This window comes from Coenobita brevimanus, chromosome 57 (genome assembly GCF_032717465.1).
Source record: "Coenobita brevimanus isolate Jiangsu-jjx chromosome 57, ASM3271746v2, whole genome shotgun sequence".
Lineage (NCBI taxonomy): Eukaryota > Metazoa > Arthropoda > Malacostraca > Decapoda > Coenobitidae > Coenobita > Coenobita brevimanus.
The window spans coordinates 4,426,394-4,498,482 of NC_137010.1; the positions used below are offsets into that span (position 1 = coordinate 4,426,394).

General features: G+C 40.8%; 2 protein-coding genes across 2 annotated transcripts; both read left to right on the plus strand.

Annotated features, from left to right (window-relative positions):
• The first annotated feature begins 6,710 nt into the window (after nucleotides 1-6,710).
• LOC145402209 (uncharacterized) lies at nucleotides 6,711-59,002 on the plus strand. The gene is made up of 12 exons (XM_080274328.1): nucleotides 6,711-6,767; nucleotides 8,607-10,148; nucleotides 10,188-10,508; nucleotides 10,587-11,835; nucleotides 17,593-17,636; nucleotides 22,603-22,731; nucleotides 29,167-29,326; nucleotides 35,085-35,290; nucleotides 40,385-40,564; nucleotides 44,268-44,462; nucleotides 50,640-50,675; nucleotides 53,396-59,002. The coding sequence occupies exons 1-12, from the start codon at nucleotides 6,711-6,713 to the stop codon at nucleotides 53,456-53,458; spliced, it is 4,182 nt and encodes a 1,393-aa protein (XP_080130454.1). The 3' UTR covers nucleotides 53,459-59,002.
• Nucleotides 59,003-70,204: 11,202 nt separating this feature from the next.
• On the plus strand, nucleotides 70,205-71,158 carry LOC145402162 (protein N-terminal asparagine amidohydrolase-like). The gene has a single exon (XM_080274281.1). The coding sequence runs from the start codon at nucleotides 70,205-70,207 to the stop codon at nucleotides 71,156-71,158; it is 954 nt and encodes a 317-aa protein (XP_080130407.1).
• Nucleotides 71,159-72,089: the final 931 nt, after the last annotated feature.

Sequence of the window (72,089 nt, forward strand, 5' to 3'; positions counted from 1 at the left end):
TGTAGGTGGGGGCGCTCACAATCCACTCACTCGATGTAGTGCTGCTCTCGGGTGACAGCCCTTTCCTTTCTTCCTCCCTTCCTTCCTTTTCTGTCTTTACTTCATTCTTTCCTTTTCCTTCTGCCTGCTGGTGACTTTACACTCCCTCTTCTGTCTTTCATTCTTTCCTTCATCTTTCCTCTTGCTTCAGCCTATGGGTGACTCTACACTGGGTGACAAGCCAAATGATTTCCTGTATACCAGGAAACCATTAACTATGCTGGGTGGTAACCATATAACCAAATTATGGCGCCTGGTAATTAAGACGCTCCTATCGGATTGAGCCTGTGTACTGTAGGTTTATATCCAAGGGCTGGTTGGGGTTTATTGCTTACGTAATGCCACTCAGGGAAGAATGAGGCTGGTCACTCATCTTAATTGTCAGGACCAACTTGCCTATCCCCGGGCTCCTACGCTCCTCATGGGGTAACACAGGATTAGAATATGATGATGATGTATGTATGTATGTATGTATACAGTATATGTGTATGTTTATATGTATGTATGTATACGTATGTATATATATATATATATATATATATATATATATATATATATATGTGTGTGTGTGTGTGTGTGTGTATGTAAATATGTATATGTATATATGTGTATGTAAATATATATATGTATACAATCTGTGTATGTATGTATATATGTGTACGTAAATATGTATATGTATGTATGTATATATGATTATGTATACAGTATGTTTGTACAGTATGTGTGTATGATACGAGAGATGAAATATATGTTAGGGTGTTTGGAAATATCTATGTCAGGATTAAAGCATGTATATATGTGTGTGAATGTATGTGTGTATGTATGTGTATGTATGTATGTATGCATTTCACTGTATTTTACGTCATTCATAAGCTGGTATATTTTCCTTTGATCATTTACCAATTCCAGTTATATTTTCACGTAATTCGTAGTTTTCACGTACCTTTCTGTAATTTCACGTGCCTTGGTATATCGCCATCTAACATTCTGTTTTCACGTGCTTTTGTATTTTCTTTCTGTACATTGTTTAATTTCCACTTCATTGTACTGTACTTTCATTCATGGGTTTTGTTTTTATTATTATTAGTAGTAGTATTATTAGTATTAGAATTGCTATTATTATTATTATTATTATTATTATGACGTGCCCTATTGTAATTTTCACGTAATTGTGAATTTGTATTGATTCACGTAATTTTTATTTTCAATTCTTTTCGCGTAATTTTCTGTATATTCAGTTATTTTCACGTAGGCTATTGTTCTGTAGTTTTATTTGTTTCCTCAATTATCTGTATTCATTTGTTTTTTTTCTGTTTTCACGTAGTTTTTCATACTTTATTTTCACGTAATTTTAGGACAGTTAATGATAGCCTCATCTTGTGTATTTTAACTTCTTTTCACGTTACTCGTATAACCATATATTTCCACGTAAATTTCAATAATCTCATAAATTATCCCATCACGTTATTCCTTTTTATTCACGTAACTCTAAGTAGGTAGTTATTATCGCGCTATTATATTTAAGTTCACGTGATTTATGTGTTCACGTACCTTCAATTATTATCACGCCTTGTAACCAACTCTTATTTATTCTCACGTCAGAGATTGTGTTTTTATTAATTATCACGTAATAATCCTAAGTTTCACGTGCTTTCAATTAATTTCACTTCATTTCCGGTGTTCCATTTAGTTTCACGGGAATTTCTCCACCTCATTTATTTTCACGTGATTCTCTCTATCTGATCTGTTTTCACGTAATAGTCTGTATCATTTATTTTCACGTGATTTTTTGTTTACTATCTATTTTCACGTAGTTTTCTAATTCGTTTTTGCGTGATTTTCTGTACCCTATCTATTTTCACGTAATTTTCCAGGGTTCATTGATTTTCACGTAATTATCAGCATTTTCGTCTCACTTCATTTGATTTCACGTGATCAGACGCATTCTGTTATTAATTCACGTGACAGTACACTTCATGTTCACGTAGTGTGTGATGGTGGTGGTGGGGTGGGAATGGTATAGACTCTCTCTCTCTCTCTCTCTCTCTCTCTCTCTCTCTCTCTCTCTCTCTCTCTCTCATCTGTCTGCTTTCCTCCACACACACTATCCAGTATTTCTCACTTTCATTTTCTCCCAGACGCTCACTTTTTCTCACTGACTTTCACACACCTGCTCCGTTTCTCTCATTCTTGCTCACTTTTCTCTCACTCTTTCTCACTTTTTCCCCACTCTTTCTTCCTACTCCCTCACTCCCACATTCCCACGATTTCTCTCCCACTATCTCACCCCCTGACACGCACTTACTTCCTCATTTCACTCGCTCACATCGTCTCTCTCTCTCTCTCTCTCTCTCTCTCTCTCACACACACACACACACACACACACACACACACACACACACACACACACACACACACACACACACACACACACACACATTCCCCAACTCACTCTCTCCCTTCCTTGCTCACATTTTCTCACACATTCTGGCTCCTCACTCTGGCTTCCTCACATTCTCTGTCTTCTTCTGACGGCCTATCTCTCATGTTGCTTGCCCTGCCTTTTCTTTAATTCTCATGGGCACGCAGGCTCTCTCTCTCTCTCTCCATATAAGCCGTTAAAGGAAAGTAAATACACCATTCTCTCTCTCTCTCTCTCTCTCTCTCTCTCTCTCCATATCAGCCGTTAAAGGAAAGTAAATACACCATTCTCTCTCTCTCTCTCTCTCTCTCTCTCTCTCTCTCTCTCTCTCTCTCCATATATGCCGATAAAAGGAAAGTAAATACACCATTCTCTCTCTCTCTCTCTCTCTCTCTATCTATCTATCTATCTATCTATCTATCTATCTATCTCTCCATATAAGCCGTTAAAGGAAAGTAAATACTCCATTCTCTCTCTCTCTCTCTCTCTCTCTCTCTCTCTCTCTCTCTCTCTCTCTCTCTCTCTCTCTCTCTCTCTCTCTCTCTCTCTCTCATTACCTATCATTAGCAGTTATAAAGAGAGTTGTATTACTCTCCTAGGATACAGCTCCTATATTGCTTTGAGAGAGAGAGAGAGAGAGAGAGAGAGAGAGAGAGAGAGAGAGAGAGAGAGAGAATAGTGTGTTTACTCTCCTTTGATGGCTGATAGGGAGGAGAAATGTGGGAGGGAGGGAGAGAAGGATGAGGGAAGGAAAGAAGGAAGGAGGGAAGGAGGTAGGGGGGACGGAGGTAATTTATTGAGAAAGAACTCATAGGAATGGAGGAAAGTAGAGAAAATGGGAGGTGGAGGAAGAAATAAACTAAGGAGGAGGGATGGAGGAAGAGAGCTAGGAAGGGAGGAATGAAGGAAACTAGGGAGGAAGGGAGAAAAATAGGAAGGGTGGGATGGAGAGAAAAAACATGGAGACAGGGAGGAAAGGAAGAGAGAGAGAGAGAGCTAGGAGGGAGAAAAAATAAGGGAGAAGCTACAGGGAGGAAGGGATTGATGAAAATGGAGAGAGAGAGAGGGAGGGAGGAATTGATGAAGGGAGCGCTTACAAATATTCATAGGCAGGCTTTTATTCTCCCTGATGAGCTCTGGCAGAGAAAAAGAGAGAGAGAGAGAGAGAGAGAGAGAGAAAGAAAGAGAGAGAGAGAGAGAGAGAAAGAAAGAGAGAGAGAGAGAGAGAGAGAGAGAGAGAGAGAGAGAGAGAGAGAGAGAGAGAGAGAGAGAGAGAGAGAGAGAGAGAGAACCTTATTACGCTAGCAGCCTGTTTGCGACCCTTAAAGAAAATGAAGTATGGTAGGTCGTTACCGGAGACTTATATTTTTTCCCCCTCTAATCCACCTCGTTCTCTGCCTTCCTCTCCTTCCAGGAATCTCTCTCTCTCTCTCTCTCTCTCTCTCTCTCTCTCTCTCTCACACACACACACACACACACACACACACACACACACACACACACACACACACACACACACCACCCAAGCTTCCTCTTCTTTTTTATTCTTTGCCATTTTTTCTTGTCTTCTCTATGTATATACATTTTCATTTCTCTCCACTCGCATTTTTTCCCTTCCTTCTCTTTCCTCTTTTTCCTTCTCTACCTTCTCTCTCTTCGCCTCTTTTCCTCTCGTTTTCCCTCCCCTCTTTCCTCTCTCTCTCTCTCTCTCTCTCTCTCTCTCTCTCTCTTTCCCCTCCTCTTCTCTCTTTCTTTATTATATTCTTTAAAATTAAAAGTGGATTGCAACTTTATTTTCTCAACTTAATATGAGAGAGAGAGAGAGAGAGAGAGAGAGAGAGAGAGAGAGAGAGAGGATGAACGGGTGAGTGAGAGTAAGAGTGAATAAGGGAGTGAGATAGTGAGTGATTGGGGGGAGAGGGGGAGGGGAGGGGAGGGGAGGGGGAGGGGAGAGTCAGGGAGAGGTCAGAGCTTAAAGAGAAACACAGGAAGCAATAGTTTGGAGGGAGAGAGAGAGAGAGAGAGGGAGGGAGGGAGGGAGGGAGAGAAATCTTCCTACCAGATAGCCTAAATATAAATAGGAAGTAAATAGATAGATGGGTTGGTAGATATACACATAGATACAAATATGGATAGATAGATGGATGGGTAGATAGATAAATGGACAGACACCCAGATAGATAGATGGACAGACACCCGGATAGATAGATGGATGGGTAGATAGATAAATGAACAGACAGATAGGAATAGGTAGGTGGATGGATAGACAGACACAAGTAGATAGATAGGTAGATAGATAGAGTTAGATAGATAGATATGTGTACCTAGATAAATATAATTATCTGTAATGTATTATCAAAACGTTGTATATACTTTATAATTCTGAAGAGATTTTATGGAGAGGCAGGTGTGGAGAAGAGACAGGTGTGGAGGAGAGTGATAGGTGTGGAAAAAGCCGGTATGGAGGAAAGAGACAGGTGTGGAGGAGAGAGATAGATGTAGAAGAGGCAGGTGTGGTGGAGAGAGATAGATGTAGAAGAGGCAGGTGTGGTGAAGAGGGGCACGTTGGAGGAGACAGGTGTGGAGGAGACAGGTATGGAGGAAAGAGACAGGTGTGGAGGAGAGAGATAGATGTAGAAGAGGCAGGTGTGGTGGAGAGAGATAGTGTAGAAGAGGCAGGTGTGGTGAAGAGGGGCACGTTGGAGGAGACAGGTGTGGAAGACAGTGACAGGTGTGGAGGAAAGAGACAGGTATGGAGGAAAGAGACAGGTGTGGAGGAGAGAGATAGATGTTGAAGAGGCAGGTGTGGTGGAGAGAGATAGATGTAGAAGAGGCAGGTGTGGCGAAGAGGGGCACGTTGGAGGAGACAGGTGTGGAAGAGAGTGACAGGTGTGGAGGAAAGAGACAGGTATGGAGGAAAGATAGTTGTGGAGGAAGGGGACAGGTGTGGAGGAGACAGACAGGTGTGGAGGACAGGTGTGGAAGAAAGAGGAAGATGTTAGAGACTGGTGTGGAGGAAAGAGACAAGTGTGGAGGGAAGAGGCAGATGTGGAGGAGAGACAGGTGTGGAGGGAAAAGGCAGGTGTGGAGGGAAGAGGCAAGTGTGCAGGGAAGAGACAGTTGTAGAGAAAAGAGACATGTGCTGAGGAAAGAGATTCGGTAGGTGTGGAGGAGAGAGAGACAGGTGTGGAAGAAGGGGACAGGTGTGTAGGAAAGAGACAGACGTGGAGGAAAGAGAATGGTGTGGGGAAAAAGAAACAGATGTGGAGAAATGAGATAGGTGTTAGGGAAAGAGACAGGTGTGGAGGAGGGACAGGTGTGGAGGAAAGAGAAAGGTGTGAGGAAAAGAAACAGGTGTGGAAAAAAGAGACAGATATGGAGGAAAGGGACAGGTGTGGAGGAAAGAGACAGATGTGGAGGAGAGATAGGTGTGGAGGAAGGAGACAGGTGGAGACGAGAGACAGGTGTGGAAGAAAAAGACAGATGTTAAAGAAAGACATGTATGGAGGAAAGGGACAGGTGTGAAGGAAAGAAACAGGTGTGGAGGGGTGTGGATGAGGGAGCTGTGAAGACATTAGCAGGTTTGCAGGTAAAAGGAGTCTTTAGCAGGTGTGGTGATGCAGTAATTAACAGTTGTGGGGAGAAAACAGGTGTAAGTGTGCAGATGTTAAGACAGACGGCAGGTGTGGAGAAGAGGGGTATACAGAGGCAAAGATGGAGATATTGGGTTTTAACAGGTGTGGAGAAATGTGGAAATGTGTTAATTAGCAGGTGTGGAAATACGATGATTAGCAGGTGTGGAAATGAACAGGTGTGGAGATAGTAATTGCAGGTGTGTAGACAGGTGTGGAAATGTATAGGTGTGGAGATAAAATAATTGGCAGGTGTGTAGACAGGTGTGGAAATGTATAGGTGTGGAGATAAAATAATTGGCAGGTATGTAGACAGGTGTGGAAATGTATAGGTGTGGAAATGAAATAATTGGCAGGTGTGTAGACAGGTGTGGAGGCAGAGTAAGTGGCAGGTGTGGAAATGTACAGGTGTGGAGATACAGCAATTGGCAGGTGTGGAGATAAGTTAATTAGCAGGTGTGTAAAGACGGAAGTGGACATATGCAGGTGTTTAAAGACAGATGTGAAGACGAACAGGTGTAGAGGTTGGGTAATTAGCAGGTGTGTAGGAAAAAGGCATGTGTGTAGGTAATGATGAGGTGTGTCGATGTACAGGTGTGTCTCCCCACAGCTGCGAGATGGACACAGGTGTGGGCGTGAGGGCAGGTGACCCCCTCCCACCCGCCCCCACACAGGTAAGACTCCCACCCCCGCACCCCCATAGGTAGACCCCTCCCTTCCCACCTCCCATTCTCTCTCTCACCTTGTTTATCCTCCCTTCCGTTTCCCTCAGTCGCCATCAGACATCCAAACACCACCAGACATCATCTAAACACCATCAGACATTATTCAAACACGGCCAGACTCAATCATTCACCACCAAAACTTTACTGTTCACTATTAAATATTATCCAAGCACCATCAGACACAATTATCCACCAAACGTAATCCAAACGCCAATAAAATCACCCAATTATCACCAGAAAACAGAAATAACCCATCGGCAAAATTATAAGACACCTGGTGGCGGTTTGAGGAAGTGTGTCATGTCAACAAACAGGAGTGGATCGTGGATATTTCGGCGCCCTAGCCAGTTTGCCATTTCATCCTGGGGACTTCTCATAATATTTGTTCTTTCTGCTACCGACCGAATCAGTTCAGATATTATTCGGCAGTTTCGTAAGAAGATTTCATGAAGGCAAAATCAAACCCATCCATTTCGAAAGGTATAAGTTGAATTTATTTGTCTGGAGCGAGCAAGAACAAAATTCATCTTTAACGTGAAGTCAGGACTACTGACTTTAAATGATGAGTTAGCCAGTCTAACCTTACGCGAGTCAGTGGTAATGCAATACAAGTTAGGATAAACTGATTTATTTCAACTTAAATTTATCGTCAGGATGAGGGATTAAGTTATGTGTCGGAATATCCCATTTAAACTGCCATTACCATTTTTGTGTTGCGTGTCCACGGATGCATAATTGTATACGGTGGTGCAGCAAGGATTAAAGTATTCCGTGTATCTCAGTGTTTGTATTTATTTATTAATTTATTTTGGATGACGGAGAAAAATGCCGGTTATCACTTGGCACGATGAGACAGGATGAATTACAATATCTGATCCTTTATGGAACTCAGATTTTATTTTCATCTCAATAACTGATCTCAGTGATGGAATGGTCATAACGAACTTGAATCTTGCAACTGATATGCTCGGAACTTGTGTCTGTGAAATCAGCAGTACATTTCTTTACTTGACCACTGCTTCTTTTGTTTTTTCTGGCTTGTGAAAATTGTGTTTGGATGATGAACAAATTAACTGTGTGTAAGAATCAGAATACACCGAAATGATTAAGATCCAGTTAGGGTTGTTGACCTGATATTCTGTTTCATTTGCCACCAGATGTTTCTTACAAGTAGGCCTAGGTTCAGATTACGAACAAAATGTCCATAACTATTCAAGGAAATAATGAAAATTAGTTACAAAAGCGACAAAATTCTGAAAATAAATACGTTCGTTCACCCGTAGTTGCCATATCCCACTTCAACTCCCAAAATGGCGGGTTCACAATTGAAAAGTAGTGTTTATGTTTTTAAATTCTGATTTAACCCCACTTCCGTTCTCTGGTCACAGAGTTTTGTTACGTACTGAATGGTTAAGTTCAAGAATGCGGCACCCTGCACAGCAGCATCCCCCACGCCCTTAATTTTTCAAAAATTTAAAAGTTTTAGTCAATTTTTCATTAAATAGTTGACATTCCTGCACCACATTCATCAAACAGTTCCTCTAACTTCACCTAATGTAACCTGTCCTCACCCAGTCCACCTAATTTAACCTTGCCTGACCAAGATTTATCCTTTTTTCCATTTTTTATAGTGGCGAGAAACAGTTGATCATAAATCCTGTGAAATGTAATAATAAGGCTGCATGTCTAACCAAGTCGGGTAGTCATGAAGTTTTAGCTAAAATTCATGTGTAATTAATTACTTGGGCCTAAAATTGTGTATGTATGTATGTGTGTCTGTTCATTTAGGGTACTGCTGTGATGGATGGTAAACAGAAGGACCAGCCAATGGGGAAGCAGCAAAATGGCGCGGCGATGATCCAGCCAATGGGAGAGCACCAACAGAATGGGCGGGAACACGATGACAACGATGACGTAGTTATTACGCCATCCCCAACTATTACGTCATCACCCTTGCCAGCGAAGACGGACCAATCAGCGAGCCCCGTACAGACGACGACGGTGACAATAACGGGTGAAGACACGAAAGACGGGAAAAGTGATAAAAATGGACAAATAATTGACGAAAAAGTGGCTAGAAAGGACTCGAAAGCGCTAGATATTGACCAAAGCTTCCAAAGAGAGGACGAAGTGAAATCACCGGTAGCGATAGTGATTGAAAAGGAATTAGGCGATAATAACTTAGATGCCGAAATGGACTATAGATCGGTAATAGAAGGCGGGAAAATGAAAGAAGAGAAGGATAACGGAAGAGAAGAAACGACGAACGGTGGAGGAAAGGAGGAGAAGAAGCAGACGCCAGCGACAACAGGTAGTAAAGATAGTGTGGTCGGGGGAGAGGGAAGGACTGGGGAAGAGGGAGGAGAGAAGGAGAGAAACGATAAAGAGGAGAAGGAGAAAGATGAGAAGGAAGGAAAGGAAGAAGGCGCAGAGGCGGTGGTAGAGGCGGGTATGGTTCAGGGAAAAGAGAAGGAGGAAACCAAGAAGAAAGAAGAGGTTAAAGAGGAAAGCAAGAAGGAGAGTGGGAAAGAAGAGGCGAAAAAGGAAGAAAAGGTGGAATCGAAGGAAGACAAGGAAGAGGATGAGAGTAAGAGGAAGGAGGAAGAGAAGGGAGCCAAGGAGGAAAGGGAAAGTGAGAAAATGAAGGAAGAAAAAGTAGCCGAGAAGGAGGAAGCGAAGAGTAATGTGAAAGAGAAAGAGGAACAGAAGAAGGAAGAGAAGAAAGTAGAGGAGAAAGTAGAAAAGGTTGAAGAGAAAGTAGAAAAGGTTGAAGAGAAAGTAAAAAAGGTGGAAGAGAAAGCAGAAAAGGTGGAAGAGAAGGTAGAGAAAGTAGAAGAAAAGGTTAAAGTAGCAGAGAAAGTAGAAAAGGTGGAAGAGAAAGCCAAAGTAGAAGAGAAAGTAGACAAGGAAGAAGAGAAAGTGGATAAAGGAGATGAGAAAGAAAAGAAGGTAGAAGCTAAAGTAGAGGAAAAGGTGGAAGAGAAAGTAGACAAAGCTGAGGAGAAAGCCAAAGAAGAGAAAGAGAAGGTAGAAAAGAAAGTAGAAGAGAAAGCTAAGGTTGAAGAGAAAGAAAAGATGGAGAAAGTAGAAGAGAAGGTAGAGAAAGTAGAAAAGGTAGAAGAAAAGGTGGCGCAAGTAGAAGAGAAGGCCAAGGTAGAAGAGAAAGTAGATAAAGTAGCGGAGAAAATAGAAAAGGCAGAAAAGAAAGTGGATAAAGTAGCAGAGAAAGTAGAAAAAGTACAAGAAAAGGCCAAGGTAGAAGAGAAAGTAGATAAAGTAGCAGAGAAAGTTGAAAAGGTAGAAGAGAAAGTAGAAAAGGCAGAAGAGAAGGTAGAAAAGGCAGAAGAGAAGGTAGAAAAGGCAGAAGAGAAAGTAGATAAAGTAGCAGAGAAAGTAGAAAAGGTAGAAGAGAAGGCTAAAGTAGAAGAGAAGGTAGACAAAGTGGAAGAAAAAGTAGATAAAGTAGAAAAGGTAGAAGAGAAGGCTAAAGTAGAAGAGAAAGTAGAAAAAGCAGAGAAAGTAGAAAAGGTAGAAGAGAAGGCCAAGGCAGAAGAGAAAGTAGAAAAAGTGGAAGAGAAAGTAGATAAAGTAGCAGAGAAAGTAGAAAAGGTAGAAGAGAAGGCCAAGGTAGAAGAGAAAGTAGAAAAAGTGGAGGAGAAAGTAGATAAAGTAGCAGAGAAAGTAGAAAAGGTAGAAGAGAAGGCCAAGGTAGAAGAGAAAGTAGAAAAAGTGGAGGAGAAAGAGAAAGTAGCGGAGAAAGTAAAAAAGGTGGAAGAGAAGGTAGATAAGGCAGAAGAGAAAGTACAGGAAAAAGCCCAGGTAGAGGAGAAAGTAGAAACGAAAGTGGATAAAGTAGAGGAAAAGGTAGCTAAAGTAGAAGAGAAGCCCAAAGAAGAGAAAGAAAAAGTCGAGGAAAAAGTTAAGGAGAAAGACAAGGTGGACAAAGTAGAAGAGAAAGTGGAGGAAAAAGCCAAAGTAGAAGAGAAAGTAGACAAAGTAGAGGCCAAAGTAGAAGAGAAAGTAGACAAAGTAGAAGAGAAAGCCAAAGTAGAAGAGAAAGTAGACAAAGTAGAAGAGAAAGCCAAAGTAGAAGAGAAAGTAGACAAAGTAGAAGAGAAAGCCAAAGTAGAAGAGAAAGTAGACAAAGTAGAAGAGAAAGCCAAAGTAGAAGAGAAAGTAGAAGCCAAAGTTGAAGAGAAAGCCAAAGTAGAAGCAAAAGTAGAAGAGAAAGCCAAAGTAGAAGAGAAAGTAGAGAAAGTAGAAGAGAAAGTAGAGAAAGTAGAAGAGAAAGCCAAAGTAGAAGCAAAAGTAGAAGAGAAAGCCAAAGTAGAAGCAAAAGTAGAAGAGAAAGCCAAAGTAGAAGAAAAAGTAGAGAAAGTAGAAGCAAAAGTAGAAGAGAAAGTAGAGGAAAAAGTAGTAGGGAAGGTAGAAGAGAAAGTAGACGAAAAGGTAGAGAAAGAAAAAGTAGATAAGGTAGATATAGCAGAAGAGAAAGCTAGGGTAGAAGAGAAAGCTAAGGTAGAAGAAAAAGTAGAAAAGGTAGAAGCGAAAGTAGAGGAAAAGGTAGATAAAGAAGAGAAAGTAGGTAAGGTAGAAGAGAAAGTAGAAGTAGAAAAGGTAGAAGCGAAAGTGGAAGAGAAGGTAGAGACAGTAGAAAAGAAAGTAGAAGAAAAAGTAGACACGGCAGAAAAGAAAGTAGAGGAGAAGGCAGCAAAAGAAGAGAAAGAGGAGAAGGTAGAAGAGCCTAAGGAAGAGAAGAGAAAAGAGGAAGCCGAAGTCAAGAAGGAGGAAGAGGAAGAAGAAAAGGGCACGAAGGAAGAGGAAGAAAAAGGCAAGAAGGAAGCGGAAGAGAAGACAGAAGAGGAAACAAAGGAGGACGAGAAGAAGGAAAAAGAGAGCAAGGAAGAAGGAAAGGTGGAAGAGAAGGAAGGTAAAGAGGAAGAGGTGGATAAGAAGGAAGAGAAGGAGAAGAAGGCACAGAAGAGAGGAAGGAAGGTGGTACGAAGAAGAAGAACAGGTGGGAAGGAGGAAGAATAGCCGTCCCTGTCTTCCTCCCTCTATTTATTCTTATTCATCTCAAACATCTCTTCTAATTGTTTGTCATTCTGTCTTCTGTTCATCCAGTTATTCTATTTTTCTCTTCTTTCGATAGTTTTTTGTACCTAAGCCGGAGTGTAATGCATTTTCAACGTTTTTGCGCTCCAGTTGCAGCCAATAAGATTAAGATATTTCTGTCCCGTTCAGTTATGACGTCATATTCGCCCGTTGATGATGCCTCCGTGGCGTCATCATCGAGCGACGTGCAGGGAACCAATAGGAAGGCAGGATTTAATCCGATATGCCGGATTTCATGGTAAAGCTATTTTGAGACATGAAACTGTGGAGGAAAAGTCAGTGTAAATTATCATATTTGTTAGTACAGTAAATATTGATTCGGCTTAGCTAGTTAAATATCTATACTATTGTTTACTGTGTCTGTAAGCGTAAAAAGTACTGTATTTGCTTTTTTAAGAGTGAATTCGAGTCCGTGTCCTTTATAATACACAAATTATACTCGTGCAGTCAATAGGCATTAATCTGAGTCCTATTCAACCACTATTTCCCTTACGAAAGCATCTCTTTAGGTCGGGCAGGTATATGTGTGCTTTTAGCTGACCATCAACAAGCATAATGGAACCCTGAAACGTTTTGGCGCGAGGTTTAAAAGTAAGGTTGCAACTTGATTAGCGCGAAAATAAGACTTCAGTGCTAGAAACTGGACTGTCTCCATTTTGGCTCCATGTGCGCTAAGTGGGGTAGATATTCCCACTTAGTCTACCTTGTTTGCTCCAAAATGGCGGAGATGGTCAGTTTTTATTACGGGTCGCCATGGTAACGCTCCGGCTCTCTCTCTCTCTCTCTCTCTCTCTCTCTCTCTCTCTCTCTCTCCAAATTGACCATCTCGGTTTTTACGGATCATATATTTTGCCTGTTTCTCTCCCCAAAATAAGAATGGAGAGAGCAAGAGGAGGAGGAGGAAAGTGGATAAGGAGGAGGAGGAGGAAGTAGGAGGGGAAGGAGGAAGAGAAGAGAAAGGAGAAGAGGAGAAAAGAGAGGGAGAGAACAGGGAAGGAAGACAGGACGGCTAATATGGGGTCTTCATTGCTTCACTTTTGGCCTGGCTTAGTGACGCCGCCCGCCGCCATGTTGCCGCACCCTAGCTACCACTATTACTAGCCTGTATTTCCACCACAGCTACCACAAACATGCTGCAACTAGCTACCACAACTATTCATGCCACACCCACAGTTACAGTTGTTATCTATTACCACCACTACTGCCACAGCTACCACAAGTATAGCTGTTACTACCACAATCTGCTATCATTCACTAGCTGCTATTACAACTACCACAGCCACACCTATTACTACCACAGTATCTACCACAGCCACCAGACGTACGTTATCATCATTTTAGATTTTTTCACAACTGCAGTTAAACTTGCCACAGCTACCACGTTTAAACCTCTCACCACAGCCACCACAATCAAACCTACTACCACAATTAAACCTGCCACCACAACTACCACATCTAAACCTACTACCACAATGAAATCTGCTATTACAATTACCACAATTAAGCCTGCCACCACAACTACCACAATTAAACCTATCACAACTACCACAATTAAACCTGCCACCACAACTACCACATTTAAACCTACTACCACAATGAAACCAACTATCACAATTACCACAATTAACCTGCCACCACAACTACCACAATTAAACCTACCACGACAGCTACCACAGTGAAACCTACTATCACAATTACCACAATTAAACCTGCCATCACAACAACCACAGTTAAACCTATCACAGCTTCCACAATTAAGCCTACCACTACAACTACCACAGTTAAACCTGCCACCACAACTACCACAGTGAAACCTACTATCACAATTACCACAATTAAACCTGCCACCACAACTACCACAATTAGACCTGCCACCACAACTACTACAATTAGACCTGCCACCACAACTACCACAATTAGACCTGCCACCACAACTACCACAATTAGACCTGCCACCACAACTACCACAATTAGACCTGCCACCACAACTACCACAATTAGACCTGCCACCACAACTACCACAATTAGACCTGCCACCACAGCTACCACAATTAAACCTGCCACCACAACTACCGCAGTGAAACCTACTATCACAATTACCACAATTAAACCTGCCACCACAACTACCTCAATTAGACCTGCCACCACAACTACCACAATTAAACCTGCCACCACACCTACCGCAATTAAACCTGCCACCACAACTACCGCAATTAAACCTGCCACCACAACTACCGCAGTTAAACCTGCCACCACAACTACCACCATTAATCATTCTACCACAACTACCACAGTTAAACCTATCACCTCAACTATCACCATTATTTTACCACCGCAGGTAAATCTGCCACCACACCTACCACAAGTAAACCTGCTACAACAACTACCACAGTTATACCTACCACCACAACTACCACAATTATATATACTACCAAAACTACCACAGTTGAATATACTACCACAAGTACCACCATTAAACCTGCTACCACAACTACTAAATTAAACCTACTACCACAAGTACCACCATTAAACCTACTACCACAACTACCACAGTTAAACCTACTACCACAGCTACCATACGTACTATCACAACTACCACAGTTAAACCAGCTACCACCATTATACTTGCCACCACAGCTACCACAGTTAATCCTACCACCACAAATATCACCATTATTCTACCACCACAGTTAAACCTGCAACCAGCCACCACCAGTAAACTTACCACACTTGCCACTGCTGAGACAACTACCACAGTTATCACCACAACTACCACAATTATCACACCACCATTACCACAATTATAGTCACCAGCATCATCTCAACTACCACTGCTCCAGGTACCACTACTATAAAAACTACCACAACCTGTACACTAGCCTACTGCCAGATGCTTAGCTCTGTTCTGTTAGTGTAGCCTCTTCTGTGCACTACCTCCTTCCTCCTATATCTTGTGTTAGTACTGTAACCCACTGTACTGTACTGTACCATCTCCCCCCCACTCCTGTGTTGATGTATAAGCTAGGCTGCACATGTGACAGTGTTCTCCTCATCACTGATTATTGGAGAACACACCAAAGGGCATCAAACAAGGAGGAAATCGAACTTCAAAATTTTGGACACTAAATTAGTGTCGATCCGTAACTTCAAGGAACAAAACTTTTGGAATTGGACTAAACAACCTCTAACACTCCAAGACTGACCCTTTATTAACAACTGTGCATTTAAAATTTATCACTTTGCTGAACAATTCTGAAATTGAATTCTCAAAAAAGGACCGGAATGCCGGTTAAGGATTGGTGAAATCAATTTGGACCCTTGAAAACATCAAGTGTTACTCAGAAATATCATGTGTTACACAAATTATATTAAAATTATTTGAAACCTTAGATAAACATTGATATATCCATCAGATATTCATCAATTTCCAGCGAAGTTCAAATTACACAAATATTTGAATTGGAAGATGTTAGCACAAAAAGTTGGAATATCACGTTTTGTTGAGAGCCAGACCGTCCCTTCCTCCCCACCAATGCTGACACAAGATATACCTTAGCAAATACTGTAGTGACTTATAAGTGCCCTGGCCTTCACTTACAACAGAGGATCACACACCAGAAACTTACAAGTGCTTGGCTTCACTCTCTGCATCGTGGAAGAGAACGCAACCTCTTCATCTTGCACGTCATTCAAGAACTCTTTTGACTTTTTGTCCTCATGTTCTACTGTATTTATGTACCGTGGTCCTGTTCTATACGTGCTCAGGACCTGTCTCATTACCTATCACCTAAGAGTGTGTTAGTTGTGTTATATATGTTACTTAATCCTGAAATTTCGGCTGACGTCATGAAAATATCCAAATTTTCCGCCAAATATTTGAACTCCCAACTTTATCGCCACCAAGATATCAGTGCATAGATTTTGTCATTTAGATTGATTCCATACATACATTTTTCAGACATATTGTTGCACTTTGTAGCTCTTATTTAGTTAGCACCTCAGATTTTTGGCGGAAAAAGAGAAGAATGTGACCCTATCCGAAGTTTCAGGGTTTCTTCACCATTACGACAACGTGTATGGTGCATAACTTACACAAGGGTACGTCTGTGCTTGGTGCACCCAGCTTTCGCCTGCTTGACGCAACAGTAGGCGGAAGATTTGGTTGCCGGCCATTTATTTTACTGGAAGACAACCTTGTTTCGGACACACAGCGATTTCTAAGATGTGTGGAACTAAATCTTTTCGTAAGTGTTTCAGAAATTCGATTAGTTCTAAAAGTTACGGGTCAGTAATAACAATAATAAGATATATACTGGTTGCCCTTGTGATATCCAGTTCAGCAAATGACAGTATGTTGTTGAATGTAAAAATTTTCGCTACTTTGAGTATAACCAGCCCACTGACGTATGGTAGGTATATACAGTATGTGTAGGACAGCATAGGATGTGGTGTGGTGGAGGGATTTGGTAAAAATATGTGCATTTTCATTTTAAAATGTATCGCGTCATTTTTTGTTGGCAGTCTATTGTATAATATGAGGTACCTTATTACAGCATCTGATTTTTTTTTTTTTTTTTTTTTTTTTTTCGTGATTGTGCTCGTTGAAAGTTTGTAGTAAAATTTCACTACGATGCATTATGACCGGTATACATTCTTGCTACCACCGGACGTTTATACTTACCAAGTCACCCCATGGGAGGCACTTCTAAACTTATTATAATAGTCTAGCATTGGCAAGTCTTTTCTTTTCTAATATCATGCCCTTGCCCTCCACCACAACCACCGCCACCACCACAGTAGCCACAAAGGTATTAGGCGGTGTCTCTCCGAAAGCTCCTAAAAGCAGCCATTAAAGAAGTATTATATCCTCTTTTTAAACCCGTAATCAAATTCTCCACCTGACTTCACACTCCTCTCCTTCACACAAGGTCAGAGGAAGTTTCCATGGCCTCTCTGCTCAAGTCTATGGCAACTTAAGCATGGTGCAAGTTTATGTTTTTCATCTACTTCTCTTCCTGCGAGCTTGAGATCATTCGAACTTCGAGCTTGCTGGGACAACGGCCATCAGAAAGCTAAATTTTAACGAACACAACGAAAATTAGTTGATACAGAACAAGAACTGGAGTCGCAGAAGTAAGAACATAAAAGGGAGTTTGTTGGTAGCACAGACACATCTGCATTGCTCGGGTGGCCCAGAATAAGAGGTTGTAATTGTAGTGTTATGCAAGTTTACCCTACAACCATAGACAGGTAACCATTTTCAGTGTGTGAGTGTTTGCCGTTTCTCCTTTTCCCCCAACTTATTCTGTAAATATTGTATAAACCGTGAGTATGTTTAGAATTATTAGTCATTAGTTTCCCTACTACTTTGTTATGCCTTGCCATCTTCCTGCATTTCTGTTTCTCCTGGTCCAGACATTTCTTAGACCTTTCTATAATTACTCCATTTATATATGCTAATAGGAAAATGCCAAGTTTTTTACGGATTATTTACTATGCCATGCAAATTTCTAGTCTACCTAGAATCCATTTTTCATAGTTTAAGCTAGACGATTGTACTTAAGTTTAAAAAATACAAATTACAGTATATCGGCAATCAAGTTTTGTAATTCGGTGAGAGAAAAGTGAACTAAACCGCCTCTTTCCCTTTTGTTTACAGAGGAGGGCCATGACAGTGGCGTGGATGAGTCGACGCAAGCAAAGGTAAGCTATATGACCATTTTAACGTTATAGTTGTGGAGGTACGAGTTATAGTAAGGTATGTGATAATAGATGTAGCAGTATAGATGGTATTCTTTAAATCTTGCACTGCAGAGTAAATTAAATTCCTGCCACGCATATATTCTGGCATACCTAGATTATCTTCAACTCGCAGCGAAATATTTCCATATGCCAGGTCGCACATCCAGCTTGCAACGAAGTACTGAAAGACACCGAGTTTGAATCTCGAGCCGGCCAGACTAGTGGATAAAGTCTGTATCCACGTCTCTGTTCACCAAGTATTACAAAGAACAGGAAGCAAGGTGAATGTTCTGGGTCGCATTTGGGGGCAGAAGAACTTTTAAAAACTAACTGGCTGCCTTGTGCAATCGATAGGTATTAATTAAACCTTTCATGTCAATTTCCTTACATAAATACGCGACGCCTAGACACAAAAACGTATCTACTGGCAATGTACGACCTCTTTTTCCAGCGCGCCATTACTGTCATCTGTGTGAGAGGTCTGGATGTGTTCTTATACCCGTTGTTGTGTCCGTCTTTCACATAACGTTACTTGCGAAATGGAAAAGTTGTGACTGAAACGCGTGGGAAAGTTCACATTGATATTAAACTAAGGGTGTGTGTGTGTGTGTGTGTGTGTGTGTGTGTGTGTGTGTGTGTGTGTGTGTGTTCTTACCTACCTACCTAATTGTATCTTTACAGGAGTGAGTCAGGCTTGTACTGGCCCGTGTGTGTGTGTGTGTGTGTGTGTGTGTGTGTGTGTGTGTGTGTGTGTGGAGGGGGTGTGGACGAGATAATCCGTTCCCTGAGGCTTAGTAGTCCTCCTACGGGAGTCTGATGGCGTCACACACATGTCACTGCTTGGGTACTTATGCCGTACCGTCTATACCGAAACATGCTAGGACAACCATGATCAGGACGTGTGTATGTGTGTGTGTGTGTGTGTAATCAACTCGACAACCCTTCAGTCAGAGGGCGAAATTTGTTATAAAGTCGATTTTATTCAAAGTCGGAAATACCTCTAGTAGTGAAGGGGTAGGGAAGCTGTATGAAGGCAACATGTAACTCATCACGAAAAGTCTCTAAACTAAGTAAAGCCGTCTGGAGTTACAATAATACACTACAATAGACGCCACTCTGGTGAAGGGAGTTGCGAAATTTAAATCCCCAAACGGTTCCCTCCACTAGCTCTGTTCTGATCTCGCGTCCTTTCGGCCCACCGCTTCACTTTCTTACCACTTGATCAGCGTGGATTTATTAGCACTATTTTATTTAACTTTGGAGACCTCGTGTAGTGAGGAGGTAATTGAAGGCCGTATCTATCCTCTCCCCCAAATTTCCCCAGGCTGACTATAATCTTCTGGTGGTAGTAAATAAATAATAAATGAGTAAATAAAAAATAAATGTACGAGGTCCTCCCGCTGCAGGGATTAAGATGAAGATGTGATCGTACTGAAGGAGTGAAATAAAGTAGCGAAATATGGACATTGTTAACCGTAGATTTTCGTCTCTCTCTCTCTCTCTCTCTCTCTCTCTCTCTCTCTCTCTCTCTCTCTCTCTCTCTCTCTCTCAAGATTAACAAGCAGATAAGGAGAAGCATTTCGAACTGGAGGAGTTAAATATAGACTCCATTAACCTCGTTAGTAATAGTGCTTCTTCCCGACGAAGGAAATCTTGTGGTAGCGGGAAGAATAGAATGAAGAAAAAAAAAAAATCCCTGCCCTTCCGATAGACAACACCCTCCAGTCTGACAGGAGGGTTAGGAATGCGATGTAGCCACCAATTCTCCATTTCACCAAGTTTGGCACAATCAGCGATATCCTCAACGCTTGTAGTGTTGATGTAAATCCTCTGCACTAGGTGGTCCTCTGTTTATTACCTTGAGAACCAATATAAAGGCAAATCAGAATGGTATATGCAGTTCTGAGGACCTTTATAAATGCTACATGTGTTGACAACATTACTGATGGAACCAGACTCGGTCATTTGGGGTGTGGGCGTTGGTGTCGTCAGTAAAGTATCTCTATATGTCTTTTTGCGTCTGTCTGTCTGTCAATCGGTCCGTTTGTGTTTGCCAGTCTGTCTGTCTGTGTATCTGCGCTTGGGCTGAAACAGCGCACGTCATTCATTCATTCATATATATATATATATATATATATATATATATATATATATATATATATATATATATATATATATATATATATATATATATGAGAGAGAGAGAGAGAACCTTAAAGAAAAAAGTAGTCTTCTCTGATGGCGACCTGTGAATAGGCGCCTTGTGTGTCGTTGCCATCCCTCAGGGGACTGATGCTTCCTTCACATCCACCGGAGTCTCGCATCACGCACCTTGCTCACCTTCAAAATCCTCTCCAGTGTTTCATTGCCTTAGTCTTAATTTTTTTTTTCCTGGACTCTTTATCCTTTATGGTTTCGTCACTCATATTTTTTTACCTTTTTACCATGTCTTATTCCGTTCTTTTTTTTTTTTTTTTTCACCGTCTGATCATTTTATAGTTGTCATTAAAGTGTTCTTCATTCCATTTTTTTTACCACCATAAGTCTTATTATATTATAGTTTCATCATCCAAGTCTTATTCTATGCCTTTTTTTTTCACCAGAAGTCTAATTATTTATTGTTTCATCTCCCAAATCTTATTCTGTTCATTTCTTTCACGAGACCGTACTGTTTTACAAATTCATCCACCAGGTTTTATGCAGTTCCTTTCCTTTTCCACCAGAAGTATTATTATATTTTGTATTCTCAAGTCGTATTCAGTTCCTGCTTTTTCCACCAGTCTTACTACCTCCGTCAAGGGGGTTATATTTTACCCCGCGTTTGTTTTTTTGTCTGTTAGCAGGATTACTCAAAAAGTTGTGAACGGATTTTGATGAAATTGTGTGGAAAGGTGGGTTATGGGCCAAGGAAGAAATGATTAAATTTGGGGGCGGACCCGGAGCATCCTGCACAACATCTCCAAAGTTTCTTAATGAATTTCAACGAAGTTATCTGGAAATGTGTGCCAAGAGCCAAGAAAGAATTGATTAAATTTGGGGCGGATCCGAATCCGGATCCGCAATGGTATTGGCGGAGGTGTGCGCTTTCTGAGCGCTTTCTAGCTAGTTTATAGTTTCATGTGTTATTCTTTTTATAGTTTCATCTCATTTAGTACTATTTACAGTTTCATCTATAAATTATTTATGTTATAGTTTTATCTCCTACATATTCTTCTTCATTTTCTAGTTTTGTCTGTATCTTCTGCCCAGTTTTATCCGCCGTCATATTGCTGAATATAGTTTCGTCACAGCCTCTCTCTCTCTCTCCCTCCCTCCCTCTCTCTCCCTCTCTCTCTCTCTCTCTCTCTCTCTCTCTCTCTCTCTCTCTCTCTCCAAGTCACTGGTCTGAATACTGCCCACTTTTTTATCTTAATCAGGTATTATTTTTTGTAGTTCATCGTTCTTGTCTTATTCACTCCCTTTTCCGATGTTATTATTCAGTTTAATCTCCTGTCTTCCTCTTGTTGATCTAATTATTATTATTATTATTATTATTATTATTATTATTATTATTATTACCGTATTATTGTAGTATTTTCCTCCTGAGTCATGGCATTGAAATAATTTCACAGACACACACACACACACACACACACACACACACACACACACACACACACACACACACACACACACACACACACACACACACACACACAATTGGTTCATGCACACCTGACCGGACGATATTGTTGTGAGCTTTCATGCTCTCTCTCTCTCTCTCTCTCTCTCTCTCTCTCTCTCTCTCTCTCGTATGTGTACACTTAAAAATCCACGGGCTTAAGTGGATAACCAACCAGTTCTTTACACACACACACACACACACACACACACACACACACACACACACACACACACACACACACACACACACACACACACACACACACACACACACACACCGCTCGCTGGTGCAGTGGTAACGTTCTCGCTTGCCAACTGGTGGACGGGAGTTCGCGCCTCGCTCAGGTTGCGAAAAGTTTCACTGATGAAGTGGGTGGTTACTGTCCCCCTTGAGCAAGGGGATGGGTGTGTGTGTGTGGTCACAGCCTTGCCCTTAGATCGGACTATATGAGCTCTCAGCTCTCTTCCGGGAGGGTAAAAAGCTGACGATCACGACCATCAAGTGATAATGACCAACCCGGTGAATTACACACACACACACACACACACACGCACGCGCGCGCACACTTTACGGAATTGGTTAGTTTTCTTCCTTCGTCCTTATGTAGCCTTGTTCCTTCATCCACTTCCTTATAGAGATAGATTTATTTTCCATGTATTTCATTTACACTTCAATCAATCAATCAATCATTTCCTGTGGCACCCTCGGGGATGCATAGGGCCTCGATGAACTCACACCACCACATCCTATCTTGTGCTAACTCCTCAAGATCTCCCCAACACTCATCTCCAGCTTCCCGTCTCATTGTCCTCACCCACGTCTCTTTTGGCCTTCCTCTACCTCTCCTACCAAGTGCCACCCACCCTGGTGTACCTCGTACTATTCCCTGTCTCCTATACACATGTCCTAGCCACTTCCATCGTGAGAATCTAACATATTCATCGATCGGCTGCACTCCCGTTATTTCTCTAATTCTACTTCACCCACCATTAATTCCTTCAGCTAGAGAACGCAAATATTTTTTATTCTTGCATTTTTCAGATTATTTTATTTGACATGTCTTTGGTAGTGATGTTTAAAAAAAAAAAAAACTATCAGCCTGACGCAATTCTCAGGACCTTATAAGAATAAATTATATATGACGTATTTATTTATTTATTTTTTATTTTATGCTCGACTTTATTTTCTTCATCTCCTTCACATTTGTTTTTAGTTTCATCGAGTTATTTTAGTTATTACTTCCTGTTTTTGGGGTTGGCGTAGGTGGAGGAGACGAAACAAAAGGTCACCTCCACCACCACCACCATCACCACCTACTCCACCACCAACAACAATAACAACTCCACAACCACCACCACCACAACCACAGTGCGCCAGTCCGCCCTCAAAACAGTAAGAAAATGGGGTGGATTCCTCGTTTTTTGTGCGCTGCGTTTTTCTTGTTGCTTTTGTTTTGCATTTTTGAGTGCTTTTGTTCATGGTTTTGTTTTGAACTGGAGTGCTTTGTCTAACTGTTATGCTTTCTCTTCGTTTCTCTTTTTTTTCCTCCTATTTTCGTGTCATATTCTCTTCTTTCCCTGCGTCTCAGTTTTTTCTCATACACTCTACCTTTCATCTCTCTCTCTCTCTCTCTCTCTCTCTCTCTCTCTCTCTCTCTCTCAGCATCGTCCGTGAATGCTATATTAACAAAACGTAACAGAATTTGTCACTAATCCAACCAATCAAAATAAATCACATAACCAAAGCTAGTGTGAGAGAGAGAGAGAGAGAGAGAGAGAGAGAATGTGGTAGTGCAGTAGAACATGTTTTGTAATGGTACACCTGGTAAGTGTAGTGTGGCGTGGTGGTGGAATGTAATGTTTTGTGATGTAGAGAGAGAGAAAGAGAGAATGTGGTAGTGCAGTAGAATGTTTCGTAATGGTAGGCTACACGTGGTAAGTGTGGTGTGGCGTGGTGGTGGAATATGATGTTTTGTGATGTAAAGATGTGAAGTTGCGTATGATATGGTGCTGCCTATACAGCTTGTGGAGTGGAGTGGTAATGTGGTGTGGTGTGCGTGCTGTGGTGTGGTGTGGTGTGGCCAGCATGAAATTAACCGCAGATATAACCGAAACGCAGCATTTAAATTAATCCTTTTAAACCGGTGACGTCATTTACCTTCTTCTTGCGATCTAAGGACGTTTTATTTCAATTTGGAGACATTTTTTGATCTAGAAGGGTTAGATATTGCCTTCCTTAACTCCCTCAGTACTAATGGTTTGTTGTAAGGTCAGGAAAATCGTCTGAAGGTAAGAAGAGTGAAATATAAAAAATAGGTCGTATTGAAGGGGTTTATCAGCGTGGTAGGTCGTATGTCATGGGTGTCAGGGTTATAGAGGGGGATTTCCACCTGGTAAGTATCCATGGCCCACTATGCTGAGAGAGAGGGGGGGGAGGGGGCACTTAACACATCACCCACAGCGCTTCACACTCCACAAGTAATTAATTAAAAACGGGGTCAGAGAAAAGAGAAAAATGGGAAGATGAAAAAGAAAACAAGTGGAGGGGAAAGGATGAGAGAGAGTATAGAATTACGATAAAGCACGAACCCTCTTGAAAAATTAATGACTGGGATGATCTGCCAAGAAGTATATAATGTACGACTATTTCTATTTCACATCCATTGAATAGGGAAGGCGACTTTTCCGGAAGCAAAAATAAATACGCATTGAAGTTACGTTTACTAGAGAAAAGTGGCGGTGGTGCAGTGGGAAGCATAGCCTACTTGACCCGTAACCTTGAGATCACTGAGTTTATTTCTTGGTGTCACGTGCATCAAGTTCGTGAGTGTACGAAGTGGCCTGTGCACTAAAGATAACAACAACACATCCGAAATAGGTGACTGCCTTTGATAGAGGGACGAAAAATATGAGTTACGCAAGTTTTCCCTCCATCAGTCATAGGAAGTCACTTACTGTAGTTACTGTTATATGTTCAAAGACAACAATGAGGTTCAGATTATTTTGTGCATAAAGTACTTTGTGCTTACACGAACTTGGTACATATGATCATGTGGACAAAGCACCCTATACTAGCCTACCATATATCCCCATAATAGGTGTTTGTGCATTGGGTACATGGTTCATGCACCGAGCCGACGCTGATAATGCGACCTTTGACCGTCTCTACCCCAGGCTGTTGGTTACCTAGCACTGAAAATAGGGACCTCTGGATTGTAAATAATCGATGGTTGCGTGTTGGTAGACGAGGGGCTGTTCGGGTACTTTCCTTGCCAACCGCAGAGGAGAATCCCACGTGCACCTTTTCCGTAACTTTTTATTTCATTGTCATTTCAGGATCAGACGTACAGAAATGACAGTGATTAGGTGGATGTGCAGTGCGGCCTTGAATGCGAGGCCTGGGGGTGCTAGGTTTACGATGGAAGAGTTAAAGAGGAAAGACGGAATTGGAGTGTATTAGTATCGTGATGAGAAAGGGTAGATTGAGATGGTTTGGGCATGTGGAGAGGATGGGGGATCACAGTTGGGTGCAGAAAGTGAGAGTTGTGAACGTTGGGGGACTGGGTGCGAGAGGCAGACCGAAATTGACATGGGACGAGGTCATACAGCAATATCACATGAAAAATACTTCAATACCTTACTTTTCTTTGCAGTTCACTGAAACCTCAACAAAACATGCCTCTGGAGTAAAGAATAATTGGAGGCTGACTCTATAAACACAAATATATCAGGATCTGCTGTACCGGCACTCTCAATTCTGTTTCGCTAAAAACGTTAGTCCAGCACGTGTGTGTGTGTGTGTGTGTGTGTGTGTGTGTGTGTGTGTGTTTTATGTGCTCGACTCTGGGCATAGGCTTCTCAGCCTGTGTGTGTGTGTGTGTGTGTGTGTGTGTGTGTGTGTGTGTGTGTGTGTGTGTGTGTGTTTTATGTGCTCCACTCTGGGCGTAGGCTTCTCAGCCTGTGTGTGTGTGTGTGTGTGTGTGTTTTATGTGCTCGACTCTGGGCATAGGCTTCTCAGCCTGTGTGTGTGTGTGTGTGTGTGTGTGTGTGTGTGTGTGTGTGTGTGTGTGTGTGTGTGTGTGTGTGTGTGTGTGTGTGTGTGTGTGTGTGTGTGTGTGTGTGTGTGTGTGTGTGTGTGTGTGTGTGTGTGTGTGTGTGGGAAAGAGAGAGGCAGGAGAAGGAGGTAAAGAAAAAAGTGCATAAGATAGTTTTTGAGCTCTTATTCATTTTGGTTCAGGAAGTTCTTTAACACCTCTTCCTAAATGATTTATTCAGCCTGTTACTCCATACTGTCCTCTTTGTCATTTGAATCATTCCAGTACCACAGTTTCATTATAAATAACATACAAACTAATATTAACTAGCCATATCCAAAAATAATTCGCTAAAGAGGAGGTGTTAACCGACGAGAATGCGGACCTTGACGCCTTTGACAACTAAAATTTTTCTCATTTCAACTAATTCTTCACGTTATCAGTCAGAAATAAAATACCCGGGTGCACCATCCATAGGGTAAGGATTTAACCCGTGCCGTCCCGAGGACGTACTTCCACGTCCTCACGTTTTGTCACAGCTAATCCCGAGGACGTACTTCAACGTCCTGCAATTGCAAGGTTCATAATTTCCACAATTTTCAATTTTCGCGAGTCATTTTTGGTACGTATACACGGGACACCTGCCTCAACAAGATGCCAGGCAGAGACAATGCCTTACCCAGCATGACCTCCTCCTCCCCCCTGCATGCCCTTTTCTCAGCAATTCACCTGTTATCAGTGACCTGGCCAGTATAGCCATGTCATGCCACGGTACGAAATTCAGGGCCAGAGTGATTCCCCAATCAATGACAATGTGGAGGACAAACTTTACATAGCATTAGAGGAAGAAACAGTTAGAAATGATGATCAGGTAATGTGGCAAAAAAAGGTCAGGTATTAGCGAGTGAAACAATGCTTATAATGCCTATATTACTGCTTGAAAACCAATATACTTTTGTACTACATATAAATTCGTAACAGTAAATAAATAAATACCGTTTATGAGTGGTGTGAAATAGTTATCCTCCCATAGAACTCGTTTTCTTTGGCGCCAGCCTGATAGAAAACCCAGTAAAGTAAGGAGGCTCTCCTACCTGTAATGAGTATTTTAAACCTCAGGTGAGCGATTTCTCTATGAATTTTCGATGTTTCTCACCAAAAGCGAAAGTTTTAGCAAAAAAAAAAAAGGTCAAAAATTGCCCGGGATTGGGGGGTACCAGTGGTCAAAAAGTGGCCGGGACTGGGCGGGTTAAACTAGGGATATAGGTTAGGTGAACTCGTCGGTTGAAGAAATCCCAAATACCTTTTCCTTAGCTATTTATTTTTGGATGTTGCTGGTTAATATCAGTGTGCATGTTATTTATGCAGAGTGTAGTGGTATTTAAATGATTTAAATGGCACAGAAGAGGATAGTAGTACGGAGTAATAAGCAAAATAAATTGCTTAGGAAGAGGTGTTAGGGAGCTTCCTCAGCCTACGAGAGAGACGAAGCATTATGGTGTACGAGGGAGGGTTTGGGAATTGTTTCTGAGTTGTCTGTCTAACCTTCTATATACCTAGGCAGTTTTCCCCTCCGAAAAAAAGTTACCTGAGACAAGACGACACACTCACAATTTACCTATCCACACGCGCACACACACACACACACACACACACGTAATTTAGTCCCAAAGGGAGAAAGGACAGATCCTCACCGTAGCACACTGCACGAGGGTCAACTGCACAGTGCAATCAGTGACATCCGCAGCAGAGCTGGTTTTCCCCTTCCATATCATAATGGACCCATCCCCTTACCCGCACCTGACCTGATCACCTGATCAGACCAAATGCGGGAGAATATCCCTTCGGGGCCGCGTCACCATGTATTCATTCACAATTTCTCTCCAGTCATCTGTTATATACATGTAGATTTTTATATGCCACCCCTCCCTGGATGCTGCGTCAGATATGTATGTAGCCTGTAGAAAATGTCATCATCATCATCATCATCATCATCACCACTCAGGATAAAAGAATCAACCAGCTAACTCATTTTGGCCTTGACTATTGCACTGTTCCTTTTTTTTTTTTTTTTTTTTTATATATATACAGCATAGGATGGAGCTGTTATAATAATGTATGGTTTAACGAATGCTGTATTAACCTCTGTAATTCGAGGCTTTTCTTAAGCTAAAAAGAAAGTCTGGAAATAGGAAGATCATTGACACAATTGCAGTGCAGGGATGAACTCTTGACTTTTACATAGTGGAAAAATTTAATTATAGTGAGCCGAAACTAAATTGATAATGCAATAAGAGAGAAATTTAAAATGCCATATGGTACCAAAATTATGCTCAGTTGATGCTCAGTAGATAAATGTAATAATGGCCATGACAGATAAATAATTGATAATACTAAACGTTTCACCTGTGGAGGGTTAATTCATCATCTTCATCATCATCTTCATCCTTACCAGTGGATGGAGTTAGATAAGATCCACCAAAGAAAAAGGCACAAAAGAGGGAAAACCAGTAAAGCCAATCATAAAACTAGGTACAGTACACGTAAGTGTGGTAAGAAGGGACTGATGAGAGATTTGTGTAGAGTGAGATTTTGGTGAAGGTAAGGTTTCCCTGCTTTGGTAACGCTATGGTCTATCTGCTTTACTGCCTTGTTAAAGTACGAACAACACCTGCAGCAGTAATGAAGATAGTGGCACAAGTTACCACAGTAGTAGCTAGTCTGTCAAATCATTTCTCTACCTGTCTATCTATAGCCAGACTCCATAGGGGGTGGCTGTTTGACTTGCGTTTCTCGGGACTTGTTGACACGTAAAGGAACACGAATGGGTTTATATGGTTACAACTCAGTGTTGTAAATAGCATTAATAATAATAATAATAATAATCCCATAATTATACCAAAAATTTCTAGCTACTACATGGGATAATGCTTAATAATAAACAGTAATACAATAACTCTTAAGCCTTTTTCCGTACTTGTCCTAATCCTTGAATCTTAGACTGAGAGGGAGTTGGTAATGCATGGGACCATTAGTTAGCAGCACATCCCACTACCAGCTTAAATAAAACCCTAGTTTGATTCTTGGGCCAGCCATACTCTTGGACAAAGCTTGTTTTCCTTGATGTCCTTCTTCACCCAGCAGTACAGTAAACACTTCTTACATGTGTTTTGTGGTATTCTTGCCATGAAGGAAGAGCCTTCTGGTGATCCAGCTTGACAGCAGTTTCCCAAATGTCTTCCATCCACTTCACATTCTAACAGTGAAACTAACATCTGCTCCTCCTTCCACACTAAACACATCTCCCAGTAAAAAAAAAAGAAAAGAAAAAAAATGCATTCCAGATGTCTCTCTCCCCAGTTGACACATTCCATTCTATTGTCCACAGCCTGGATTGGAAAAAAATGAACAACTATAAAGGTGACATAATTCATGTTGAATAAAAGAGGTTAGGTCAGATTATGCAAGGTTTGACATAGTTAACTCATTGAGCCCAGGGAAGTCATTCATTTTAATCTTGCCAAATCCTGACAGTTATTATCAGCTTAGGATAGACTCATCAAACTGAAGGAATTGGATTTTTTTTGTTTTTTAATGCACGGAAGAATATAGCCTCAGTAATCCCCTTCAGTACAAAATACTTTTCATCAGCTGAATATCATCGCCTGGTAGGAGCAAGAATAAACTGAAAGAGACATTTCTTGCATTCAAGCAGTTAATAGTATTGTACTACACAGTACTGCATCTCTCCAAAATGCTCTCATCCCACTAACCCCCTCCTTTCCCCAAAACAGGAGAATGGCCAGAGCCGATCTTCGTCCAAGGCCTCGCGCACCTCCCCAAAGAAGCGGCAGCCCCGCTCCTCGGACCCGTCCCCCATGAAGCCCCGCACGCCCCAGTCGGCAGCGTCAGTGGAGCGCAAGGGTGAGACATCAGAAGAGGGGGTCCAGCGTGGTAGGTGATCTTGCTTTAGGGTGTGGTGGCTCAGGTAAGAGTTTGGGCGCTTGAGTCAGGATTGCCGTGCAGGAGACAAGGGATTGGGTCAGGTATGGTATAAGGGATGTGGTTAGTTTTGGCAAGGCTGGATCTCATTGGTTCAGCTGTTTGGTTGGCAGTAAGAGTCTGAGCATTTGGGTCAGGACTTCAGCATACAAGAAGGATCATGGGAGAGGAAATGGTTGTTAGTATTGGCATTTTCCCTAGCAAAAAGTTGGATTCCATTGTTTTGACTCTTAGAGGTAGGATAGAGTTTGGGTACTTGAGTTGGGATTGTTGCCCAGGAAAAGGGTAATTTCATGATAAGGGAAGTGGTGATTAGTTTTGGTGCTTTACAGTCTGAGTTCTATCTCATTGATTTGGTCATCAGGAGGGGATACTGTAATTGGTTTTGGGAGTGTTAATTTTGTATGCTTCCTTCATGGGTAAGAGTTTGGGTGCTTGGGTTAGGATTGTTGTGGAGTCTGGGGTTTGGGTCAGTCATAGTGCAGGAAGTAGTGGTTGGTTTTTGGTGTCTTTGCAAGTGAAGTCAGATCTCACTGACTTGGTCATCAAAAAGGAAGTGGTCATTTGTAGAGCTTTCAGTTAAGGACTTAGGTCACATTGGACAGGTAATTGTAGGGGAAGTGGTTACTTTTTGTGTGTAATTAGGAATGGGGCACATTGGTTAGGAACGGTGTGGAGGAGGTTAGATCACATTGGGTCAGTGATTTTGGGACAAGTGAAGATTTTGCCTCTTTCAGTCAGTTCCTACATTCAGATGTTAGTAGAGGTAGGGTGCTTGTGTCAGGATTGGTGTGGGGGAGGTTGGGTTACGGTACATTGTAAAAGATGAGTGGTTAGTTTTGACAAAGGAAACTGGTCAGTGTTAGTTCACCACAGTTGGGGTTAGATCCCTATGTTTCAGTCATAGTATGGAAAGTGCATAGTTTGAGATGGGAATTTTGAGTCTTGGTCTTGGGTCAGGATTGTCACTGATTCAAGGGGCTGAGCTGATCATGGTTGCTTCAGTTTGGTTTGGTCTCATTTGGGAAGACTGAAAAGTTTGCTAACTTATTACTTAGCTTGTGGTCAGCTTATGGTTCATCATGTTGGTGAAGTTTGTTGGCTTAGTTTTAGTTGGACAATTTGGTGAGTTTGTTGGCTTAGTTTTAGTTGGACATTTCCTTGAGGTAGCTTTTATTTTAGTTTTTAGGTGGTTTAGACAAAGTTGCAATATTTTTAAGTGATGTAGGGTCTACTTCTTCAGTCTGATCAGGTCATCTTATTTTATTCTGGCTACCTCATGATGATTTTATTCAGATCTGGGGAGTCATCTCATTATGAATGTGTTATAAGCCGTGTTCAGTAAACTTTCATAACTAGAAGTTTCCTCCAAGCTGCATAACATTGTCTGGTGGTTGCAAAATATAAAATAGATGTCCTGATACTGAAAAATCAAGATTAGTTTTAGTTAGTTAGTTTTTTTTTTTTTTTTTTTTTTTTTTTTATAAGTTGGATTAGGCATAATACATGTGTTTTAAAGGGAGGTTGTGCTCATTAGGCTAAGAAATGTTTGTTTAAGTTAACTTACTGCACCATTTCTGTTCATACTTTTGTTAAATGTGAGTAGAAGTAGAATAGAACTGGTCATATTAATTTATTTTTAGTTAACAGAATTAGTTGCATTTATTTTTAGTTGGTTACAGTTGAGATGAATTGGGCTAGCCTTGGTTGAATACAATGTCAGTGGGAAATGGCCCCAAACCTTATTTATAAGCCAATTCCCAGAAACCCACATTACACTGTACTGTACTCCATTATATGCACATACCTTGCCTCAGTCTCATTCATACTTTATACATCCACTACAAATAAAGATAAGATCTATCCAAGAAGCTAATCCATTAACAGCTGGGGGATTTCCCTGTCTTAAGTAGTTAGGTAGCAATAAATTTTGTGTTAAAATGTAAATGCAACTGACTCAAAGTAAATCATTCTCAGTAAAGATCAGCTCCCCCTTTTAAATATGGACAAGTTTTAAAAGAAATGTAGAGCACTGCAGCCATCCTGATATGTCAACGACCTAACCAGGTTCAGCACTGGATTCCTGCCGTACCCTGGTGAATGACCATCGGAGAACTCACGTGCTTTGGTTCCCCTTATTAATGATTCACAGTGTTTTTGCCCCTCCAGATCCAGTGCAGCAGTCCCTCATTGGGACAATTTTGCCATCAGGTTCCCTCTTGATCCTCATTTAAATCCTCTAAGTCAGAAGTTGTCATGCAGAGCCAATTTTGGTCCCCTTTAGTTCTTGTAGATCCAATTTAGAATCCACTTCAGAGCCCAGTGTAGAAGTTCCTCTCAAATAGTCCTAATTATTGACCGAGAGGGAGGCAGCACATAGACAGTACATTTCAGTTTAACTAAACTCTACTTTTGACAGTCTCTGAAGTTTCTTTGTCTTGTTTTTTCTTTCTTTTTTCTGAGAGTACACACGCCATATTCTCAAAATTTTTAAATAGACCTTTTTCACAGTTTTACTCTTTTGGATATTGCACTTTATCCTTAATTACCTTTGAACAAATAACAGTTACTGTACATCAGATGATACGTGTTTATGGTCTTCCTTTTCCATTTCGTATTGTACTTTCTCCTGAAATATGTTTGATAAGAGAAAAGTTACAAGCCATCCGTGTTATAAGTTAGATACATTTTCAAAATATCAAACTTTTTTGCATAGTTACTTCTGTAAATTGGGTAAGCTGGAAAATCAGCATTATAATGTAGCAAAGACTCTTTAATAGGCAAGTTGTCTTTAATTTACTGAGGACCTATTAACCAAAGAAGACTATAAAAAAAGAGCAACTTATGATGAGGATGTGCAGCATCATGGATCAAAAAGTAGTTTCCAATTAGTTCGCTCCTCTTACTCCTATGTTTCCCCATAAGGAGTGGAGGAGCCTGGGGCTAGGCAAGTTGGTCCTGACATTCAAGACACTTTCACATTCTGTAATTTCTGGAGGTTAAGTCTAATTTTGGCCTAGCTTTCACCTTACAGCATGTAATCTGACCAGATCTTTGTGAATCTTTATAGAGACCTACATAAAACCTACAGACATGTTATTAAACCTGAGATAATGAAGGGGAAGGCAAACCTACAGTATTTTACATCAGTATTGAGACAGCTGTCTATCTGTCTACAGCCAGATGCCTTAATCCTGTAAGGGATGGCCACATATCAGATTGCTTCCATGTTGCCCTGTCCTCTACCATTTGGCTGCCCTCCCTCTAGCATTTGGTGGAAAATAGAAAACTTTCACCAATTTACTTCAGTGTTATTACTTTATGTACAGTGGAAGCATAATCTAATAATTTCCCATCTTCATGAGTACAGTATTTTGAAACTGACCATCTTAAATTAGGAGTTTGCCTACACTTTTGCACACACAGTTTTAATATGAGTGTTAACCTTTGCATGTCTGTCTCCAGATCTTCTAGTACAGGTAGTCCTTATTGACTGTCAGATGTATTGTATGTTCTGAAATATCACAACATTATTCATACAGTTGTTGCAACAATTCAGGGGTCACTGGCAAATCTGTTTCATAATTAGCATATGTTTATCTTTAATCAGCGGTTTTTTCTGTTATTTTTTGCCGACTTTAATAGAACAAAAATTTAAAAATGGTGCAGTGGCAGCTAACTGTGATATGACATATCTCCTTTTCTGTCTACTTAAATCTTCCATCACCCTACTCTGTTGATGGATTTAATAAAATGAGCAGTAGACTGTCAGGTATGTTCATATGTACTTGTTTCTCTGTTTTTACTTATATTTTCTGTAATATCTATTAGTCAATCAGTCTCTCTCTCTCTCTCTCTCTCTCTCTCTCTCTATGTGTGTGTGTGTGTGTGTGTGTGTGTGTGTGTGTGTGTGCACAATAATGAAAACAAAGAAACAATGAGATTTAACTTAATTGGTACCAGACACCCCACTCACAAGCCTAAATTTTCCCTTTTACAACATTATTACCCACTAAATGCTGTACATACATACTGTTACGGTAAGTATTAGAAACACACGTAAGCATTGTTAGATTAATAGAAAGTAATGAAAAAGGCACAAAAAGGAAGAAACACATACCATAGAGAGACCTGAGATGGGCTTGAGGTAAGGGGTTCTGTGGTAAGTGGATGGAGAGGTAATGGTCTCCACCACCTGGGATGAACTCTTCAAGCAGGAACTCATCTTTGAATTCCTCAAAGCCTCCCAAAGCCACAAATAATGCACCATCACTGTCACAAGAAGCCAGTTCAGGAGTGCAATAACAATTTTTTTTAGCTGAAAATGCACGATAATGACAAGAGTGCAGCCTTTCATCTTTCATTGATTATGCAAACTATATTTGTTAATCCCTTCAAGCCATAGACATCTTTTTCCATTCAGTATAATGTTGGATGATTTTATTCAGCATGTGAGGGATATCCCCAAGCAACAAGGAATATTTAATCTGCTATCAGTATGTAACAATATTTTTCCCTTGGTGCCACTGTTTAATGCTTCATTATCTGTGGTTTAACTCCCTCAGGCAATGGCATGCTGATTTAGTGTATTCCACAAGACAAAATTTTACAACAAATTGCATCAGATATATGAAGGGATTTGAAACTTGCATGCAAAATATACACCTCTGGTTTTAAACATTCATAGTCTGCTCAGCATTTTCTTAACAGACAGAAGGATGGCTTGAAAGTCAGAGCTGAAATGTTGAAAGCATTGAAAATCTTATACTAATGCAGAGAAAGAGTTAATGTACAGAAATACTGTATCCAAATGCCATGTTAAGCAGTACCATGTAACAGTGAGGAGGTGGAGATACAGTTACAGAACTTAACCCCTCCTCATCTCACAGTCTTCTACCCATTCTCCAGTTTCTGTTGTACTAAGCCTTTACACTTCCATACTATCTGTATTTTGTTGTATGAATTCCTAACCCTCACTTCACATTACAGTGGTGTATTAGTGGAGAATGCAGCTTCATGCAACAGACTGACCTCTTCCCATTTCACATTCTTTCCATTTTCTTATTTATCAAATCATGACTTCCTTTGTACCACAGATGAAAAAAAAATGAACAACTTTCCTGCACTGCACAGGATTCGTCAACAAAGTCCCTCTTCCTCCACACAACACCACACGTCACAAATATACACACACAGACATTGCCATCACAGCCTTCCTAAACATACAAACTGCATCCTTCACAAACCCCCATCAAATATTCATCCTATAAGAAATGCTTTTCCCAGAGAGACAAGTTCAACCAGTCAGAGTATGATGTGGCCATTGCCATTTCATGAATGAGTGTGAAGACAAATGCAGCTCATGAACAATCAGTTGTGCCATCACTATTCAGCCCCTCACATCACAGCACACTTACTTACCTCATGCACCTCACTTATAATCCCTCAACATAACCATAGCAAAAAATCCCTTGGCATGCCCGGCTGAAATGGCCTGCTTCTTAAAATCCGCAGGGTTCATATGTAGATGAGCCAGGAGCCACAACAACAACAACAATAACCTTCATTTTGTTGCTGGGTTGTTGTGTTTATAGTTTTTGTTTTTACATTAATTTCCATCACCACACCCTTCAGTGGGAAAAAAGAGGTTGAAATGATGGTGATGATGATGATGATGATTATTATTATTAGCTTCACACTTCTCCCACAGTGCCGATGAACAAGATAGAGGTGGGTAAGACGGCCTCGCCTAACCTGAAGTCGGTGAAGTCGAAGATCGGGAGCATGGACAATGCGTCATATAAACCAGGTGGAGGCAAGGTCAAAATTGAGACCAAGAAAATTGACTTCTCCAAGGCCTCCAGTCGAGTTGCATCCAAAAACGTCCAATACATGCCCGGTGGAGGGGATAAGAAGGTATTTTGATATTTGGTTTTGTTTATTATTGCACTGTCATTCTTGTTTTGTTTTATCTCAGCTTTTATTCTTGTTTACTGGGTGGGACAAGAAGATGATGTCATTCGTAGTTTTATTTTTTATTTCTAGTCTTGTTTTCCTTGAATGAACACGAAGTTTATATTTTATCACATCCTTATGGTTGTTTTAGTTTATTTTGCTCTTATTCATGTTTTCTTTGTGTGTCCCCTACAGCATTCAGTATACACCTGGCAGAGGTAACAAGAAGGTACATTGATGCCTTGTTTTTGTTATGCTTGTGTATTGTTTTCATTTTTATCATAGTTATTTGTATTTTTGTTGTTATCTCATTCTGATTATAGGTAGTAGCAGTTGACTACCATTAGCTCTAGCAGTTTACTACCATGAGAGCAAAATGTGGCATGTTAACTAGCTATACACTCATGACTCTTAGGTAGGAAACTCAGCCACAAGTAAACACTCAGAATCCAAGCTGAGACTCACAGTGTTACAAATGTGATTACTCATCTGAGATGTCTTTTTTCCTAATGGTTCCCAGCAACTTTTGGAGGGTAATTAGTTGGTTTTGGCACTTAGTTTGGCTTTGAGTCTATAGAAAACATCACCTGTACCGTGACACCTCCGTATGGGGAATCTTTAAGAGATACGCCTGTTATCATTGAACTAGTGGAATTAACTGATTTGATTTTTTTAAATCTCACTTTCATTTTTCTTTCTGTGATTTATCTTAAGATTGTTTGTTACATTAAATTCTCATTATAAATCATGATTGTGTTCCTAAGTACTGCACTTTATTTTATTTCTGTTTTTTTTAATACAGCTGAGTGACAAACCAAATGGTTTCCTGTTCACCAGGAAACCATTTACTATGGTGGGTGGTAATTATATAACCAAACTATGGTGCCTGGTGTTTTAGTGAGTAATTAAGGTGCTCCAGCCTGATTGAGCCTGTAGGAGTGGTTGGGGTTTATTATCGCCTGCCTTTACATGGTGGAGTGATAATGTTTTTGCCCGCCTCTGTGTGTGTGTGTGTGTGTGTGTGTGTGTGTGTGTGTGTGTGTGTGTGTGTGTGTGTTCTTACCTACCTACCTAATTGTTCTTACCTAATTGTATCTTTACAGGAATGAGTCAAGCTCGTATTGTCCCGTGTCTTAGACCATATTTATCGTACATATCCTTAAATTTGTGAATAGTTTTGGCACACACTATTTCATTCGGTAGTGCATTCCATTGATCAATTGCTCTGTTTGGGAAACTGAATTTCCTTACGTCTTTATCACCTCTCTTCTTATGCAGTTTTTTGCAGTGTCCTCTTGCTGATGCTTCTCCATATGTTAAGTAATCATTTATGTCTATTTTCTCCTTTCCTGATATGCACTTATATAGCATTATCATGTCACCTCTTTTCCTTCTCTCCTGTAGTGTTGGTAGATTCAGTTTATTTAGTCTTTCTTCGTAGCTTAGGTCCCTTAAGCTTGGTATCCATCTTGTAGCGGCCCTTTGAACTTTTTCAATCTTGTCTATATGCTTTTTGAGATGAGGACTCCAGACTATTGATGCATATTCCAGGGTTGGTCTAATGAATGATGTTATTATCCTTCTTAGCATGTCTTCATTTATGTATGTGAATGCTATTCTCATATTTGCAAGCAGTGAATACATGTTCCGTACCTTCTCGCTGATGTGGTCAGCCGGAGATAGTCTGTTATTGATAATCATACCTAGGTCTTTCTCTCTTTCTGATGTGTGTGTGTGTGTGTGTGTGTGTGTGTGTATCTGTTCCCATTACAGTATATCTCATGAATGGCTTGAGCTATCAACATGAAATTTTCAGGGTATCAAGATATGGCCAAAATCTTGGCTGAGTTCAAAATTGGGCACTTGGGGTCAATGTCAAGGACACCAAAATGGCTGCCAAAGATCAACTAGTTTTTATCACCCACCTTTAGCACAATTATATCTCATGAATGGCTTGAGCTATCAATATGAAACCTTCAGGGTAACAAGATATGGCCAAAATCTTGGACTTGGCCAATGGCATATTCTGGCAGGCGATTAGCATTTGGTTCCTGAATGCTTTCTTCCATTGCTCATGTAATGCTACTCAGGGATGAGTGAGGCTGGTCACTTTCATCTTAAATGTCAGGACCAACTTGCCTAGCCCCAGGGTCCTACACTCCTCATGGGGCAGCACAGGATTAGATGATGATGATGATGATAATAATAATAATAATAATAATAATAATAATAATAATAATGATAATAATAATAATACAGCTAGTACTGTAAATCTGGTAAAGGTGGGGGCCAATGCTGTGAGATGTTTAGTCATGATGCTCCTCTGTGTAACATGGATCTTTGATCCTGAGGCAGGTTATTCACTCACTAACCTGAGATACAAGCCACTGCATCATTCAGGTTACATTGTTACCTCCCCTATGTGTTAATCTAGGTACAGTACGCATTTTACATGCCAACCCACAAAGTGTGAATGAACACCTGAGTAGATCCGCTGCCCACAACAGGATTCAAACACTAGCACTAGCAGGCTGCTAGCACCATAGCCAGAAACAGTGGAACTTTGAATCAGTTTTTCTGTAATTTACCATGGACTTAATAGTATTAAAAAAATACAAAGTAGAAATGGTAACATAACAAAGGCTTACATTACACTGCCATTTCCCTTGTGTGTCTGCTAGAATTACTGTGTGGGGAGTCTTGATCTGACACTGAAAATATTCCCTAACCAGCATTCCTGTTGTGCCTGGTACAGTCCGTATATGCAACACGCACAGTTATTACTCTGCTGTTAATATTCACATCTCTTGTTTTATGCACAAGTCTCTTCTTCATCATTGATATTTCTCATCTTCTCTTGTTTTATGTATGTCTGTTGTTTATTGTGTTTTTCTTGTTGTCATCTTTTATGTCCACTGATTTATTCTTATTACACCTTTCTTTTATTGTTGTTTAGTATTTACTGTATATTTATGTCTTATACTGTATTACACCTTTCAGTTGCTTTATATTTCTTACATTCAGACAGCTGTATTCAGCTTGGGATGGACCTCTTATCAAAGGGGTTAAAGAAGGCAATATCTAACCAGCCAAGTTTGAAAAATGCCAGTGAGAATAAAAGTGTCTTGACCTAACAAAGTAAAATATGAGATTTCCTTGGCTTGAATAGGTTGATGTAAAGTTGTTGTGGAGATAGCAAGAACAATACCCAAATGGCCTGGTGGCAGTAAAGGGGTTAACGTTAACCTCCTCCCTTGGGTTGCCTCGTGCCTCATAGACTTTTAGTGGCCATCAAATATTCACACTGTCTCCTTCTCATCTGTCTGTCTGTCTGTCTGCCTGTTACCTGTCAACAGGCACCTCTCCCACTGCAACTGTCACCTGTCTGTGTGTCTGCCTGTCTGCTTCATGCTCCCTTACCACCTTCAATACCTTTCTGTCTTGTCTGTCTCTTTGTCCATCTCATCCATCATCCATCAGTCTGTCTGTTTATGTGTGTCATCCATCTGTGTCCTATCCCTGTTTGTTGTATTTCATCCATTGACAACTACTCCCTCACCAGTATTATATCTGTCTGATTTCTGTATGTCACATTTCACCTGTTGACCACCACTACCTCACAGTTAGTGTCACTCTCTCTCTCTCTCTCTCACTCTCTCTCGTCAGTATCACCTGTTGACAACCACCTATTCCACCATCAATATCACCTGTCTGTTGGGTCATTCCTCCCACCACAGCAATCTCCTGCCTGTCTGTCTCTTTCATCTGTTGAAGACCTCCTCTCCATCCACCACTATCACCCCCATCTGTTTGTCTGTTTCACTTGTTAAGTCATTCCTCCCACGACCACCATTACCTATATGTCTCATTCACACATTGAGAACCACCTCCCCAACCACCACCATCATACTTTCATCAATAACTTATGTTAACAGTATGCAGAAAGTTGTAGGATTTCCCTTTCTTAGGACAGCTGCAAAAAGGGAGGATGCTTAAGATATCATCATCATCATCATCATCATCGTCGTCGTCATCGTCATCGTTATTATTATTACAGTAATCCCACGATTATCTGACGTAATAGAGCCAAAGACATGTTCAGGTAATGACTCCATCTGGATAATGGACTTCTCCCCTGACCCATATTCATACATAACCTAACTTTGAGAGCCAGTGTAAAAGGCCACTACGTTACATAGTACAACACTTGTTCCTGTTGTTTAACACTACTTTATCTGGTCAAGCATTCCTATAAACCACAGCCAAGCAGTTACAATGGTCAAGCAGACCCATCAACCACAGATGAGCAGTCACCATTGCAGGGCCATACCCTGAGGTGAAAAAAAAAAAACGCTACACAAGAAAAATGAGTGAGCAGACAAAACATAATGGTGGAATGGAATAATATCATGGTAAAATAGAATAAATCCATGGTATAGTTAAGTAAGGTAAAATAAAATCAAAGTCAGCACTCAAGATTCAACTATGTCGCATCAGTCTTACCCAGGATCGCCCGCATCTCCTGAATCATCACTACCTTCTTCCTTTTCCTTGGTGAAGAGGCCATCATCACACACATTAGGAAGAGGCATGCAAGGAATAGCAAGGCCTGAAGCAGGTAGGAAACAGCCACAAAAGCCACAATGTTTACCACCATAACAACTGTCTGAGAGGAGCTGTTTACAGTATTGGAGCCGTGCAGGAAATGAGAACAATGAAGGTCTCTCTAGTGGCCGATGGGTGCGCTACCCAGCCAGACAGGGCAGCGCAACTGGACTATTCCCACCTGGTCGGGCGTGAAAATGCTCATGCGGCCGTAATTTCCACCCAGACACGATCATTGTATCCTTAAAGTGGGAAAAATGTTCGATTAATGGTTTAATACAGCCAGATCACAGCATATGGATAATGGATGATCCGTGTAATGGTCGTCTGGATAATCGAGAGATTAGTGTATTACTGTATTATTATTACAGTATTGTTATTATTGTTATTATTATTATTATTGAAAGGGATAATAATCTTGACCACTCTGATTTTTCCATGCTTTCACAGATCGAGTCCCAGAAGTTGACCTGGTCTGCAAAGAGCAAAATCGGGTCACTAGATAACAAGGACCACAAACCTGGTGGCGGTGACAAGAAGATTGAGAGCCAGAAGCTTAAGATCACAGCACAGTCCAAGGTCGGATCCCGGGACAATATCAAACACAAGCCGGGAGGAGGTGATGTTCAGGTGGGTGCAGGGGGAAGGAAGGACAAAGAGGGTTGAGATATAGAAGGAGGAAGCAAACATGGAAAGAGGAAGGAAAGTTGGAAAGTGAGAGAAAGAGGGAGGGAAAAGAGAGGGAAGCTAAAGACAGAGGGAGGGATTGAAGAAAGGTAGGAAAAAGAGAGGAGTGAGAGAAAATGAGATTACGAGGAGAGTACGAGAGTTTAAAGGAAAGGAAGAAAGTTAGAGGGAGAAATGTAAGGATAGAAGTATAAGAGCAGTGGAGATAAGAAGATTTGAGAGACAGAAAATTAATCACAGCACAGTCCTAGGTCAGCTCCCAGGACAACATCAGACACAAACCTGGAGACACTGTTTAGATGGGTGATTGGGGAGAGAGAAAGGGAAGAAGGAGAGATGGAGGGAGAGGGAGAAGGAAGGGTAACTAATTATAAATAGAAAGACTGAAGGGAGGAGGGAAGAAGAGATGAGGAGTGATGAAAAGCTGGAGAGTGAAAGATTGAAATAATCAGAGAGAAGGAGAGCAAGGAAAAGATTTGAGTGGAAAGCTGTTGGAAAAAGAAAACTAACAGTGTACAGATGTGTACTGATATGTTATTTTAAATGTTCCATTAGAACATGGTTCCCTCACCATAATAAGGATTTTACATGCAGTTTCGAAAGTGTGCTATTTGGTGCTCTGCATTAATTTTATCATTCTACTTTCTTTGGGATCATTTTCTGTTAGAATTATGTTGCCATTTTATGCATGTTGTATGCTTATTTACTTAGATAATATTAAGTAGATTCAGAGTTTATAACTTCATATAAATAATATTTTTCATGGTATGAATGTTTTATGTGAATGTATTAAGAGACACTTTTTCCCTATAAATCAACCGTCTAATTATAGTGTATGATGAATAATGCAAATTGATACAAAATGAATAAACATTTCTCCCTTACCAAACCTCCTGTGACAGCAGAAGAGTTCAAGTACAAAATCTGAAGGCAAAGTAAGTTGATAACCACACCATTTTCTGGCTCATGATGCACCGCTTTTATTGTGGGAGTGTGGCAAGGGTGGAGGGGGCGAAGGACAGTCAGGAGGGAAGAAGGATGGGTAACATAAGGTTAAATTTACCTCTTTGGTCATCACCTCCAGTCACATGATGGTATTGAAGGCAGTATTCTTGTGGAATTTGATGGCTTCCTGGGAGATTCGTTTTTGCATGTTAGGTTGTATTTCTCCTGAATTATTTTTTGGTATTTATTTTATATGACGTACAGTACTTTGCACAGGTAACATACCTGTACTGTTCAAGAGACCACAGTATCTACATACATTATGGAGTAAAATATTATTATTATTATTATTTTTTTTTTTTTTCCTATGGTGCATCATGTTTTATGAATCATAAGCCAGTGTTAAAAAGACATAGAGCATACAAGAAAATATTTAGGCACATAATACAGTACTAGGCAAACTACAGTAATATAAATGGTTAAGGATGAGATGCTAGGAAATATCCTAATCTCTGAAGAGAGTGACCCCGTAGCTCATGTGGCCTGGTTTAGGGAGGTGACTGGAGGTGATTCCACAGATGCAAATTGTACCTTACAATTCACGTTCATTGCATGAAGAGGAGCACAACAGAGCGCATGTACAACTGTACCAACAACTTTCCCATGCGCACCTGTGATCTCATTGAACTGGTGGTCTTCCCAGCCCTTTTAACTGTATCATCTGTCAGACTGGATGCATTTGATAGACTCTGCAGTTGTTCACTCAGTTTTAGTTACTGAGTTATGATCATTATCATCCTAATCATGTATCCAATGTTCACATAGAGTGGGAAGACCTACATCATGTATCTTTGGTCTCTCAAGAAATGAATGAATGAATGAAGAGGTTCCATTTCAGTCTCCCTCTGTCTTGTATCTTAAGAACTACATGGCTATGAGATAACAGCTCTGAACCAATACTTTAAGTTCAAACAGTAAGAAATGTTTAGAGAAGTTGAGAGCAGTCCCATTTGGCTGATGATACAGATTGTTAGGGCATTAATTATGTTGGCAGACCACACCATGAATATAATGTAAATATATGTGGTAAACCTGTAGTAGCTCGGTCATCCTCACCTCACAGTAGTTGCCGGCACAGGTCTCACACACAGGCGAGGGACCCAAGCAACGGTGGCCCAGGCTCGGTCTTGGAACTTTCTCACAGGGACGGCTTTTTGAAGAGTTTGATGATGTTGCACTTATTTTTAATGATAATGTATGATCTGTTATCTTAATCCAGTAACAGGTATGCTATCTGGGATTGTATACAGCAGTTGTATTTTATTATGGGTTTAATTTTATTAGAATTTTAAGTTTAGAATACAGTTTTATTGCATAGCAGTATTTTATTGTAGATTTTTTTATCACTTTTTTGTTTTTCTTCTTTTTTTTTTTAATAAAATTAGTTTCTCAAGATGCTTTGCCATTTTGTAAATACTGTACTATGTAAGGAAACTGTATTGGCCTGGAAGAGGAGATGCTTGTTTGCCTGAGCAATCTGATTACCTTTCTTTCTTTTTAGGTGGAGAGTATGTGGTTTCATCTCAACAAATTCTCCAGATTCAGAGTTTAAGTCATTTCAGAAGGGCCTGATTATAACAAACACTCATTTTATATGATGACCCAGTAACTCACTGTACTGGCATTTACCCACCACATACACCACACTGTGACAACACAGTCAGTCAGTCAACATAATCCCAACAAAAGATCGTTGGGAATGCCCTGTTGAAATTTTGCTTCCCTGCGGTTCATTAGGTTTACATACACATGAGCCAGGGTTCAGAAAAAGAAGAAAATAAAAAAAGGTTCAAGTTGGCCACATTCAAGGTCTGGGATGTGTGTAGGCATTATGCTGGGTTAAGTGAAGCTAAATTTTTAAATTCATCACTGAAGGGTTTAAAGCACAGAAGTTCTCATTTCTGATTTTAGGACAACTCTCTAGTAAATCAGTAGCAGCTGTAAGTGAAAAACAGGTTGTAAGAATTCATCGGCAGCGTGACAATGAATCATCATCATCATCCAGTCATCATAATGTAAAACAACTTTAAGTGGGGACTGTCTGTATTATCAGAATCATTGTCATTATTATTATTATTATTTTTTTTATTATTATTTTATTTTTTTTTTTCACCATGTAAGTGTCCCAAAATGAACAGTTCATTACTTTAGTCCTCTTTATTTAAATTTCAGTTAGAGGATTTTTTTTTTTTTTTTTTTCATGATTTCTTCTTTGTTCCTTCATCTTGCTTAAAAACAAAAAAAGATCCACCTCTTCCTCCTCCTCCTCCTCCTCCTCCTCCTCCTCTTCCTCCTCCTCCTCCTCCTCCTCCTCCTCCTCCTCCTCTTCCCCTTCCTCCTCCTCCTCCTCCTCCTCCTCCTCTTCCTCTTCCTCTTCCTCCTCCTCCTCCTCCTCCTCATCATCATCATCATCATCATCATCGTCATCATCACCACCACCACCTTCCTGTCTAAAGAAGAGATGCAGTGACTATGGATGGGGTAATTCAAACAGCACAAAGATCACCAAATAACACCATCTTAACAGTACAGCATATATCTCATAGAAGAGGAGGCCAGGTGACGAAGTGTAAGGTATTCAGACAACACGGACAACACTTTAATGACAATATCAGCGTCACTAACTCATTGAACCTTACAGATTGAACAGAAGAAACTGGAGTTCAAGGATAAGGCATCTAGCAAGGTTGGCTCACTGAATAATGTCCAACATAAGGCTGGGGGAGGTGACAAGAAAATATTTGATGACAAGGAGTACCTGAGGCAGATGCAGGCATCTCCATGCAAGACGCCCACCAGCAAGGCGTCATCCGAGGCCAATCTCTCCAGAACGCAGGTGTGTGGGAATGTTCAGTTGAGAAATACATGTGTAGGGTGAGGTTAGGTTGAGAAATGTGTGTGTGTGTGTGTGTGCGTGTGTGTACCTAGTTGTATCTACCTAATTGTGATATACAGGAAATGAGTTCCACTCATGGGATCCTGTCTCTGTTTCTCAATAAGTCAAATTTTGCTTTGAATTCGTTTAAGTTTTTAGACTAGACGATCTCTTTGTCCAGGTTATTCCACAGGTCTGTGCATCTATATGGAAAACTACATTTCTTGGTATCCTTCAGGCAACTTGGCTTTTTCAGTTTCATTCCGTGTCCTCTTGTCACTCTTCCATCCGATACAAACTGATCCTCACTGTCAGTTTTTTCTACTCCCATCATGGCCCTGAACACTGCAATCATATCGCCCCTCTCTCTCCTTTCTTCTAAGGTAGGCATATGTAGCTTTTCCAGCCTTTCCCTGTACGACAGATCTGCCAAGCTAGAGACCATCATGGCTGCTGTTCTCTGTATTCCCTCGATCTTGTTTATATCTTTCTTTTTATATGGGACTACTGCTGCATATTCCAACCTGGGGCAGATCATGGCCACTCAATTTTTCCATCATCTCCTCATCCATGTAATGAAATGCTTCTCTTATGTTATTCAAGAGATTATATGTCTCTCTAACTATCTTGCAAATATGTTTTTCAGGTGATGAATTATTCTGGACCAACACTCCCAAGTCCCTCTCTTCTCTCACTTTTGTGATTGGTTCATTAATCATCAAATAATTCAGTACTTTTACCCATTTCCAGTATTTTTTATTTTTTTGCATTGAATATCATTTCCCACATCCGGCTCCACTCAGGAATCCTATCCAGGTCCCCCTGTAGCATTTTACAGTCTTCTTCAGCATCTACCATCCTCATGATCTTTGCATCATCAGGAAACAGACTTTTATAACTGTTCATTCCATCTACCATATCGTTTACGTAAATCAGGAACATTAAGGGCACTAACACTGAGCCCTGTGGGATGCCACTTGTTACTTCCCTCCATCCAGATATTCAGTCCTTTATTACTGCCCTCATTTGCCTGTCTGTCAAGAAGTCTTTCATCCACTCCAAGAGGTTCCCCTTCAGTCCTCCTGTGTGTTCCAGTTTCCACATTTGTCACCTGTGGGGTACCTTATCAAAGGCTTTCTCCAGGTCTGAATATGCACAATCCTCTTGTAGTACATAAGTTGTCCTAGAGTAGAAGTTAAGTTTGAAACACACAACCTTCCTCTTCTGAATCCAAATTGACTTTCTGCCAAAATGCCCTTCTCCTCCAGATATTTTATCCATCTGTCTTTCAAGATTCTTTCGCACAATTTTGCTACCAAGTTGGTCAGGGACACTGGTTTATAATTCAGGGGTTCTTCCTTGTTCCCTCCTCTATAAATTGGTACCATATTGGCTCTCTTCCATTCCTGGGGCACTTTCCCTTCTTCCAGAGAATACAAAATTAAACCATGAATCTTATCTACCAGTTGTTCTCTGCATTCCTTTAGCATCCAATTAGAGATCCCATGAGGTCCTGGGGCCATCCTCACATCTTGAGTTTCCAGTAGTTTGTACACTTCTTTCTCTTCAACTTTTACTTCTTTTAACACAACATTTCTTGTCATTCCCTCCTCCACAAAATCACTTTCTCTTGTGAAGACTGATCGGAAGCATTTGTTCATTATTTCAGCTTGCATAATCACATCTTTATAGACATATCCTTCTACTTTCAGCTTACTGATTTCTTCCTTTTGTTTCAGTTTGCCATTAACAAACCTGTAGAACAATATAGGTTCATCCTTACATTTGTCAATTATACCTTTTTTGAAGTTACTTTCTTCCTGTCTACATAGTCTTGTATATTCATTTCTAGTTCTTTTATATTCTTTCTTTGTTCTATCATTACCTCTCTTTCTGCATTTGTTCCATGCCTTATCCCTTTGCTTTTTTGCTGTCATACACCTTTTGTTGAACCAGTCATTTCTCCAGTTCTCTTTTCCACAAACTTTTGGCACATACTTTTCCACACCCATATTATAGAAGTCTGGAAAGATATCCCACTTCTGTATCTCTCGTTTCCCTGAATTCTCGCCAATCCTCTTCTTCAAAAAATTTTCTCAATCCTGAGAAGTTTGCTTTCCCAAAGTTGTATCTTCCATGCCTGTATAGCTCATCTCTTGTCTCTCCATTTCCTTCTGTCATGTGGAACTGTATCACTACATGATCACTTTTTCCTGTTGGACACGAATATTTCAGAAATTCAATTGTATCAGGCTCCTTGGTTAGAATTAAATCTAGTCATGCTGGTGTGTCATCATCTCTTAATCTTGTCTCTTCTTTGACCCACTGGGTCATTACATTATCCATTGTTATATTTAACAGTATACCACCCCATGAATCTTCACTACTTCCTGAGTCCCATTCCTCCCAGTTTACCTCATTACAATTAAAGTCACCTATCAGGATTATGTTGTTGCTTTTCTTGGTCACTTTCTGAAGATATCTAACCATGTCCGACAACATCTGCTGATATTCCTCTTCATTCCATGCCCTTGTCTTGGGGTGGCATATATGCTACTGTGATGGCACTCTTGCCTTTCCCTCTGGTTTCTATTACCATGTTTATCACTTCAGCCATACCTTCTCCTAGTTCCACACTATCCACATTTAGGTAGTTTTTCACCACTATCATCACTCCTCCATTTTTACTTTTCTATCTCTTCTTCATAGTTTGTATTCCCCATCCCCCATTTGGATTTCAGTATTCTCTCTTAGCTTGGTCTCTACAAAGCACATAATGTCTGGCTCACTTGCCCTCAAGAAATCGTCCATCTCCAGCCTTGCCGAGATTAGGCCATCCACATTAGCGTATGCCACCTTCAGTCTTTTTCTATTGTTTTTTACTGTGTCCTCTCCCCCTCTCCTTTGGTACCACTTCCTCAATTTCTGATCCATAACTCTTCAATAGAACTCTGCCTTCTCTTCCTCTGTTCTCTGGTTGTTTTTTTCCTTGGCTTCCTTAACAAGTTCCTTTATTTTAGCTCTCTCTTCCGTATTTGCATCTCTCCTTATACAGATATTCTTGAATCCCTCCTTATCTGCTGATTTCCAAGTCTTAATGATTATTTCATTTACCATGACCTGAGATTGAAATTTTACTTTTAGTGGCCTTGCCCCTCCCTCCACATATTTCCCAGCTTAAACACCTCTTTGATCTTCTCTTGGGCTTCGTCATTTCCTTCCATAACTGTTGACACAATATCCCTCGCCTTTCTCAGTTCTTCCCTTTCACTTTCTGACCCCACTGATATGGGTTTTTTCTTTCAAACCTGAGATAATTATGCATTTTTTCTTTTCAGCTGCATCTCTTGACAAGTGATTCTTTACTTTTAAGTACCATGACCAATTCCTTCTCTACCTTTTCTTGGTTTTCTTTCTTCTGTTGTTCAGTACTGTAATCTCCTTTAGATTTATATCCCCTTCTTCCTGAATTTTCATCCAGCCCTTGTGCTGATCCGTAATTTCCTTAATGTGTTCATCTTGCATCATTGTTTTTGATTCATACTCTTCGAGTTTACCTTTCATCCCATCCCTTTCTCCCTCCAACCTCTTATTTTCCCTTTTAAGCTGTTCTGTTTCATTTGAGGCTGAATCATTACTCACTTTTAATTTTGTTATTTCTTTCTCTTGTTCTGTGCTATGTAAACAGACACTCCCCACCTCATTTTTCAATTCCTTAATCTCTTTCTCTTGTTCTAGTGTTTGCTCCTACAAATCTATAATTACTGACCATGCCTTTTTTTAATTCCTGGGCATTCCCCTCAGCCATTTTCTCTACACCTGCTACTCTTGTTTGATTCAGTTTAATACTTCCTCCACTCCAGTCTTCATTGGAGAAACCCGCAAATTCACTCGTACTAGTTGTAAACAAAAGTCTCTCTCCTTCCACCATTGTACACCCATACAAAAATTTTAAACTTCTGCTGTGTCTTGTGCTCTTATTTGACTGAATCCTCCTTTTTTTTTTTTCAATAATATTGGACGGGACCACCACTCACGCATTCATTTCACATAATCACCATAGGCTGTCCTCTTTTTCGCTGCTGTTTTAGCATTATTTCCCCACAATCATCTCGGAGCTGCTCCTCTGTTGGCTACCTGTGTGTGTGTGTGTGTGTGTGTGTGTGTAATTTCACCGGGTCAGTCATAGGATCACATGATAGTCGTGATCATCAGCATTTTACCCTCCCAGAAGAGAGCTGAGAGCTAATGTAGTCCAGTCTAAGGGCAAGGCTGTGACACACACACACACACACACACACACACACACACACACACACACACACACACACACACACCGCTCGCTGGTGCAGTGGTAACGCTCTCGCTTGCCATCTGGTAGACGGGAGTTCGCGCCTTGCTCAGGTTGCGAAAAGTTTCACTGACGAAGTAGGCGGTTACTGTCCCCCTTGAGCAAGGGGACGGGTGTGTGCGTGTGTGAAGGTCACAGCCTTGCCCTTAGATCGGACTATATGAGCTCTCAGCTCCCTTCCGGGAGGGTAAAAGCTGACAATCACGACCATCAAGTGATCCTGACCGACCCGGTGAATTACACACACACACGGTGGGGGCGGGGGGGGACAGTAACCATTCACTTCATCAATTAAACATTCTGTAACCTTAGCAAGGCGCAAACCCCTGTCTACCGAATGGCAGGTGAGAGCATAACCACTGAGCCAGCGAGCGACACGTGTGTGCGGTGGGGGGGGGGGGACTCAGTAAACTGGATAGGATAAGAGGCACTAACACTCTTTCATGTAAGCTTCACATGGCTGCAGCACTGAAGCCTATGTTTCTTATCAAGACCTTCATAACACCAGCTACTTTTCCTCCTTGTGTCACTCTACTTTCCACTTCTTTTGCACATTTTCCTCTTTTCTGTCACTGTACTCGGGTATGGGTACTCGCTCACCAATTCCAGTCTCTCTCCATTCACTGTAACGTCACACTGAGAGTCACCTTCTTTCTCGATAACCATCACTTTACTCTTTTCTGCATTTATTCTCAAGGCACGACACTCACAGACATCAACAAAACTCTGCAATAGTCTACCAAGTTCTTGTCCAGTATTTGCAAGTAGCACTGCATCATCAGCATACAACAAATTTGAGATATTCCATTCATCACCATTCATTACCAATGCTATCCCTCTCTCCATTACTCGTGTTTTTATTTCTCTCATCATCCCATCCATATATGAAGCTATATTGAATAACCATGGGGACATCACACAACCTTGTCGCATGCCCACATTGATCGTGAACCATTTGCTTAGCTGCCCATTTACCCTTACACATGCCTCACTACCATCATAAAAACTCTTGGTGGCACCAAGCAGCTTACCATCCACACCATACATGCACAAACTCTTCCACAATCCTTCTCTGTCTACTTTGTTATATGCTTTTTCCAGATCCATAAATGCCATAAACACCATATTGTCCTTCTCACACGCCTTCTCCACTGTCTGTCTTATTGCAAATATTTGATCCACACATCCTCTGCCACTCCTAAAGCCACTCTGTTTATCACTCACTAGGACTTCTGATCTCTCCCTTACTTTCTCTGTAATAATTCTTCCACATACTTTCCCTACAACAGTCAATAAACTTATGCCACAATAATTCTTGCACTCACTTCGCCCACTTTTACTTTTGTACAGGGGTACAATCACCATCTGCTGGCAGTTTCACTCATCAGTGTCTTCATACGTATCTCCAACAAGCACTTCATTCTGCTGTCAGCACTACACTTATCATCTCTGCATACACCTCATCTTCCCCAGCTGCTATATATATTTGTTGGATAGTTACGGTACTCCAGTCGGATTAAGCCAGTGAAGGTTTATATCCAAGGGATGGTTGGGGTTTATTGCTCACGTAATACTACTCAGGGATGAGTGAGGCTGGTCACTCTCATCTTAAATGTCAGGATCAACTTGCCTAGCCCCGGGCTCCTACACTCCTCATGGGGCAGCGTAGGATTGGATGATGGATGGACGGATGGATAGAGAGAGAGAGAGAGTGAGTGATATAAGGACTTGAGATAAAAAGAGACAACTTATTTGACACGTTCTTTCTCTCCCTCCCTCCCTCCCAGAGCCCCAGTCCTGCCCTGACGTCTCCTGCCACACAGGTAAACAAACAGCATCCCAGGCCGGCCCTCAGCTCATCTCTCCTCTGCTCCGTCTGCAAGCGAAAAAAGCGCACATCACTCCACCTTTCACGCTTCTCTCCTCCTCCTCCTCTCTTTCTCGCCAGTCTAGAGTAGCTGTGCTTCTTACTTGAGCTTCTTGTTTAGTTGGTATATAGAGCATGCATTAGTTGGTGTGCTTTCATGCTTTTGTCATCCCTTGTTAATCATGACTTTTAATGCAAAGTTCACATGTATATTTGGTATACAGACAGTTGTAGGCACAGGAAATACAGTAAACCCTCAGTATATTGAACTAATGGGGGGGGTGGGGAAGGCTAACAGTATAGCTGATGTTAATTAAGGGGGGACTGTAATGACCCTAGATTTGATTTATACTAAATCTTGTTCATTGGATACCTTTCTGTATACAGTTCCTAGGCTTTTTACCCCTATTGAGGTAGCCAAGACAGGATGACACAATCACCAAATTATTCATCTACACAGACACACTCACTCGTGTCTTAGCCTTAAAGGGGAGAAGGGACTGCTCCTCACTGCACCACACTGGATGAGGGTCAGCTGCACAGTGGAATCCAGCGACATCTGCAGCAGGGCCTGACAGCAAAGCTGGTTTGTCCCTGTCACATCATAACGGACCCATCCCCTTCCCCACACCTGACCCAATCAACTGATGAGACCAGATATGGGAGAACATCTCTAACATAATTATGTGAATTTACAGTTTTATATAAATCTTGTGTTGGTTACTGTATAGATATATATTAAATTTTCAACCAGTAATAAACAACAGAACAGGAAAAACAACAAAAATTACTTTACTGACCGTACCATTTGTTCAGTCTATTGGCCATGTCACGTCATTGAATTGACCTTTTGCTTGATATATTTGAAGATTATTTGGTAGGCTCAGAGGTCGATATAGATAGGTTCAGTAGAGCAAGGGTTTACTGTATGAGTATTTATCAAGTGGAATTACCATAGTGTTGTCACCTGATGTAGTGCTGCATACGTCTTCCTCCACCCTTATCATTCTGTCTCGGTGTCTGTCCTCCTCTCTTCCTACGTCACCCTGTCCTTCCCGTTACTGTTTATTACTCTTCTTTTCATGTTAGGTGGCTCTGAAATGAGTGACAATCCTAATGGTTTCCTATAACACAAGAAATCATTTACAACACCGGATGGTAACCGTACGACCAGATCACGGGGTGAAGTGGAACCTTCTATGGTGCTCCCTGTTAACTGGTTGGAGAGATGCAACTGCAGCATCGACCTAGGAACCAAACTTCCACATTTTCCCCCATACATCATTCACAAAGGAATAGCAGTTCATTGCAAGGGATGACCTATGGGGGGAGTTGCTTGCGTGTGGTTGTTGGGTCTGCTCAGTCAGACAGACCGGGATTGATGAACAGCAACAACAACCATAATGCTGTGCTGGAGAGTGGTGCCATCATATAATGGCACCAATATAAAGCTGTCCGTTTATACAAACAGTACAGCAGAGCTGCCCAGTTATATCAGTGCCATCATGTGAGTGATTCTCTTTCCAATACCATCATTGTAGTGAAGGGGTTTAAATGTAACCTCAGTCACTTTCACATTTTTGGTTAATTTCATAATGGTGGCTTTTGGCTCAGCATTTTTTTTTCCTTAGTGCATGTAAACAGTTTGATTTATATAATTCATGTCAAGTAGCTTGGTATTATGTAAAGCTTTCTTTTTTCTTTCTTTTCTTTCCTTTTTGTTACTGTTTGTAATGCATGCTGTAACATTGTTTGCAGTAACAGTTGCTTTTTTAAAACAGTATGATCATAGCACTTCTAAATTTTTGCTTGTCTTTTTTTATAGTATGTAGTGAGTTGGGATTTCAGAACATTAATACTTCTCTCATTCAGCTCACTGGTCATGACAGCCAACAGTGCCAGCAACTGTATAGTTTGTATTGAAGGGAAACTGAACACAAACCACTTAGATATATACATTATTTCATTTTCGATCATTACCAACCACTTCTAATTGATCATTTATACAGAAGTGGTGTACCTCAATTCATAGAAATTGTAGACATCCTTTGCTTATTACTGACCAGATTTGATGATGAAGCTTGCAGACTTTACAAACCCCCTGCTACAGTTCAGAATTGACAATGCTATAATGGTTTGTAAGAGTGTGTTGTTTAGCTGAAAGGCTAGTTACAAAAAAATAATGGAAGATAGGTGTAGTAAAAACCAATTTATTTTGCCAACAACCTTTTTGATGTGGTTGTGGAAGTGGGCAGCAGACAAGTAACCATTACCAACTGTAGGAGAAAGATGGAAGTCCTGACTACAGCCTACATATCACAGCTTCATAATTTTCACCAGTAACTTCTATTAATCCCCGTTAGAGTCGTCATTTAATTTCCTCCTTTTCTCGTAGCAGAGTGAAAGGAGCTCTGTCACTGGTTTGCTAGGGTCAGTAAGCTCCCTTCATGCCACCAAAAAGTTGAAATGTAGGATCAGTTATGGGTGTGTTGCTTTTACTATCTGGAGTACCAAACTCAAGGGGAAAACTATCAGTATTTGACAAGTAAAGAGAGAACAGACATAGGTATTGTAACCATGTAATAGATATTTGAATCTCTTAGTGAATATTCAGATCATGTAACACATATTTAAATAATCTAATATGTACTCAAAGCAGTCTGTTTTTCTTTTCAGGAGGACCAATCAGTTGAGCAAGCAGTGGCTGAGCAAGCTGTCTCCCCTAGCAGTGGCAAATGAGCTCCCCCTTGACCCCCCTCCTCCTCCCTGACCCCTCCCCCTGCCCCCCTGTTCCCCCTCTACCCCACCCCCCTCTCCTCACAGTCAGGTCGCCACTGACTGGACAGTGAGAGGGACAGGATGAGGTCACAGGGAGAGGACTGTTTTGACGATATAGCCATGTTACGCTCTTACCGAAATGTTCTGTGGATTTTGATAGAGTATACACAGGGAGATCATTTTGTATCCACCTCTGCCTGTTATATGCTTTGTAGGTTTTTAAAGGAGTGTATGAAATGCTATGGATTCACACGAGTATTTCTGGAATTTTAGATGGGATTGTCTAACTACGGTACAGAAAAATGGAGCAGTTAATGGTAGTTCATTAGGGTAAATGATGTTGCTTATGTTTGTTGAGAGTTGTGACAATATTTGAGGGATGGTGTTTAGTACTGTACATCTTAAAAGGCAAATATCTCCTTGAATCTGCTTAGAATGTTTATTGTAAAAGTAAATTATGCATCTTCACCCAATACTGGAAAAAAAAAAAATGGAACTGCTAGAGTAGGGAGGGAGGAACAAAATGGTAAAAAATAATGATAATGTTAATAATAATAATAATAAATACATAGATTTAAAAGAATAAAGAAAGCTTAATGTGATAAGGGTTTTTGAGACAAGTTCTTTACCTCTAACATGAAAGCTAGTTTTTAATACCTAGTTATGCGATTTACTTTTATACTTTTTATTTTCTGTACGTTTAGTGTATAGCGAGAGGTTCCATTGTAGTGAGAGTTAGGCTACTTTGTTGCTGTAAAACACCAAGTTGTGTTTACAACATTTCTGTTTACCATAGTACAGTAAGTCCTCAATATACATTGCCTTTTTTTCTTCACTGAATCCTCAGTAAACTAAAGAAAAAATACCAATTACAGTTCTATTGCTGCCTATGAAGCTGATTTACCAGTCTCTCCCAACTTATAGTAATAATATGTAAAAAGTTGCAATACTGTATTTTACGCCTCACCTCTCCCCAGTAATGAGGACTGACTGTACTGTTGTGCATACGAAGCTAAGGCAGAACTTGCGAACAGGGAAAGGCAATGTGATAGGATGCATTTCTGTCCACTGCACCAGCTGACCGCGTGTATTCCTCCCACTTGGCCCAGATATACCCATACAGTGCTGGCAGTTCTTGGTGAAAGTCAGGCTTTTATTTTAAAATATCATAACCCTCACCCTCCTTTTTTTTTTCTTCTTTTTTATTTCTTTTTTTTTTTAAGGCAACTGCCACTGTAGGTTGGGGGAACTGCCAGACCTGCGGTATAGGAAGTGACAGAACTTTAATACTGTATTTTTGTGATTTACTGGAACATTATTTTTGAAAAAAGCATAAAAGGGGTGACAGGTGACAAGAACTCCCAGTAATTCCTTGTATGTGTTGCATTTTTTTTTTTTTCTGTTAAGTTTAGGAGTACAGTATTGCATAATGTGAAACTAAACATTATAGAGTTGTTGCTGATTATACATGATCTGCAGTTTTCCCCAATTGGTATTATAAATTTATAATATTTTTGAACACATCCCTGACCCATGATAAGGATTGCCTATAGCACTGTCAGTGGGTGTACAGGCGGACAAGCACTCATGCAGCTGCTTTTTGATACACAGTCGACCCTCCTTACCCAGTGTTTTATTGTGTAGCAAACTTATTATAGAAGGCAGGTTTGGTATTTTGACATTTGGCATGTTTGGCATTAGCCCTTACAGTATGAGAGGTCTTTCCATCATCTTTGTCAGGTATCAGAGTTAGTAAGGATGAACTAAAAGAGGGGTATATTGGCAAGAAGTAACCAAAAATGAGATAATGATAATGCAGTAAATTGGCCTGGTTATTAAAAATAAAATTAAGAGGGAGGTCATCATCAGTAACACGGTAACAATAATTAATAAAAGAGAAGTCAAGATACAGAGCTAAAGGGTCATCGGACATTGTTTTTCTGACCCCTTCACTGTAAGAGATATTTTTAAAAAGTATAAATTAGTAAGAATACATCTGAGAGGTCTTTGTGGTTTAACAATGAAATTGCTTGAAAGTAGCAGTGATAAGCTATAAAGAGTGGTCATATTGTACTGAAAGGGCTAATGGAGGTTATTTCAATCCTTTCAGGATGAGAGGCTTTCTTAAGCAAAATAAATATGTGTGGAGGTAGCAAGAACAAAGTTAACTGAGAGACTGTCACAATGGAGAGGTTAATGCAGCTTATTCCTAACCCTTTCAGTACAAGATGTCTTTCATAAGCTGAACAGAAAAATTTGGAAGTTGCAAGAGTAAACAGATATCACTGTACTGGAAGAGGTGATGAGGATAATTGTGACCCTTTCAGTACAGGAAGTCATTTATCATCATTTACATCATCATTTTTTGGTACTGTCTTGTTTTCCAGGTAGCACTGATCATAGAGCATTTGTCCACCTTGCTTTGTTCTAAGCCAACTCATGAGGTAAATTAGATCACTTGGAGTTAGTAAAAGTAAAGAGAGAAACCATTGTACTGAAAGGAATAATCCGTCATGCCAAGTCTATCCTCAAACTTCTATACAGTACTCATTGTCCAAGGTATAGTTCTACTATAGATGAACACACAGTTCCCTGTGTCATCCATACCAGTTTAGGGTCTATGTTATTGTTGGTTCAAGAGACTTGCTAACACCTCTTCCTTAGCTATTTAGTTTGTATATTCACAGCTTATTATTTTCATGTATGTTATTTTTATATTTTAAAAAAATATATGAAAGTAAAATATGATAGAGGGAGAACTAAACTGCATCGTGCCCAGTAAAATTGGCCATACACTCGCTCACTCACTATTCAAGCCCCCAGAATTCTGACTCCATCTCTGAGGCATAACACTCCAACCAGACATAGCCTACTTCATGCCATATGTGGTCCATGTTATATGCTGAAATAAGCAGGTAAGGAAGAGATTCTTAAGAGCCTTCCTTGCTGGCAAGAATACAACCCGAAGCAACCTTGGACCATATTCTTATCAGCTTAGGAGACCCACTAGCATCCTTCCCTTGGTAATTTGTTGTGTGTATTGTGACTTATTATAATCTATGTAACATATATTTTGCATAAGTCATGTAAAAGGGAATATTATGGAAGAGATTCTCAGGAGGCTCCTAAATCCATGAGAATACAATTTGTTTGGCTGTGTTCATGATGGTTAAGGATGCTCCCTTGCACATCATCCTAAGCAATTTATTTTACATTACATAGTCTGCTTTCATTCTCCCCTGTATTTTTGTTTTTATTTTAAATTACATTTTGATATGCAAGAGGTGCTAGTAAGCTTCCTATCCCCACAACAGTATGGCCTGTGGTGTTAGTCTGGCTGTATAGTATTCTGTAATGTTTACCCAATTTAACGAGAGAGAAGTTTGAAAATCATTAGACCAATGGTTAGAATGAAAACAGCATTTATTTTAGCCATCATAGTATCGGCTTTATACTGTGTATTGTATTAACAGTGCAGCCTTATTGTATGGTATCTGAGCTTTGTAAGAACTGAATCTGGAGATACAGTAAGTTATTCTTACAATAACCCACCTTTGGATGTAATTCTTTGCCATGGACTTGTGGTGTCATTTATGGTTTCATCTGGCAGTTACCTTTTTGATTTACAAAGCTATAACTTGCCATAACATTGCCCTCAATGGAGAGGAATACATTGATGAAATTTATACACCTTCATCTTGACTTACATTCAGCTTCTAGTAGACTTTAACATCCATCATATGTATAGAGGCCGTGATGTTACGAGTTACGCTGACTTAAAAAGAGTTCATCGCTACTCAGATAATAGGAGTAGGCATGGTGTTTTGATGTACTATTAAAGTATCATAAGATTTCTTTTTCCCAAGTTGCTTTTAACTGTTCGAAGCAAGTGAATTGAGCTAGGAATAAAGCCCTCCTACAACCAGTGAGTGAGGTGCATGAAAGCATCATATTAACATTGGTGATGCTGTAACTTTAGGGTATGGTACTTGTCATATTGTAGTGTCCTAGGATCATTAACTCTTCTAGACTTCTTCCAAACATGAATCAAATGCTTGGCGAGTGTCCCAAGCTCTCATTGGTTATACAGAACTGCTTCATTCCCGCACTAGACTCCATTTGTGTCTGTACTCTATGAACTGAACGACCATTTTGCATATGTAGCATACTTTCATCTCTTGATTGGTCATATCAAAGTTTTAGTTGTATTATGATGATGCTTTGTATTTTTTTGCAATACAGGTATATCAGAGATGTTTATATTTAAAAATAAATACAGTGCAGTAATAAAAACCTTTGTTGTCCTGTATTAAGTAGGATTATTGAGAGGTGAAATCTGTGTACAGTCAATAGATGGTCAGATCAGAACATTTGTTATACCAAAGTCACTGCAGAGATGTTTACCTTAGTGGCGTCTTCCCTTGCTTCCCCTGCACAGCTCATGTGATATAAACCTACCACAGGGGCGACCCTATGCTATAGTGGACTGAGTAGACGTAGCAAGGAATTAATTAAGTTAGAGAGCTGAGTGGGTGATGATGCAAGTCGCCACAAAGGTAGACAGCAAGAATAATGGTCACAGGCACAGGTGATGTGTCCTGAAGCTCTGTATGAGGTTTGTGACTGTCAGAAAATAGTAATCCCACCATTTTGAACCTACAGTATAGTCTGTATTTATTACATTATACCTCAACTGTATGGGCAAAGGTAAGACATAATACTGACTTTGAAATTTGCTGTGACTGCCACAAGGATGTGAAGCGCTGGAAATTTAGTTCACAATGCAGTTGGACCTTTTTAACTCAAATTCCTATACATGAACTTGCAGTTTGTGTTACTTGGATTAGGGATTACCCTGTCAAAATCCTCTGGCTTATATATCATAGAATTTAGAAGTTAAGGTTGATTGGGTTGTTAACTGGTGTTTGTTTTTTGCAGATAATTTTTTTGTATGTGACATTACCCTTGTCTCACTGATAAAGCCTTACAAGCATACAGAGTGATTTTAGTTGAAAGGTTTTGATATTAGTGACCTATAGAATGTCTCTTACTTTGTCTCCTTCGAGAAATAGGTATTTCAAAATCACACAATCTAATCAGATTTCTTCCCAAATTAAGCCAAGTTATTAAGATCCTGCTGCATTAAAGTTATGAACCATGAAGAATATTTAACATATAATAAATGTTCGAAAGGTGTTTATTTTCCCTTGTAGGTAGGCATACTTGCATGTCATATCTTCAGGAATTTTATGAAACCTGTTTTTGAAATATTTATGTAACCGAATTTTTTATAATTACAATAAATGTGAGAAACTTTACATGAAGCACCTCAGTAATGTTTAGGTGATTATGTATTCCAGCTGTCATTCAAAAGATAATTCCCCAGTACCAACCTCCTACTGAGTTCCAGGCTCATTGCTGGAGTTCTTGCTGCGTCACTTCACTGTGTTTTGCATAACTAAAGTATTCTGTGTCATTATAAAGAAATAAACGAAAAGCACATACCTTGCCTGTTTGGTTTTATCCCGCTATAGTTGTCCTCACTACATGTTTGAATGTGTTACCCCTCTAGTACGAGGAACCTCATTTGTAGGGTGGGATTCTCAAACACTGTAATTTATATTTGTTTTTGTAAGAATGGCTAGAAACATGGAAAGACTAGATCTCTCGATTCCTTTTCCTTCCTACAAATACAGATACTGTGTACCAGTATAAACCTATGATAATTTTTCTCTTGTAACCAGGATTTGTTTTTTGTATGAGGAACACAACGCATGGGAAGACTTTCGATGCTCCTTTCTGTATCCCTGTTGGGAAAGCATATCACAGTTACATTAGGAAACTGACTATGTCTATAAGAATCCATGTTGGAAACAGTAGTCTCGAATTAGCTACAGCACTGTGGGTAATATTCTCAATGGCATGAGGTGTTTCTTGACATCTTTTTCTTGAGGATTTATTATGCATTTTACACCTTGAGAAACCATTTACTACGCTGGGTGGTAACCATATAACCAAATTTTGGCACTTGGTGGTTTAGTGGGTAATTATTGCACTCCAGTGGAATTGAGCCGGTGAAGGTTTATATCCAAGGGATGGTTGGGGTTGATTGCTTATGTAATGCCACTCAGGGATGAGTGAGACTGGTCGCCCTCATCTTAAATGTCGGGACCAACTAACCCCGGGCTCCTAATGCTTCTCATGGGGCAATGTAGGATTGGATGATGGATGGATGGATATTTCCTAAATGCCAGAACTAGCACTGATACAGTTTGCATGAGTGGCATACAAGAGAAAGGCGAAGTACATAATTTTGGAAGAGGTGTTTGGAAAGCTCTTAAGCAGACAAGGATACAGCCCAGTAAAAGAGATACTGTATATCCTCAGTTATGTGTAAAATTATATAACAGCAAATTGAATATAAGGAAACACCTGTTCACACGTAGGGTGGTAAACATGTGGAATCATCTGTCGGAACATGTCATTAATGCACCAAATGTAAATAAAATTTATAAGAAAAAAAAAAAATCTTGACAAGCACTGCTATACTGTACAACCCATTCTGCAAGAAGTTTGGAGCTAGATTCACAAGCTGTCTAATCCTCATCAAGAATCATCTGCATTTAAGTCTTCATAAGATTTGTGTAAATTGTTTCACATCCCTTCAGGCCAATGGATCATTCTAAAGTGAAATTCCCCTGGGGAGAGGGAATGAATACAGTACTTCACCACTATCCCTGTTTGTCATAAGAGGCAACTGAAAAGGGACTTTTTGTCTCCAGTCTTTCTCTCCTTACTGTCCTCTTCAGCTCTCTGTCATCTCTCCCTTCTTTATATTTCCATGTTTCTTCCAGCCTTTATTCCCCTCTGCTCATACAGTGCCATATAGTCATAATATGGCATGTTGCTAATTCTTCATTATACCTTCCTTTGAAGCTTTGTGGGGTGTGTATCTGGCCTGCATTTAGAGCAGTAGTACAACCACTAGACTACTTCTTCTTGTCTGGGATAAACTCTGGCATTTAAGTAGATGATGTTCTTTGTAGTACTTAGTGAGTTTGTTACTAAAACTGTGCTTAAAACAAGTAATGAGAGTACACTTAGAGGTGATGGTGAATGCCACCAAGGGAAGTAGACTGGTCAGCTACCCTTAGCTGTACTGGACCACAGTAACCTAGCCTAGCCCCAGGCCCCTGCATCTCATAAGGAGGGTACTCTATAGCAGCCTTATGCAGTGCCCTACTGTCTACTAACCTACCTACCTGCCTACCACATTGGTTACAGATATACGATAGTTATCTAGCTACCTACCCAACTACTGCAGTGCCCATGTGTTTGCTTACCCACCCTCTCATCTACCTGTCCACCACAGTACCTATACCTACCTATCAGCCAGTCTCCCACAGTGTTTACCTACCTACCAAAGTAACTAACTACCTCCCTCCCTCCAACAGTCCCTACCTACCTCCCACAGTGCCTACCCACCTATCCCACAATGCCTAGCTACTTACTACAGTGACTTCCTACCTACCTTACTAACTGCCTTCCCACTGTGCTTACCTAACCACTTGTCGCAGTGTCTACCTACCTATCAACTGATCTACCACAGTGTCATACCTGCCTACCACAATATTAAACGTACCTACCTTCCTACCACAGTTTTACACCTACCTACCTATCTTCTACAGTGTCTACCTTCCTACTTTCATACCTACCGTATCTATTTTGCCACATTGCCTACCTATCTGCTCGCCTGCCTACATACCTACCTACCTAACTACCTACCTATCTGACAAAGTTAATACCGTTACAACCCTAGCATCAAATGATTTTACTGAGCTATGATTGGCTGATCGTGTCAGGTGCGGGGAAGGGGATGGGTCCATTATGATGTGGCAAGGGTAAACCAGCTTTGCTGTGAGGCCCGCTGAGGATGTTGTTGGATTGCTCTTTGCAGTTAACCCTCGTGTGGTGTGGTGCAGAGAAGCATTCCCTTCACCCCTTACAGGCTAAGATAGGAGTAAATGCATGTGCGTGGATGAGTAATTTGGCCAGTGTGTCTGCCTGTCTCGGCTACCCTCCTTTAGGGGGAAAAGCCTAGGCATATTGGTAGATGAATGAGTCATGGGTAAAACTTTTAAAGAGATACAGATATCGCTCAAACAGTATAGCGTAAATTGTATCAATACAGTTATACAGTAATTTCCTTTCACTTATTTAATATATCCAAGTAGGGATTGCCCGACCGGGGAGGGGTTGGGGGGTTACCCCCACTGAGCTCTATAGTATGAAGGGGCTATCTCCACACCGAGCGTGTGACTTTGACCGCCATATTGAAACACCCACACTTGTAGCCTCCACCATGGCAATGCACAATGTTCTTAGTGAAATATCGACCGTGGCGACGGAACACCACTGGGACAGAGCAACACCCACCCAGGAAGTGACCACGGAGGGGCTCCGAAGGCGCGCGCGGGGTCAAGGCTATACAGACGTATGTCCCCAACTACCTTGCGCCCCTATTTCCCAGAACAGACCCAGCATGAGTGCTGCAGTCCGCGCGCACTACCCTCTGACCAGACTAGCCCTCGACAGGTTCGGGGTGGGGCTGAAAGCAGTCCCGAGCAGCACCCCCGTGACGGCCTCCTTCCGCACCAACCAGGAGACGGCCTCCAACCGCTTCCATAAAAGTGACAGCCTCAGCCCCACACCAAAACGTGACGGCCTCGGCCACACGACCATAGAGACGGCCTCTAGCCACTCAGGTGCTGCTCGACCCCCCCTCTCCTGTTGAAACCAGCGACGGCCTCCAGCCACGTCTGGGGACAGCCAGGTATGCCCCCACTCCTTCTGCAGCTGCCCGTGGGAGTTCAACACAGGTGGCGACCTTCAGCCGCACCAGCAGGCAGGTGACAGCCTCCGCCCGCATCTCGACTGCACGTCACTCCCCCTGCAGGACACAGGTGATGGCCTCCAGCCTCACCTGTGGACAGGTGACGGCCTCCGCCCGCACCTCGTCCACGATCCTGCTCGGAAGTCAGGCCACAGTGATGGCCTCAACTGCACCGGCAGGGAAGGGACGGCCTCTAGCTGCCTTCCCCCTGTTGCCTATGGGACCTCGGTGACGGCCTCCAGCCGCGCCAGAGAGAGGCATCACCACCAAAGCCTCCCACCCCGTGTGACTTCCCCAACGAAGGACGACCCTCGCTCGGCTCGTCCCTCCTGTAGCAGAGCGGATATTCCTCCGCCCCTCCCCACCAAGGCAGCCCCCAGGAGGAACCTCCCTGCCTGGAGGAAGTGTGGCGAGGTCCTATGCTGTCCCCGGGAGTGTGTGCCATCCAGCCGGCGACCGTGGGAGACGACCACCTGACGGACTCCTGCCAGAGGCAACGCCGCAGTTTGAACCTGACAGAGGCCCAATGGAAGGGAGACCGCAGACGCCGGACTCCCCGGGGTGTGCCCTCTCCAGCCCCAGGCAACGGCGACCTCCCCAGAGTAGGCGCAGACAAGCGTGCCTGCTCGCGCTGTTTGGTCCAAGTTAACCCGCCTGTCCCCACGAGTAGAGGGCCTCCCACCATGCCCGACCACAGCTCCCAGCAGACGTCACCCTTGAGGGTTGTCCCGTGGGCCTTGAAAGAAGGGACACCAGACGGGACCCCTCCAACACCTGACCGACACCTGGAGATCGCCTGGACCCTGCGGCCTGGCCCGCCCAGTGTAATAGTGACTGCCCCAAACCTGTAGTGACTATAGGGCTCGCGATACCTTATGTACAGTGCCGAACTAGTGCCCTAGTGACTAGGTATGTGCCTACGTGCCTATGTGTGCATACTGTGTTGCACTAGTGCTCTACCACTGTGTGATATATGGTCAGACACTTATGTTCAGACTAATGTCAGAGCCGAAGTAACAAACTGTGTAAGAATTTTGGGCAGTGTCCGTCCAGCGTCCTCCGACTGGCTATAGTATCCTGCGCGATACTCGCCAACCAGTCGGGACCCTCTAGTTTATGCAGCACAGTTGACAGTAAATAGTGTGTCGTGTGTAACTCACACCCATATTGTACGAAGCATTTGGATATACGTGTAAGGTTGTTGCCTACAGTTTTTGTCTTGCTCTTCTCGTGTATTCTAGCTCCTCGAAAGAGGACCCACGATATATCACAGGTGTTTCTAGGACGAGACGTCGCCCTCAAAACACATAGCTTGAACACTGTTCTTAGCTTGCTGTTGCTGTTTCGTTTTTGCTTACATAAGCTGAGCAATGGACCATGAGGCCCATGGCACTACATTTTAGCTGCAATGGGTGTAGTGCATAAACATCATCAGCGCCGCCTAAGGCCACTGGCAGTGGTCACACAAACTACGGGGTGCTCCTCATGAGAAAGCCTCTCCAATGGAGTAAAAAAATGGAAATATTTATGACAAACTGCAGGCTGGAAATTAAACTCCATCCATCATTGAAGTCATAAATATGTAATCACTGATACTCATTATTTTTCATATGTCCCCATTAATATGCATTTTGCTAAGTATCACAGCTGCGTCTCTGCTTAACTCCATAACCCTGTTTATCTCTGTATAATATAACTCGAATATCAATAGCTATAATTGTTAATAGTGGCCGATTTATCTTCTTCAGTATCCCGCGTTGTGACGTCATTAGTGTATAAGCCAATCAGAGAACAGCTAGTGTACTACAGCGCAGGGCGATTTACACAGATCTATCACTAGGTTTCACTGGTTTTCACCGTTTTCCTTTGCACTTTCGTAGAGGCACAAAAAGTATTATATTTAACTCCCTGTAATTATGTGAAAATTAGGGTTTTAATGAACGTACGGATTATAAGCGAATGCACTTTAATATTCAAAAGAGGTGAAAAGGGCATAGAGGGTTCGAGGAGGGAAAAATAGGGTGGTAAAATAGGCTAGCGAACGATGAAACTGCATCGCTAGGAAGGCCACAGCGAACCAATCTGAAGGCTGGCTGGCAGACCATTATCAACCAGAGACACGTCAGGGTTTCCATGGCTTTTTAACGTCACCTGTGGTATTCACCCGCACTCCACCAGCCTCTGCCTGTAAAGGAGGGAGAAATAATAACTGAGGAACTGGAGGAGTAAACAAGCGAAAGTTCACTTTGTTCATGTGGTGTAAAATGACATCCAACTGGCGGTCTGAAAGTTTCCAGAACTGAAAGGTGAGTTAGCATTTTCTTTTTGTAATCATAATATTCATCGCTTTATACCGTAATGAATTTGAATGGATTGTGTATTTGTTATACATGTATATCAGGTATGTTGTGTAATTTAGAAGCGACCACTAAAATTATGTAATGAGTTGTGCACCCGATTTAGCTTATATCACTGGACTCCTTGCAGACATTCGAGTTAGTATTGCATCAGTCGCCTTTAATGCATTGTATGTATTATCAGAAGCCGTGAGAACAGATATTTGACACTTTATACTGTGACACTGACCCGCTCATACTGACACTTCCCACACTCACAGATGCTTGCACCTGTCATTGTGTACAGTCCATTCGAAGAGTTTTTACAATTACACCCAGCAACGAACCACACCCTTCCACACCTACCCATACCCCCTCACTTTAACTCATTTCAAGTAGCTGTACAGTTATTGTAATACAGTAACTATAATTCTAATTTGGAATGGACAATGATTACAAGTGATAGAGTATGGTGATGGGGATATGGGTTGGTGTGGAAGGATGTGATTCATGGCTTAATGTAACTCTAATTTGGAACTGATTATAGTTATGTTCTCCATTAATGACATTAGCCAGAGGACATCATTTTTATAGCTTATTCTTCACACTGCAAGATTATTTTATTCAGCGTGGGGGAGTCCTCTTGTAGTGGTTACTGGTAATGAGGGCAATCTCTAAACGTTCCTGTCAGTGTCTCATCCTTGTCCAAAGGGTCTGGGGATGGTAAGATTTAAAGGGTAAAGATGCCCTCATGTTGGTGTTAACCCCTTCTGACAGAGGACCCAAGGTTTTAGTTTTTTATTCAGGGAACATCTGGCTGAGTTTATGAAGGATATCTGACTGGAAGAATTTTTTAAAAGTCCAGTATTCCCTTTACTACGAGAGGTTTATTGTAAGCTATGAAAATTCATTGGATGTTAGCAACTCGACTCAGTTTATTGCACCTGAAAAAAACTTGTACCCCCCCCCCCCACTTCACCTTAGTTGATGGCAAGCTTTAGTTAAGTTGGAGGATAAATGGCATGTAGCCAAGGAGAGGTGTTCCTACCTGATAACTAAGGCTCATCAAAAGTCACACAACCATGACTGTGTACTACGGTATATCAAAGTTGTGAGTGACGTAGTTCTGACAAAAACAAGCCAGCTACTGTATAGCAGTAATATGGCAAATAAAAATAAAAAAAAATTGTAGTGAAGGGGTTAGTTTGGTATTGTGATATATGATAATGTTAACATACTGAGCCATGGATGTCCTCATTTTATTTGTCCCATCTTGTGTTTTTATGATTTGGCTTAGGATAGTTTTAGAATACGATGAGTTACATACAACCATAATAAACCCTTTCATTAAGAGATTCTTATTTTAAGCTGAACAAAATGTGCATGGTAACAAGAATAAACTCAAAAGGACATTATCTGTATCTAAGAGGTTATAATCAGCCTTATCCTGCTGGAGTCCTGTGAAGATGTATATGAATTTCATAGCTTTGGATCTCATGAACTTTAAGTAAGGAAGCATGTTGGTTGATTTCCAAATTTTTATCAAGTACACTACAATGGGGGTTTGAGTGCTGAAGGGGTGTTGATATTTTTGCATCATAATGTGCCACCGGGTCATTTGTTGTGTGACTTAGTTTTTGTGGCACCCCTTCCATAGCCATTTATTTTGCACATTACCTCTCAGTATCCCCATGTGTGATGTTAATGGAAACTAGAGCTGTGTTAAAATGCTTGAAATAGCATACAGGAGAATGTTAACTGTAATATGCAAGATAAATCACTTCATGTGATACATCTCCTTCTCCCCCTCTTATATTGCTGCCCCAGACTCAAATGAAATGTGGAGCAAGTGGGCTGTAGGCTTAAATTTTCCTTCTGCAGTCCACCATCCTTCTTTCAGGGGATAGGCAAGTTTGTAACTAGGCATCTGAGCCAGCTATTGTAGTTTTAGCAGTGGCTCCACATGAATGTATCCCTCTCCAGCACCAGCCCTCCTCCAAATTAATTACCAGTTAGAATTTGATTATAATTCAGAAATGATAGAAAAACACACAAGTAAAATGGTCAGCATAGTGCTATTTTAAATCATGACAGGGGAAACTGGATTTGAATGCTGATTATTTATTGCATCATCATCATCAGTCGTCAACGTTATCAACCTCTTTATTTCTTGCACCCTCTTAAGAACCTACCTGGTAAAGTATGATCATGGTACAACCACCTCCATGTTAGTTTTCCTCAAACTTTCATGTTTGACATTCCTTATTGAGCAGTGAAGCTACCAAAGGATGTGCTGAATTGGATTGAAGATTTTTTTTTTTTTTTTTTTTTTCAATACTGGTATAGTAGCAGGCTTTTGTTGTATATTTTTTTTTAGCAAAGTTTATATTGCTGATTATGTCAGTGATTTGTGCACCATTATAGTATGCATTATTAACTTTTAGTTGGTATTGGGTGGTATATATTATTTGTGCCTGGTTGTTTGTACTAGCAAAATACTATCACATGAAGCCCATAGACAGTGCCATAGGAGAAAAATCTCAGTATTGTGTGTGATTTTGAGGTTTGAGGAATGCCGTAATTATTTACCTCATTACAATATCACACTGTTTGCTGCGACCCACAAAGAGTGCTTTTGCATGAAGGTTGGGGGAGGTTATGCTAGTGGATCACATATGCAATAAGACATTGTGAAGATACTGTCAATTGTTGGAATATTTTTGCCACTGATAACACTTGTAATTTAGAGCAACACTGCTATATTGTACCACTTGGGATCAATCAGCCGTATAAAGCACAGGAGGTAGCAATAATTAAAATCATCAGGTGGATGACTGAAGTACAAGAGAGTGGCACCAAATCAGTAATCATCAAATCTTTGCCATAAAATCTTGACTCGGAGAGAGGTATTAATATGGTACACTGTATATATTGCCAGTTAAATATAGCTGACTAATAGTAAAAGCTCTCCATTCCCCCCTCCCCCCTAACAGTTTGCTAATAAATCAGTGCCTGTTTTTTCATAATTACTCATAATTCACCACAAAGTTGTTAGAAGTCAGGAATGATTACTCTTCTCAACAATATTTTCCCCTTTCTTTGGGAAATTTCTGGCCTTAGGATCCTTTCTCCATTCATTAAAAGTGAACAAGCATGTACTCTAGCTACCTTACTACTCTGTATTTGTGACTTAGAATTCATGTTCATGTACATGTATTATGAATGCAAAGTGTGGCATGTCCTATACTGTATATTTTCCCCCTCCAACTGCTCCAGTGTGAAGAAACGTAGCCGAGATGATGATGAAAGTACTGTACAGTGCATGATAGGAGACTGCACGAGAGAGAGCCTGCTAGTCGTAGAGTCACTGCTAGTATTGATTGCTATTATAAAATAAATATGCTGATGTCTGACTTTGAGACTGTATTGTATTTGTAAGAATTAGTTAATAAAGAAAGTTAAATCGCACAAACACGTACACATCAGTACTGTGGGTGCATATTCATATGAGGACTTTCGTACTTGGTCTGTTGTAAAGTCCTTAATCAGCTGTACTGATTAATCAGAGTGGTTATTTAGTTCAAGATTATTAATGATAAAGTATAGTGATGCTTAAAGATTGTTTTAAATACATGAGGAAGAAAAGTTTGCAGTATCTCTTGGCTGACAACAGTGTGTAGCAGTGGCAGAGGAACAGTGCGAGCATACAAGTATCTTCCAATGAAATAATTAAGGAATCATTGAAGTTTGAGTCCATACACTGCATGATTATGTATTTTTGAACAATGACTGCACTATAACCTATGTTGACATTTTTTCTGAACAGTGACTGCTGTACATGTGGACAATTATTCTATCTACAGTATTAATAGTCAGATGTCATAATTCCATAAAGGGTGGCAATTTGAGTTAGTTGTTTATCAGGGAGGGGGCACTAACGTTCCTCCAACCCACTTGTTGACACATAAGGAACATGTATATGTCGGTTATATGGTTGCCACCATATGTTGTAAATGATTTCCTGGCTTACAGGAAACCATCAGGCTTGTCACTAAATGTAAAGCTACCAGAAATAGAATGAAGAGTAATAAAAAGTGACAGGAAAGATGGGAGAAACAGGGAGAGAGGAGTGCAGACATAGAAAATGAATAATGACAGTGAAGGAAGAGGAAGGCAACACTACGTCAAGTGAGTGGGTGATTTAAACTTCTAATTATGTGAACCCAGTTGTAACAGGAAGTTTGAAGCCCTAGAAATACATGTGTACCTATTTTCTAAATTGATCAATTTTTGGTTCATGGAATCCTAATTTTACTCATTCAGATACTCCTTAGAACTGAGCAGTGTCACCCTATATTATAGATACTGCACAGTAAACAATTGAATCCATACCCAGTCAGAAAGATTGTATATGGAGAGAGAAGGTTGGTATTGAAGAAAACTGCTAAATATTTAAGTGGTTCTTTTAAAGGTCATTAAACATTGAGTACACAGACCCTTCCACCACATGGAATTCATATTAAGTTTGCATAGTTGCCTTTTGGTATATATACTTCTTTGTTTTATTTTTCGATTGTAGTGCATAACTCTACTAATGTTGCAGTGCATATTGTGCTAAAAGTTTTAGGAGTGTTGGAGGACTTACCAAACAGGAAACACTACTGTACTTTCTTCTTCTTCTTTGCTTCACTCTTGCTTCCTGCCAAATGTCAAGAGCTGATGACCTAAATCTGAAGTGATCTTTTTTGTTGTTGGCAAAAAATGGTATTGATTTCTTTTGTGTTGTGTTGGGGGTGCAAGTAGGAAGTGCTTGGTCATGCATTGTTTCCACTGGCCTTCACTACAGTGCACTTTTTTTCTTTTTCTTTTTTATTTTTAGGTACCGGTATAGTGTATGTAATTTGTTAAGGGAGAGAGGTGGTGATTAGTAGTGTGGGAAGGTTGTATAGTATTCTTAAGTTTGTAGAGAATATTTCCTTTGTTGTTTAATCACATTATTTTTTTTTATTTTTTATTTTTTTTTATTTTTTATTTTTTTAAATAGAGTACCGGTATGTGTAATTTGTTAAGGGAAAGATGTGGTGATTAGTTATGTGGGAAGGTTGTATATATTCTAAAGTTTGTGCTTTGTTGTTTAATCACATGGTTGTGGAAGATTAATAACCCCTGTTTATTTTATATTACTTAGTATACCATTTCATTATTTTATTTTCTTGGTCATCTCTGGAAATCAGAGGGATTGTAAAGTAGCTTTGTTGTGGCTTTTAATTTGGTAATCTTTATGAATTGTTGTTTTTTAAATTTTGCCAAAAGTTGTTTGGAAAGACAAATTCCCTCTTCTCTTTCAGGGATGACGAGCTGCATCCACGCGGAGGGATAGAGGAAGTAGTGGTCAGAGGATAGAGTTTATAGTGTTAGAGGGTAGGAAAAGTGTTAGAACATTGGTGTCACAGTGCTCTCATATTTTTAGAGGCAGATATGGTGCTAGTCATTGAAAGTAAACAGTTAGTAAAATGCCCAGCCTCAACAGATGACTTTTACACTGCCCACCCTAAACTGGTTGAGAAGGGGCTGAGTTTTGCACATCAGAGTATTAGAGAAGTGGAGGGAGGTCACTGTCTATATGTGGGGCAGGGGGAATTTGCAGTTGTGCCGGGTAGTGATGAGAGGGTCAAGACTGTTGGTTCCGACGATGCCACCACCTGCCACATTGTTGTCGTGCGCCATGCCTCCTCTGGTACCATGGCAGTGGCCCATTTTGATGGCCGCAGTAGTGAAAAGGCTGCTGTCAGAGTTATGATAGAGAAGATAAAGGACATAGAGGGCAGCACAGAGGGACTGGAATTGTGTGTTGTGGGTGGGTACCTGCCGGAAAAGGGTAGTTCAGAGGCAATGAAAAATGAATCAGAACACCTGTCACTGAAGATCCTGGGCTTATTCATGGAACACAGATGTACATTTAATCTTACCCTGTGGTGTACTTGTTCCCTTAATACCACAACACAACCAGGCATTGGACCAAAACCCATCATATATGGTGTTGGGGTGGACATTCAATCTGGCTTGATATTCCCTGCATTTTTTAAGTCACATGAACCCAACCTGCCGCTCCGTGCTGCATCTCGGTGGATGGGCGGGGATCGAGGCCCTCATGACCTTTATGACCATCATACAGGGACCATAACCATCCATCCCTTCAGTTACTCTGGGTTGGGCTGGTTTGGTGTGTATCTTAGACTCCCAGATGATGCTCTGCTAAAAAATTTCTCGACATCCCCGAAAGTTGAGCCACCTCGGTTTTGTCAAGAAATGCGTAAAGTGTTTAAAATATTTGTTGATCATCCAAACCCACAACAGACACTGTTCCCAAGCAACCGGGCCAAGCAGTATAGTCTCAGTGACACTGGGTTGTGGGAGCTGGTTGGAAACTGAAACACGTGTGTGACTGATGGTGATAGCAGTAGATAATAATATTGAGAAATTCTTTAAATTATAAATGGGTGATCAGTTTCATCATATAATTGGAGTACTTCAGTTTGAAATACCCTGTAGTTGCTTATGATGTGTGTTGTGTATCTTCACAATATGATCTACAATAAGTTGGTGTGAGAATTAGGAGAGTAAACAGTAAGGTTGATCACAATTTTTCACTGGTACAGTAATGGAATGCCTGCTCTATTTTTACATTGTTTACATTGTGCATATCATGAAACCTTGATGTAAGAGCAATTAGTAATGGATAACCAAAGCTAAGAGTTCTGCTTCAAGCCTGTGATTTAATTGGTTAATGAAGATGATGAGATAGAAACTCCTGGCAGCTTATGAGGTCACCGAATTGCTTTAGTGTCTTGTAAAAGCATATTCTGTTTCATTCATTGTCAAGATGTGGAAATGGTCCACTCTGTGCTTGATTCTCATCCACACACTTCTTACCCAGCACTTGACACAACCTGATATCACCACCTGAATGTACATAATAGCTTGAAAATTAATCACTTGATCATCATTTCATTCATTCATTGCCAGACGCCATGTATCCCACACGGGGTGGCCAAGGGCTTAGAGTTAATTGTTTTACAGGGAGGGGCACTAATCCTCCACCAACCCCACTTGACACGTAGGGATGCCAACAGCATCTGGTGTTCCCAGGCGGTCACCCATCCAAGTACTAACCAGACTCAACGTTGCTTAAAATTACAGTACTTTCTCTATGCTATTGTTTGTTTCCCAAACCCCTTCACCACAATGAGGTATGGTTACAGTACAGTATAGCATAATGTATTTTGCTGCCTGCAGATTAAGTTATTCATCTCGGCAGAGGTATTTCATTCAAGGGGATAATGAAAAATATATAAAACATCTC

Bases quoted from the DNA above. Each gene is read 5' to 3' on its own strand.
- LOC145402162 (XM_080274281.1), top strand. From the start codon at position 70,205: ATGGTGCTAGTCATTGAAAGTAAACAGTTAGTAAAATGCCCAGCCTCA.
- LOC145402209 (XM_080274328.1), top strand. From the start codon at position 6,711: ATGGACACAGGTGTGGGCGTGAGGGCAGGTGACCCCCTCCCACCCGCC. The intron at 10,149-10,187 runs GTAGAAAAGGCA...AAGGCAGAAGAG, and splicing joins TAGAAAAGGCAGAAGAGAAG to AAAGTAGATAAAGTAGCAGA. The intron at 44,463-50,639 runs GTGTGTGGGAAT...CCTCCCTCCCAG, and splicing joins CCAATCTCTCCAGAACGCAG to AGCCCCAGTCCTGCCCTGAC.